The sequence below is a fragment of the Mercurialis annua genome, linkage group LG2 (assembly GCF_937616625.2).
Source record: "Mercurialis annua linkage group LG2, ddMerAnnu1.2, whole genome shotgun sequence".
Taxonomy (NCBI): Eukaryota; Viridiplantae; Streptophyta; class Magnoliopsida; order Malpighiales; family Euphorbiaceae; genus Mercurialis; species Mercurialis annua.
Genome location: NC_065571.1, coordinates 40,783,669 through 40,855,757, shown reverse-complemented (window position 1 = coordinate 40,855,757; position 72,089 = coordinate 40,783,669). Strand labels below are relative to the sequence as shown.

General features: G+C 32.1%; 4 protein-coding genes and 1 pseudogene across 8 annotated transcripts; 3 read left to right on the top strand and 2 right to left on the bottom strand.

Annotated features, from left to right (window-relative positions):
* Window positions 1–2,081: 2,081 nt before the first annotated feature.
* On the bottom strand, window positions 2,082–6,859 carry LOC126666894 (protein trichome birefringence-like 1). Of its 2 annotated transcripts, none has more exons than XM_050359791.2 (5): window positions 6,013–6,859; window positions 5,178–5,370; window positions 3,690–3,880; window positions 3,083–3,241; window positions 2,082–2,648 (listed from the first exon to the last, which is right to left on the bottom strand). In XM_050359791.2, the coding sequence occupies exons 1-5, from the start codon at window positions 6,741–6,743 to the stop codon at window positions 2,279–2,281; spliced, it is 1,644 nt and encodes a 547-aa protein (XP_050215748.1). In that variant the 5' UTR covers window positions 6,744–6,859; the 3' UTR covers window positions 2,082–2,278. The 2 variants fall into 2 exon arrangements, with proteins under 2 accessions (XP_050215748.1, XP_050215749.1); XM_050359792.2 differs by having other exon boundaries at window positions 5,178–5,380; window positions 6,013–6,179.
* Window positions 6,860–33,128: 26,269 nt separating this feature from the next.
* LOC126668803 (formate--tetrahydrofolate ligase) lies at window positions 33,129–37,723 on the top strand. The gene is made up of 5 exons (XM_050361981.2): window positions 33,129–33,507; window positions 33,583–33,732; window positions 34,915–36,090; window positions 36,481–36,627; window positions 37,276–37,723. Exons 1-5 carry the CDS (start codon window positions 33,346–33,348, stop codon window positions 37,549–37,551), a joined length of 1,911 nt encoding a protein of 636 aa, XP_050217938.1. The 5' UTR covers window positions 33,129–33,345; the 3' UTR covers window positions 37,552–37,723.
* Window positions 37,724–46,066: 8,343 nt separating this feature from the next.
* On the bottom strand, window positions 46,067–48,492 carry LOC130015116 (uncharacterized; annotated as a pseudogene).
* Window positions 48,493–58,417: 9,925 nt separating this feature from the next.
* Window positions 58,418–60,838, top strand: LOC130015115 (uncharacterized). The gene is made up of 4 exons (XM_056104666.1): window positions 58,418–58,915; window positions 58,978–59,561; window positions 59,715–60,334; window positions 60,378–60,838. The coding sequence occupies exons 1-4, from the start codon at window positions 58,418–58,420 to the stop codon at window positions 60,836–60,838; spliced, it is 2,163 nt and encodes a 720-aa protein (XP_055960641.1).
* Window positions 60,839–62,348: 1,510 nt separating this feature from the next.
* LOC126670675 (E3 ubiquitin-protein ligase SINAT2-like) lies at window positions 62,349–66,386 on the top strand. 4 transcript variants are annotated; one of them, XM_050364480.2, is made up of 6 exons: window positions 62,380–62,640; window positions 62,890–62,965; window positions 63,184–63,245; window positions 64,248–64,559; window positions 64,852–65,238; window positions 65,940–66,386. In XM_050364480.2, the coding sequence occupies exons 4-6, from the start codon at window positions 64,341–64,343 to the stop codon at window positions 66,258–66,260; spliced, it is 927 nt and encodes a 308-aa protein (XP_050220437.1). In that variant the 5' UTR covers window positions 62,380–62,640; window positions 62,890–62,965; window positions 63,184–63,245; window positions 64,248–64,340; the 3' UTR covers window positions 66,261–66,386. The 4 variants fall into 4 exon arrangements, with proteins under 4 accessions (XP_050220440.1, XP_050220437.1, XP_050220438.1 ...); XM_050364481.2 differs by lacking the exon at window positions 62,890–62,965; XM_050364483.2 differs by lacking the exons at window positions 62,380–62,640; window positions 62,890–62,965; window positions 63,184–63,245 and adding an exon at window positions 62,349–62,372.
* Window positions 66,387–72,089: the final 5,703 nt, after the last annotated feature.

Here is a 72,089-nt window from a genome sequence, read left to right as displayed (position 1 = left end):
TATTCTAATAAGATAATTAATTAAGCTCTTTTTTACTAATATATTTGATCCTACTACTAAGTTAGTGTGTTTGAATTATTATTTCACCACCATATTTGGTAATGTGAATGGAATGACATTGCTTGAATCTGTTGTTAATGAGCAAACCCTAGTACAAGTGTTTGTATGATTTGATGGAAGCAATGTTACTGAGATAAGTCTCAAACTCATTTGATCAAACTTAAAAGATGCATTTACTCTACCTCAGTCCCTCTCCATGTTTCTAGTGTTAGAAAGCCGCCATTAGTAATGGAAACAAGATTCAAGCAACATAGAAGAGACATGGAAACTTTAAGTTGTCGAAAGAGCGAACTAGAAGTGTACCTAAATGAGGACTAAATGAAAGCTGGAGATGAATTAGATGTTTTAATATTGTGAAAGAAAAATGCTCAACATTTTCCAATTCTATCTAGACTTGCCTGTGATATTCTTCTTGTTACCATTTTCATTATGGCGTCTGAGTCTACCTTTACTATTGGTGGCAAGTACTTGAGTGTTTCAAAAGTTCTTTAACTCCTAAATTAGTGAAAGTTATATAATGAAAGATTGATTAAATCATACAAAATTTGGAGCATGAAGTGCAATAAATAAAGTCCAATTGTGTTCTCAAGATTGGCTGAGAGCAATAAATGGACCTTTGTTGGTTGAAGAATATGTTGATGAGCTTGAAAATTTGATCGAGGTTATGCATTTATTTTCTTGTCAATTTGTTTATTTCAAACTTTTAACTTACTTCATTGTCTTATTTTCATCTTCTTTCCTTTATTTTCTTTATTTAAAGTTGGCGAATGTTAGTCCTCCTGCGATCTGAAACAAGCTATGTGTTGCTTTATGTCTTTTGAAAACACATGTGATGCAACTGATGTTAACCATGTGTTGCAAAGGACTTCAGGTGGAAGTCGAACATTTAAAATAATTTCTATCTGTCCCTTGAAGCTAAATTAATATATCGCTATCCCTTCTGACTATAAGCTGCTGGTGGTGGAAGAAACTTGTATACTGACTTTTTTTAGTAGTACGATTTTCTAACTTCTTATATTTGTAAAGTTTATATAACTTTTAAATGTTGATTGAAAATGTTTCAAACTGTTTTAAAACTTCTTAATTTAACTTAATTTTCTAACTTTTGATACTTGTATGTTTATATAATTTTTACATGTTGATTAAAAATATCTCAAACTGTTTTGTAACTTCTTAATTCAATTTATTGATTCCAGCTTCTTTTGTTTTCAATCGACTTCTATAGTTATAGACTTTATTGCTTTGCTATTTTTCCAGCTGCTATAAAACAGTTTCATTAGTTGTTACTTTTTAAAAACTTTTTTCTTATAAACTATTTTAATTTTTTATATATTTGGCAATGATGAAACTTCCACCACCTTCCAATTTTAAAAATGTCTAATGTCAGTGATATGGAGTATTAAAACCTTTTAAAGCCACCATATCATAGGTTCACACTACAAATGAAAGGATAAAGTTTTACCCTGAGCCCTTGTTTTACTCATCAGCATTGTTGTCATGTAATCTATTATCTTGTTACAATGATTGTTTTTTTTTTATAATTAGGGGAGGGGGGAGCGCTTGTGGGAGGAATCGAACCCACGACCTAGCAGTTTGATGCTTAGCGCTTGTTGCAATGATCGTAAATGTACAAGTATCAATTATGCTGAATTTTGGAGCCTCTATATTTGTATCTCCCTTTACTTTAATGCAGCTACTTCTACTCCAATTATGTTGGTATGCAACCGACACTGTGGCTTGTGGGATCCATTTGAAATCAACTAACTGTTTCAGTTGATTTTTCAAACTGTTTTTATATTTTGCATATATGATTTGATATATGTTGATAATACTTTGTCTCTATTTCTATAACATTGATAGTATTTAAGTGTTCATTTGTACATTTATGGAAAAGAAAAATTTATATTGAGGGGAGATTTATGTACATTCAAATTGAATTTGTGTATTTGCTGTAATTTTTTATAGTGTTTAGTTATTTATTTGATTTGTAAATTGTCCATTTGAAGGCCAATTAGAAAGGCTCAATCCGAACTATCAAACCAAAACCGAACCGAACCGATCGACAAATTTCGGTTATAAATCGTTCGGTTTTGGCTAAAAAATAATAATTTGATTTTCAATATACATACAATTCGGCACAGTTTTTGCAAATTACAAACTGAACCGAACCAATATTACCGATGCATACCTCTATATATTATTATATATAAACAAAATTCTATGGGCTTCTTTGAGCAAGAAGATGTTGTTGAAGAAGCTTCTCCCTATGTTTAAAAAGGAGTTGAGCATAAATAATTTGATTCCACATATCAGGAACACCAGGGAGACACCAATGGCTGCAATCTTGAATTCTCACACCCGATTTCTTGTCCTCCTCAGATGAATTTATCTCTCTAAAAAAAGAAGGGTGAGCATCTTTTCGAAAATTAGTCATTCTTGTAACGTTTAAGTAAAACACCGGTGCCTTCATCTTTTCAAGTACTGACTCCATAATTTTGACCATTGGTGGATCTGTTTCGAACTCTTTTTCTTCCTTTAATGGCTCCGTCTCACCATCACAATGCCCTCCTGAATTCCATTCTCCACCTCTGCCCATGTCCAGTGTTAGAAATTTATATAACATGAGTAATTTTATAATTTATGAATAATAAAATTTAGGGAAAACCAAAAAAATGGCATGAAACGGCCCTAATTTTCAAAATTAGGTCTCTTTGTAAAAGTTCACTTAAAATCTAATACATTTTCGTTCTATACCTAAACATTCTTGCTTTAACCGTTCTGTATCATAAATGTATTAAAGTTGTATCAAGGGTGTGTTTTTGAAGTATCAAATATGTATCTACGATATATTTTTATAGGTAAAAATATACAAAGTGTTTTTTTCTTATTTTTTAGATGAAAATGAAACTTTTAGGCTTAAAACATAATTATAAGAATTTAACAATTTTTTTTATAATTTAGAAGTTAATCCTAAATTTTACGAAAGAGATTCATGATAAATTAGGTGTAAACAATAAATTACCTGAAATGAGAAACAGAATAGCCCCTGAAAAGAACAAGCGTCTTCAGAGGATCTACATTGGCTTCAACCCAATTGGCCCATGTACTCATAGATTTCCTAAATGCTATATCAACATTGAGTTCATCATATACATGCTCACCTTCTTGGTAATACCCTTTCCTGCTCATTAATAATCATTTCAATATCAATTTAGCCCTTAATTTCTTTCTAATTATTATGAAAATATTTTTTTATCAATTAATCTGTTATATTGGTGTTTTGCTTACTTTCTTTTCAATAGATTTGTCTAACTTTTCATTATCACATAGTTTCAAAAAATATAAAAAATATTGTAATTTTTTGCAAATTTTGTTTTTATGTTTTCTATTATATTCTTATTTAATATAATCACTAGTTTATTTTTTTTATGTATTTTGGTAGACGACAATAAATTCTAAATACTTTTAAAAATTATAATTTATAAAAAAACAGACAAGATTATAGAAAATAAACTTCATGTGTCTAATTCATACAAAACTAATTTTTAATTATATCTTTCTAGCCTATAATTTTTCAATAAATAAAAGAAAATAAAATAGGCAGAGAAAAAAGGTAATGAGGAAGTTACCCACTAGAAGTTTTCTCATGAGTCCACCAATGGCCTGTGTTGAAAACAAGAACGTCTGCATCTTTATACTTTTCAGCTGCACTCTCCATCCTATCTATCCGAAGTGTTTCTTTCTTTGTTCCGTTTATTTCCGATTCCCATTCTTGAACCAGAAATGTTGTTCTAAAGAATTCCACCGTGAAGTTGTAATCCTATTTATTCATTTTTCCCATTGTTATCACTTGGTTGCATTCATTTTGAAACAAATATAAATTTGAATTATGTACATAATACTCCCTCCGTACCGGAAAAATAAAAAAATGGTCATTTTTTTGTTCTATAAAGATAAAAAAATAGTCATAAATATTATTAATTTCAAAAAAAACTATCAAACTATTCTCATAAGTTTATTGTACGAGCATTAAATATAGTGGCACCATAATAATTCACGTTTAAATTTTTTAAAGAATATTGTAGAAATATTTTAATAAATATTTTTCTATAATTAATGTGTTTTTAAATTTTTATGTAAATAATATTTTTTTTCTATATTTATAACACGGAAGGAGTTAACCAAGAGAAACTACTAAAAAAACTTCAACCTTTCGTATAATAGACAAGTTAGCAAAGTTTCAAAATAAACCTCCATTTTTGAAGGTGTCAAATAAATAAAGAAATATGGTTAAATTAGTCCCTAAGTTTTTGAAAATTGACTAAAAATTAAAAAAATTATTATTCTTGCAAATTAATCCAATATTTTTGTTAAATAATTTATCATTTAATTTTTTTAAATAAAGTAAAATTATATTATTCGTTTACCCATTGTTACCACATAGTACTTTGGACTATATCATAAAAAAAATATGTTAGACATATAATTTATTTATAAAAATAAGGCAGAAGGTACAAAAAAGCCTTCGATTTTTTTTCAAAAGTACAGATCAGCCCTTTTACTTTATCTGGGTACAATTAAGCCCTCTGTGTTTTTAAAATTGAACAATTAAACCCTTATTATTTTAAAATCGAACAAATAAACCCTTTTAGTTTACTTTTGGGACACTTACCCCCTCAAATTTTTGGTAAGTATTTTAAATATTAAAATTCTTAACTAATTTAATATTAATTATAAATAAAAAAATTGATATAATTATAATAAATTTACTAATATGTACATTGACGAGTCATGTAACGAGCCACGTGCGTAGCACGTAATGCGAAACTAGTATTAGAAAACGTTTGGGTACTAGTCAGGTAATTAACCAAATTTATTTATCTTTTTATTTTTAAATAAACATAGTTTTAAATAAGTAATACATAGCGAGTAAAGTCTAGGTCAAATAGCTAAGACGCTCTAATGCTTTCAAGAAATTCCCTTTCCGAATCTCATTAGAATCAGTGGTTTATGATTGATTTAAACAACAAAAATATAACTGCTAACCACTAACTAATAACGCACGTAATTAGATTGTACCTCTAAAAAAATGTAATGCATAGGATAAGGTGGCTTACTTGAAACATAAAAGAATAAGAGCCTTCGGTTCGAAATTCTTGTCTACCAGAGACTTCGAAAACATTGTTTTTATTTGGAGCTTCATTTTGAAGAATGCAAAGCATGGACTCCCACATGTTCCGATTCAGAGAATCACCCACAAAAACCATACGCTTCCCTCTCAATAACTCCAACATATATTTCCCATTCAGCCTGCAACGCTCTATATTTAAATATGTAAATGTAATTGGTCTAATATAATGCTTCTAAAACCTATTTTTTTGGCATAGAAACAATTAGATTGATCCTCATATTTTAATTAAAATACATTAATAAATATTTTCCGCTTAGTAATGAAGTAACAAATTCTATTAATAAAAGATATTTAAAGTAATTCTCTGTTAATAAATGATATTTAAAGTAATTCAGTCGAATAAAAATTATAAAAATTAGCGTAATATTTATGAAAATAATCAAATTTTTTTACTATTAAGTTATATAGTTATAAAAATTATCGCTTATTGTTTCGTGTGATGGATGTAGGGGTGTTCAAAAATTAAAATAGGCTTAAAAGAATAAATATTTTATAATCTTAACCTATTTTAGTTTGGGTTCTTTTTTACTTATAAATTTTGATCAAGTTAATTATAAATTTTTTGGATGTTCATAGGATAGAATGATGATTTAAATATTTTTCTACTTGAATATGTACATTTCTCTCAAATTGAAATTTAATAAAATGCACCCTTTTACATCCATTAGAAAATTTAAGAAAGAATGATGGGTCTAGAAATTCAAGAAATATAATTAGTTGAAAAATTGAACAAATGTAAGCAAAAAAGTTTAGAAGCATACCTTGGTATATTGCAATGGTTAGGTTGCCATCTATATTTTTCATAAGCATTATCTTTCCTTCCATTTACAAAACAGTTGAAAGGCTCATCAATATAAGGGCAAGATCCTGGTTTATAGAGAGGATAATAATCATCTCTTACCCATTTCCCATCAAATAAATTGCAACCTCTCATCATCTCCACCCATTTCTTGTAATTTCTTTTCCTTTTTGGAATTAATGCCTTGTCATTCCTTGTACTATTCTTCTCTTGCATCACATATTTCTTGGTTTCATTTTGTTTCTCCAATAAATCAAGATTCTTATCATAGTTTCTTGAATCATTAGACATTGATGTTGCATTGTTAGAATCTTGAGATAACAAATCAACTCCAGTATTATTTACTTGAGATGGGATGTTTGGATTGTGAGAAAGAGAGGGAGAACTATAAGGAAAATTAGAGAAAAATGAAGGAAAATAATGTTGTTTGTATGAGATATTAGGGTTAGAATTGGTTGTGGACTTTATGAAACTATTGAGCCAAAAAGGAGATGAGTGAAAAAAATGGGTAGAAGATGTAGAGGCTAGCAAAAATGTACAAGCTATGAAGATCAAAATTGAAAATCCAATTGTGCAATTCAAACTTCTTCTTGTATTAAGGATATGCTTTGTTGTGTCTATTGATTTTATTGGTAGGTGATGTTTTGTTGATATTGGTGATGATAATAGTGAAGGATTTGCTGAATCTACCATTGTAAAAACAACTTGAGATTATAAATGGAACAAAAAAGAAATATAAGTTAAACAAAGAAAAATGGAGTAAATCAAGAGAGTTTAGGCTATGGAGGAGAGAGAGAATAATAAATTTTCAATCTATTTATGTTAAGTTAGTTAAGAAAAATTCGGATATTCAATGTTCCTCTATTAGTAAATAGATTGAATTATTTTTATTTTTAACTTCCTCGTTCACTAAATTTATTGCTTTATATAGTCTCCACATTTCAATTATAGCTTAATTGTTGGCATATGTTTTTTGAATGGAACATTTACATTCAATTTTTTTCCTTTCTATTATAATAAAAAAAGTGGACAAAAATTAGATAAAGAATTTGAACAAATATCCTTTTGACATTCAACATTTACTAATAACTAAACTATAAAAAACTAATTTAAAATAAATCTCTATTATGTAAAGTATTTTTGCATATTTAAAAGTTAGGGCACCGAGGGAGAGAGAGTAAATGTAAATTACTATTACATCCTCAAAAAGACCATCAAAGAGTTTAGCTTGGCGGGTTTTACTAACTTTTTTATAAGTCCAAACTCGGCCCGAGTCCGGTTCGGGTTTCATATTTACAATCCAAACTCGGTTCTTATACAATATACATACGGGTTCGGCCCGATTTTTTCGGGCTTACGTGAGAAATTCAAAAAAATTGAAAGCCTGATCCTGTCATAAAATAACGTGCTTTTTTCGGACTCGTGACAAAAAAATAATAGAGAAAATTAGGAAAAATACTCTCTTTTTAAAAATAATAGGATTTTCTACCTCAAGAAGGAAAAGATAGAGAAAATACCTCACCCTTTTATTATAATTATTTTTTTACTCTAAGACATATTTATATTATAATTATACCTACTTTTTATTATTATTTTACTCTAATCATATTTATTTTACTCTAATCATATATTATCTGTCACTTTTTTTCACTTTCTCTTTCCTTTCTCTTTCTTCTTCTTTCTCTTCTCTGCTTTCTTTTTTTTTCGCCATTTTTCTTCTTCTTCTTCTTCTTCTTCTTCTTCTTAATTCTTCTTTTCTTCTCCATTTTCATTCTTTTTTTCGTCATCGTTCCTTCATCAATCCGTTGTCGCTCCGCCATCGTTTCGTCGTCGCTCCGCCGTTCTTTCATATTTGATTTTAGCGATTTTTTTCTTAATTCGTGGTGATAAATACAATTCATTTTAACTTTCAGATCTAAATAAATTAATCTTGATTTTTTTTCAATTTTAGATCTAAAAAGCTGCATGAAAAACGATTTTATGATGAAAAAAACGATTTTCTGCAAACAAAACAGCATTTGATTATCATATGAGTATCACTGCATTATCATCACATTATCATAACACTGCAGAAAAAATTATTTTTTTTTTATAAAAAAACAGCCTCTGATTATCATATGAGTATCACTGTATTATCATGTAGTTATCATAACATTGCGGGGAAAAAAATTATGCATAAAATAAAGTTTGATTATAAAATCGTTATCATAATATTATCATATTTCGTTATCATAACATTATCATATGATACCGAGATGATGATATTTATGGTATCAAGATGATAATGTTATGATAATATCTATGATTATGTTATGATAAAACAATATTTGATTATCATGTCAGTATCAGTATATTATCATGTTGTTATCATAACACTGCAGTAAGATAACTAGATGATAATGAAATATGATAATGTTATGATAATATCTATGATTATGTTATGATAAAACAGTATCTGATTATCATCTCAGTATCAGTATATTATCATGTTGTTATCATAACACTGCAGTAAGATACCTAGATGATAATGAAATATGATAAGATTATGATAATTGGATGATAACGTGCGCAAAAAAATAATTACAGAAGGATTTATGATAACCAGATGATAACGGAGTAAAATCATAAATATTTTTAAACCCAGAGTAAAAATATAAATCTGAAAAAAAACGTGAGGTATTTTCTGCAACTTTTCTGTGTTGAGGTAAAATGTGCAAATATTTTCATTTTTGGAGTAAATACCTAAACTTCCCAAAATAATATCCAAGTCGGGCCCTAAGGAAATGGGACTTGGAGGGCGGGGCGGGTAACCGAATCCGTGAACAGGTCTAATATAAACATCATAATTATAATAATAAAAAAAGGAAAAAATTACAGGATTGTTCCAAAAACGGACAAACTTTTCAATAATGCTAAGTTTGTAAAAAAAATTCAACGAATACCTTTTTCACTTTACAAAATTTACATATCCAATGAAAAAACGCCACGTCTTCATTGTAGTCGGTATGTTTTAACTCGTCAGTGCGTCAATCTGCCTGACAACCACAAATGATAAAGTTTTTTCTTGGTCTTAGATTTAGGCGGGAAAAACAAATATAATAATCATTCTTTTTATTGTCAGAGTAATGTCAAATCAAAGTACTTTCCTTTTCTTTTTGTGGACCACTGTATATCTTTCTTTTTTATTATAATGATAATGAGTAATAATATATTTAATAAATTAATAATTTAAGAATTAAATTTTAGTATAATTTAAGATATTAATAATTAATATATTTACAAATGCAAAAAAGAATAAAAATTTAAATTTAAATTTATTAATTTAATTTTTATTTTGAGATATAACAAATCAATATATTAAAAATCAATTAAATGTACAAATTATAATTAATCTGTTACTTAGATAATATAAGTATTATAATTGAATTTTAATTATAATTGATAATTGATTCAATAATTTTATTTACAACGAAATCTTAATGATTGAAAAATCATTATTAGAATATTAATTTATGCACGCAACAACGATTTTTCAGAAAATGATTTTTATAACTATTGTTATTTTTGTAAAAGAGTTTTTAAAAATGTATTTTATATATTTATACGATTCAAAAAGCAGAAAAATTATAGAGGTTTTGGAATTGTTACAGGTTTCGGAGCTACCACTCTGATTTTCTATCGCCGGTCTCGACTCATGGAATTGAGTCGTGACTACCCGAATCTTTTTTATATTGTTTCATATCGTACATGTGTTATGCGTATCACCATTTATTGGGATGTTTTCCTTCTAAGTTCATAGGTCGAGTTACGTCTCTGATAAATATATGATATTTGATACATCTTTGACAAATTTATAATACACATCAAATACATTTCGAATACATCATTGATACATCTTTGATAAATATATGATACACATCAAATACATTTCGGATACATCATGGGATGTCTTTCTATGTATATTTTTATCATCTTTGAAATGTTATTTTTGTATATAAAATAATCGAATTTGCACATGTTTATTAATTTATGAGACGTGATTGAGATATTTTTTAAACGTTTTTAAACGGAGACATCATTGATACACTATTTATATATGATAAATACATCGGTTTAAATACATAATGTATGATCGATACATCATATATACATAATTTATTTATTTTATAAAGATCAATGATTATTAAATTTCAATAATTTAATAAAGTGAAAATTTATATAATAATTATTGAATTTATCTATCAATAATTATTATAGTTTAATGATATCACTTTCAACTAATTTAAATTTAAAATCGTTTCAATAAATATTATCAAATAAATGATACATATCAAATACATTTCATATACATCATTGATGCATTTTATAAATATTTCAAATAAATTATACACATCTGATACATGTATACATATATACATAATACTTTTGTAGATTTCTCTTTTTGGATATTAAACTCCCTGGGTGACTAGACTTAGGCCAGATTACAGAAAGGTCACTAAACGGACTTTTATTACAAAAGTGTCACTGAAGTTAACAATTTATTACAACGGGAAGTCACTCTTATAAAACTCACCATTTTTTATGACATGTCTCGCCGAATTTTTCCACGTCATACATGCCTCATATGCCACGTCAGACGAATTTTAATTAATAAAAGCTTAAAAATCGTATTAATCCATAAATAAAAATATAGGAACCTAACTTCATCTTTTTCAGAGTTTTAAACATAATTAACCACTTTCTTCCCTCATCATCCACATCTCATTTGCCCTAAAAAAATCAATTACAGCCGCAAACCCTTCACCGTTTTCTTAAATCTTAAGTCGCCATACCCCTCACCTTATTCTTAGCTCGCCGCACCCTCCATCGTCTTCTTAACCGCCCGAAACTCGTTTCTTCTGAAGCAAATCAATCTGGGTTTGTCTCAGGAGAGGAAGACGAGCTTCGTCTTCCTCTTCTGAGACGAACCCAGATGGGTTCGTCTCAGAGATCTGTTATGAGTGTTGTTTGGTCAAGTGTTGTTTTTGTTTGTGTTGAATTTGGGTTCAATTTTGATGTTTATGTTGTTAGTTCTGTTTTTAATGTCCTCTAGATTTGGTAAGATGGATTTTGCTAGACAGGTAAATGATGAAATTAGGGAGGTAAATGTGATTTGTTGGACTAGTCTTGTTAGTGGTTATTGTAGTAATGGATTTGTTAATGAAGCACATGAGGTATATGATAAAATGCCCGAAAGAAATGAAATTTCCTGTAGTGCAATGGTTGTTGGGTATAGTTCTGAATGATTTTTTTTAATGAGAAGATTGAGTTGTTTCAACTATTAAAAAGTTTTGGTAACGTGAAATTTAATGGGTTTCTTAGGATTAGTGTTTATAGTAGGTTTAGATAAGAGTTTGATTTTTTTTAGGAATAGAAGAAGAAGATGGAAATATGTTGGATATTAAACTCCCCAGGTCACTAGGGTTACCTCAAATTACAAAATGATCACTAAACTTCATTTTGTTACAAAATGGTCACTAAACTATACCTTTTGTTACAAAGGGGTGTCACTTATATAAAACGCACCGTTTTCAAGCTAATATTGTTACAAAAAGAACACTAAACTTTGCATGAATTATAAAAAAGTCATTAAATTATACTTTTTATTACAAAAAGGTCACTGAACTATGTCCCTTTTTGTAATTTTGGTTTGCCACATAAGCAAAAACATTGCGTTTTATATGAGTGACACCCATTTGTAACAAAAGGTATAGTTCAGTGACTGTTTTGTAACAAAATGAAGTTTAGTGATTATTTTGTAATTCAAGGTAACCTTAGTGACCCAGAGAGTTTATTATCCGAAATATGTTCAAAATAATCCCTAAATTTTTATTAAATTAATATTTAATTAGAAATTTATTTATTGACGTGACATATGAGGCCTGTATGATGTGGACAAATCTAGCGAGACATGTCATTAAAAACGGAGAGTTTCATAAGAGTGACTTCCCGTTGTAATAGATTGTTAACTTCAGTGACACTTTTGTAACAAAAGTCCGTTTAGTGATCTTTCTGTAATATGGCCTAAGTCTAGTGATATAGAGAGTTTAATATCCCCCATTTTTTCTTTTCAATTTTGAAACACATGCTTAAGCTTTACATCTAATAAATTAAATTTTCCATCCATATCTTTGCTTTACAAATAATAAAAAAAATCAAAAATTAAATTAGACTTGACTCGATTTATTTACAATCTAATTACGGAAAATATCATCATGAATCAACAAAATTAAAGGAAATTTTTTATAATATAAAGATCGGACACATAGTGAGTTTTTTCTATCATCTATTACAACCGGAGAGGGAGGACTTTAGCGTTTTTAATCGATCTCATCGAGATTTAGAAAAGTCCTATCGAGCGCATATACTGCTTGAGCTGAATTTTATTGTATCATATCGTACATGCGTTATGCGTATCACCATTTATTGGGATGTTTTCCTTATAAGTTCATAGGTCGGGTTATGATAAATATATGATATTTGGAGAAATTCTTAGGTAGACTCGGTCTACCACGTCATCCGTATACCAAACCTATCACATTATGACATATCATTAAAATGATGGCAATCTTGTAATATTACTATTCAAAGGTGTAAATAAATAAAAAACAAATTTACAAGATTGCCATCATTTTAATGACGTGTCATAATGTGATAGGTTAGTCTACGGATGACGTGGTAGACCGAGTCTACATAAGAATTTCTCATGATATTTGATACATCTCTGATAAATATATGATATTTGATACATCTCTGATAAATATATGATACACATCAAATACATTTCGGATACATCATGGGATGTCTTTCTAGATATATTTTTATTATCTTTAAAATGTTATTTTTGTATATAAAATAATCGAATTTGTACATGTTTATTAATTTATGAGACGTGATTGAGATATTTTTTAGACGTTTTTAACGGAGACATTATTGATACACTATTTATATATGATAAATACATATTTTTAAATACATAATATATGATCGATACATCATATATACATGATTTATTTATTTTATAAAGATCAATGATTATTAAATTTCAATAATTTAATAAAATAAAAATTTATAATAATAATTATCTTATTTATCTATCAATATTTATTATAGTTTAATGATATTGTTTTCAACTAATTTAAATTTGAAATCGTTTCAATAAATATTTTCAAATAAATGATACACATCAAATACATTTCATATACATCGTTGATGCATTTTATAAATATTTCATATAAATTATACACATATGATACATATATACATATATATAATACATGATTTGTACATAATTTATTTTTAAAAATATATTAATAACGATTAAATATATAGTTTTTTTTATAAATTTAAGAGGTATATATATACACATAGAATATATAAAAAAAACTAAAATATATCCACATAATATATAATTTAATTGACTAAATTTTAAGAGATAAGATTTCAATCGTTTTATGAAATTAAAATAATTATTATATTTATTTATTAATAACTATTATATTTTAATAATATTTTTTTAACTAATGTAAATATAAATTATTTTCAATAAACATTGTTAAAAAATAGATAAAATAAATGGCATTTTATATGTTAAAAATAAAGCAAATAAAGCCAAAAAGTAGGATGAAAGATTCTTTTTCTTTGCAGTGTAAAAATATATTGCGTGTTGAACTAAGAAGTGCATTAAAAGCTTGAAATAAGAACCATCAAAAAGATTCAAAAAAAAAAAGTACATCAAAACCTTAAAGCTTAAAACAAAGGCTGACGTGCACAAAAAGACAAAAACAATATGTGGATAGAGAGTGGGTGAGGCTGACGCGCGCGTTTCAGCAAACTGACGCATGCTAACGCGCGTCAACATATACCCACAGTTTTCTTATTTTTTCAATGCAATGAGCTGTCAATTTCTAATTTGGGTGGTACAGATGTAAACATTTTTTTTTTGTACACACGTAAGAAATATGATTGGTTAGCATTTTTGAATGCAATAAGCTGTCAATTTCTAATTGGTGTGGTACAGATGTAAACATTTTTTTTTTCGTACACGCGTAAGAAATATGATTGGTTAGCATTTTTGTAAAGTAGGGAGTATTATTAGATACTTTTGTAGATTTCTCTAAAAAAAAGGTTTATGAAACTTGTAAGTAAAATACTTTCAATAAATGAAAACAATTATATTATATTTATCTTACTCATAGGGACATAGCTCTAGTGGTAGAAGCAGGATTCCGAACCTAGGTGGGATGAAATTTCTATTGTTAGGCTTTTAAAAAAAAAAAGTTAATCCCGATGATGTGTCGTTGGGTGTTTTTATATAGGCCAAATGTCGTAAAAAGGCCAAACCTTTTATAAAAATTTCACAAAAGTCCTGACCTTTTAATTTTGTCTTTGGCCAAAAACATATTATTTGCTTTCAATTGTGGCCAACTCTCAATTTGATTTCAATTTGCGTATGTGGCGCCTATGTGGCATGCACATATATTGAAAGGTCAGGACTTTTGTGAAACTAAATAATCCATTTTTGGCCAAAATCGACAAAATTGAAAGGTCGGGACTTTTGTGAAATTAAATAATCAAATTTTGGCCAAAATCGACAAAATTTAAAAGTCAGGACTTTTATAAAACTATTGTGAAAGGTTTGGCTTTTTTACGACATTTGGCCTTTTATATATAAAAATTTTAATTTAAACTTACTGTTTGAATATTTAAAAATAATTAAAAAAATGATGTGTTAGTCAACTAATTCTTTTTAGATAAACAATATGCTTGGTCTAATTTAAAAAAATAGAGAAAAAAATGAAAATATTAAGGACTATTTCCGATTTTAGTTCAAAAAGATCTAAAAATAAAAGGGCAAGAATATCTTTTAGCCTAAAATACCAAATGCAACCTAAGAAGGGGATGAATGGGTTTGTTTAAAAATTAAAAAAGTGATTTAAGATTAATTTAAAGAATTGAGTATAGAGAAAATGAACAAATATATTTGGAGTGATTCGGATCACTAATCGATCCTACATCCACTGCTCAATTAAAGACTGAGATTTTAGAATTCATTGATTAGGTGTTTAAACTTACGCCAAACTTAATACAAAAGAACTTTTTAGAGTTAAACCAAACTCACTTACAAGTAGATTTTTCAAGTCTAATCAAGAACCTATAAAATTATTGAACAATTAATGTTCACCAATGCAAAAACAATTAATGTTCAACAATGAACAACAAGTTCATTTCTTCAATTCAAAAGCCAAAATTGTGCTCCTTTGCTCTCAAAAATACGCTAAGGCTAGGGTTTCGCTCGATCCTATCGTTTCTCGATTCTAATTTCCATTCTTCTTCTCATATTCGATTAATCGAGGTATTAATTATGTATTCTACGTTTATTACGATATATTTTGAATATATATATATATATCCGAACGATCGATTTATACTTCCGAATTGTGAATTAGTGGTAGTGTATATGTGTTTTAGGACCTTAGTTTAAACTTTTGCAGCGTTCCGGACGTCCCGAACACGTCAGAGTAGTCCGAGAATTAAGATTCTCCGGGGCTGGAATCATGGCTGAACGAACATGCAGCAAATGAGCTGCAGGAACATGTAGCATGGTTGCTGCACAAATGTGTAACCACCTGCTGTGCTATGTACATCAGGTCATACACCGAAAGGGGGAGGACTTTGATGGACTTGTTTAAAGGACTTCAGGGGCAATTCTGAGGGGTTTTCGCCTGATAACTCGAAATGTTTTCCGATCGAACTTAAAAAAATTTAAAAGGACGTTTTTAAACCTAAAGCTAGGTGTTTTAAAAAGAGCTATTAAAAGTAAAACTAAACGTTTTAAACGGGCTTTAAAAGAGTTAAAGTGGACGTTTAAACGATTTAAAAGATTTAGCAATCGGCTTTGCTAAATGATTAGTATACGACTGTGAATTGTTTTGACAATCAAGTCTATACTACTAAATGATTTTATTTAGGTATTGCTATACCTAAAAGGACTACTAAAATAAAGTCTGAACGTTTTCTCCAAACAAGAATTATTCATAAGGTTTTAATAAGAACAAGACCATAAATGTTATGTGATTGTATGGTTTGTAATGGAACTAGGTTCCCGAACCTATAAGTTTATACAGGAAACATGTATAAATATTTTATCTTGTGTGTTTGATCCGGCCAACTGTCAGGCAGTCAGACCAAGACTCCTGGGAGTTTTCACACATACGACAGGACTACGTAGTAGACATAGCAATGTTGTGAGTTTGCGTGTTTACTTTTGAATATCAATATTGAACTGTTTTAAATGCATAAATCACAATAAGTATGAAAATTAGCCAAGAGAGATCCATTGGAACGAGCTACTATTGGGCAGCAATAGGGCTGTCTGATCACCGATACTGATACTAGAATTACTTCTATCATGGGTATAGAGATAAGTATGTGTTGTTGAGTTATTGGGAATGTTGATGCCCTGACTTGACGGGTAAATCCTGAGATGGAAACAATATAGTTACGGTCACGGGTAAAAATCATGATGGCACTTTCATGATTACGGTCCAGGTACCAAGGAAGCAGAATTGGATGATAGTGATTCAGCTCACGGTCTTTATTCTATACTCGGTAAGGCTTGCCACTTGAGTTTGTCTGTTAGGACAATTGCAGACTAGGGTTTCATTTGAATTTACAAATTGGTAATATTTTAATATATATATGATTTATATATATGCGATTTTGGTATTTAATTGTAAACCTGTTTACTCACTCAGAAATATTTATAATTCTGACCCCGTTGTTGTTTCTCATTTTCAGGTGATTAGCTTTAGGGTTAGTCGAGCTTCCACTCTCCTGCTTCAGGGAAGCTCTTCTTTTTTGATATTATATATATAGACTTGTACTCTTAGAATGCTACAATAGTATAAGTATGATATGCAAGCAGCCGTATCACTGGTCCTTTGGTCATATACTCATATAGTTTCCGATGCTTTTGTGAATACCATTTTGGTGGCTACATAGTTGGCATCCTGTATCTAGTTACTGGTCCTCTACGTAGGAGTTGGCCTTATGTTTTTGGGATGCAAAAATATTATATTTTATATACGCCGACTATATGTAACCGGTCCGCTTTGTATAATTTAATATGTTTAATACCACCGTTTTGAAATGAAAAAGGTGTTTGCATTATTTTATTAAACATATTATTTGTTGAAAACAATGGTGTGAGGTTTGAAATAGGGCTGCCTATGTGATAAGGCAAGCAAGATAAGTCTCTGGTTTCCAGTGTTACCACACCAGGTTTCAAAAAGAAGAGAGGGTTAAGATAACAGGGTTAACCAATATTTCTAAAACCATATTTCGCTTATATGTATATTTCATAGATTTGTTTACGTTAAATAAGAAAGGTTGTAACAGTATTTCTGAAAACATATTGTACGTGAGGTATGATCTAGTAATATAATTGCGAAAAATTTATAGAAATTCTAGACTTGCTGCGGGTTTTGGAACAACTGTTCCCATTACCTAGCGCCGGTCTCAACTTGGTTTAGGGTGGAAATTGGATCGTGACAAAGGTAGTGTCAGAGCAATGTTCTAGGACTCAAATGTCCGAAGTATTGTTGTTGATACTGCTAAGTAAGTTGTGTTAGGAGTTGTATGAATTCCTAGTAGACTATTGCAGCAACATAGGATTCAAATCGTGTCTTGATCAGTTTTTAGTTGTTGAATACATTCAGCTATAAGTAGCAAGTGGCATACCTTTGTGGTCTATATTGATGTTTTGATTAGGAACATGTGAGATGTTCTTGTGTTCGAGACACGTTGTAAATGTGGGAACATGTGAGATGTTCCTATGTTCAAGACACGTTACTAGTGTGGTACGGACTGGTCAAAACAACTTGCCAGTATTCAAGGAAATTAATTCTGTTAGATTTTCTCTAAAATATGTGTGTGATTGTTATGTGTTTTGTTATACAAGTTCATACTGTGTTACATGTTATGTGACAAATATGTTTTCTATAACTGTTATTTGTGGTACTTACATTACGGCTACATGTGTTTCAGCATGTCTGGGCCTAGTAGAGCTTAGCCACATGTTATGCCTAATCCACATGATCTTCCAGATCAGCCTGTTATGCCTGATTTGTCTGTTCCATTAGAAGCTGGAGATTCTTCTTCAGTTTATGAGATGGATACACATATCGATGCTATCAGATTTAAGAATATAGAGGGATCAATGGGAGGCAAAGATAGTACAGACGATAGTGATGGATCGGTGTTTGATTCTACAGCCACATCAGCCTATACAAGGTTTAGGCTGGAACAGTATTTAGCAGAGGTGAACCATCTGAGAAGAGTTCAACAAAAGAAAAGTCATTCCTCAAATCAGAGATGGGAGGACGCATGTGAAAATGAGGAACAAGAGGAACAAAATCTCGATAGGCTGAGGCATTACCTCAGTATGTTTACGAGGGAGGATCTTCCAGTGGGAGCCTATGCTATCGAGTTCACACGAATATGTGAAGAGGTTCAAGAGTTAATGAGAGATGGATTCGAAGTTGGTAGAAGGTTTGTGAGAGGCTTGGAGCTAGAGTTGGAGGAACTGCTAGCATATCAATCTGATTATGTGTTGTATATTGGACGTGCTAGACAGATTGAGCACAGATTAATGAGTAATAATACACCTCCGCTGCCGTTTTATTATATCCGAACCAATAAGCCTACACTTACGTTTCCTAGAGCTAGTAGCTCAGGAGCTGCTGCCAAGTGCACAATCCTTTCTCAATGTGGCGAGGAGGGAAAGGAAAAGGAAAACATATACCCAATGCGGACGAGGAAAAGGTCCAATGATTAAAGAGGCAATACAGCCTCAACGGTCATCCTTAGGTATCATTTAGTTATGTGTCTTACGTTTAAGTTAAGTATGTTTATGTGTTTTAGTATGAGGTACTAAAACTAAAAAACATAAACTATAGATAAAAAAAGGTCGAATTGCATAAAAAATCACAAACTTTAGCGTGTTTTGCAAATTTAACATAAACTTTCAATTTTGGCAAATTAATATACAAACTTTTGATTTTTTGCAATTTTAGCACCAATCAATTTTTCTTCAAAAACATAGAGAAAAATGCTGATGTGTACATAAGAATAACCACTGTTCTGGCGTCCACATCATCATTTTTTTCATGGAAAATTGATCGGTGCTAAAATTGCAAAAAATCAAAAGTTTGTGTATTAATTTGCCAAAATTGAAAGTTTATGTTAAATTTGCAAAATAGGCTAAAGTTTGTGATTTTTTACGCCATTAAGCCTAAATAAAATATATCCTTAAACAAGAACATACATACTAATGAACAATAATATAAAAGGGAAAAATATTAAAGAACAATAAAGCATAGTGTGAGGATAGGTGAGCAGGATTAGAAAACCTTAAAATGACATAGAGAAGTAGTTTGATAGAAACTTATTAAAGTTGTGTTTTACAGTTTAAACGTAATTGTGTTCAGATGCATCGAAAATGCATGTTGCAAAAATCACTATAGAAGATGCATACCAGAATTTTATATATTATACATATATAAAGAAAATGATTTTGATTAGAGCATGCAATATATATTTTGATATAAAAAATAAAAGTGAATTGATATAGCGACTCCTTGGAGATGAGAGATGTCATCACCGTGAAGCACAATTGTATATTTTGAACCGTGAATTTGTGAATTCGATGTTTGTTTATAAAGAGGAATTTAAAAATGCCTGTAGGCGAGACGAATTGTATTTGTCTTAAACGAGACAAATTGTATTTGTATTTGGTTAGCGTAAGAATACGCAAAACAGATTGTAATTGTTTTTCAGATAAAAAATATGTAATAGTGACAAGGTAGGTGGAAAAGGGGACAGAGAATAACGACTTTTATTGTAAATACATAATAATAAAGACCTAAATTCTAATGTTTTATACCGAGACATTAGAGATCAATGAAAGTATGGGAAGAGTAGAGAAAGTGGGAATCTATATTCTTACTCAGGTATAGATTGATACAAGTCTATGGGTTATTGATTCTAGGAGTCACTGTACTTTCCCAAAGTTGCAAAATTGTCACCGAACAATATTTTGTTCCAAAATGGTCACTGTACTTTTTGATTAGTAACTTCCGGCGATCACTAAATGAAATCCGGTGACTTTTGTCCTATGTGGCTTGCCGGAAGCTAACTCACACCTTTTTTTTCCGGAAAATGTATAAAAAATTAGGGAAGAAGATGATGATGTAGAAAAATAAGAGTGATATCGACAATGATATGACAAAGAGGAAGGTGTGAGTAAGCTTCCGGCAAGCCACGTAGGACAAAAGTCACCGGATTTCATTTGGTGATCGCCGGAAGTTATTAATCACAAAGTACAGTGACCATTTTGGAACAAAAAATTGTTCGGTGACCATTTTGCAACTTTGGAAAAGTACAATGACTCCTAGAATCAATAACCCCAAGTCTATTGATGAACTTTTCTAATGAATAAAAGTTCCAAAATAGACAATAGATTGTCACAATTAAGAATAAGAGAGTGGGATCTAATTGAACACGACTCGGTTTGTTTGATTTCAAGTAACTATATGTGAACAAAGTCATATGCACGTGTTTAGTTAAAGGATTAGAGATCAGTCTTACAGACAACGCAGATATCAGTAATGGACACATCTCTTAAATCCATACGAGTGATTAAATAACTAAAATTCATAAGTCTTAGAAGAGTAAACCTCGACAAAATAATAAACAACAACGATACATCTAAAAGAAAGATTATGAAAGGAAATATGAGTATCTTCATAACCATGTAGGTACACTACTAGTTCTGATATGAGTAAAGAGGATCAATGGATAACGACTGACGGAGTTTGTTAAGTCGTGTTAACACATACTCATTAGTAATATGATTATGAAATTATATAATGAATAAATAATATACTTAAAAAGTATATCTAACCTTGAAACTAACACTACATGAAGATGTTATCAAGGTGAAAATGGGATGGGGATGGTATATTGAAGGAGTAAGTTTTAGATGTTGTCTGGAAACTGACAGGGTGTAGTAAAAATCCTAATAATTTTAATTGAACAATTTGATCGGTTTGCTTTCGGAATGTTGCATTCCTAAAACAGTTATCTAAGTTTTAACCGTTACGATCGTTGAACATAGAGTTAGACGATGCACAATGATGCAGATATTATTATCATGCTTGCGTGAGTGTTGGCAGTGAGCCAAAAGTGCAAGTAACAAGAATGAGAAGCATAGAGTTTAATTAACCTGGAATTATCAACATAAGCTCTATATATATATATATATATATATATATATATATATATATATATATATATATATATATATATATATATATATATATATATATATAATGAATTTGAAATCTGTGATGAAATAGTGATTTCAAATGAGAAAATTATGATAACCGAGTCTTATGACAATGAGGTCTTGGCTGGCTGGTAACAAAATCTACATGTATAGTACATGTATGTCGGCCCAAAAATGTTTAGAATTTGGCGGACAAAGGAAAAAAAAAATATTTAATAAACATTTTATTTGAATATAAAATGTTCTGAAAATGGAGATTGAATTGATAGTCAGTTAATTAAATATAATAGTAATATGTTCGTAGAATTAGAGTTTAGGCATATAAAGAAGGTCAGGTTATAGATTAAAATACTTAATCAATGTTACCCTAAAATGATTAAAAGATATGAAAAATTTATAAAGGACCATAAACCTTAACTATAAAATATACGATAAGGTATATGACCATTTTAAAACAGTTAAGCTGGAAAGTTTAAGGAATAAAGATGAAGGTAAGCTCAATGTTGTTATTGACCGCAAGGAAATAAAACGGAGCAAGAGTAATAAGAAGTATTAAGAGTATAAGGATATGAACGAAAGAAGTAACAGGAACATGAAAGGTGATATATAAATAGAGGCAAAAATGGAATAACACGACGTGATGGATGACAAACATTTCTGAAACAGAAGTCAAGTTTTATAGGGTTTTTTTTTGAAGTCAAGTTTTATAGGGTTAAGAACCTATAAGTAACGGTACAGTGGATTGAAAGAGGAAGCAATTGAGAGATATAAGATGCAGTTAGAAAAGAACTACAAAATTCTGATAATAAGCATTCGTATACTAGTAAAGGAAAGTTTACGATCAATAAAGTGGAGTGAAGAAAAAGTCAAGATATGGAAGGTAGTCAGTGAGGAACTGAGCAATAGACAACAACAGTGATGTTTATGCTATGTAAGTAAAAGAATAAGAGTATGTAAATCGAGGACGATTTTATATAAGGAGGAGAGAATGTAACATCCAAAATTTTAAGGAATTAAATATGTCACGTGTCTAATATTTTATTAGACGGGAGTATGTAAATTAAATTTAAAGTTAAATTTAATTTACAAGTGTCCCTAAAATTATATTGTGGGTATAGGATTTTATATTTAAATTTAAATAATTTATATAATTAGCGGGACTAATAAAAGCTTATAAATTGGAAATAAAATAATTTATAAGTCCCGAGCGAAAATTTTGGTTTTAATATTCGTGAAATAATTTATAAAGGCTATCGTTAAAGTTTGAAAAATTTTGAAAATCAAAATTTTATCAAGCGAGGTTAATATAGAGATAATAAATCATAAGTGATTTATTAAAAATAATATATAATTCGAATGCGGATAATATATTTTTATTCGTTTTATAATTTATTAGAATTTTGGATAAAGTTTCACAAAATTCCGAAGTCGTTTCCGTTTGAGCTACGGACGACTGATTAAAAAGTTGGTTTAAATTGCATGAATGAGCTAGTACTTAAACGCACTTTAGCCAAACCTATATATATGTTATAATTGAATTCAAAAATGAACAACAAGTTCATTTCTTCAATTTATAAGCCAAAATTGAGCTACTTTGCTCTCAACATCACGCGAAGGCTAGGATTTCGCTCGATCTGATCGCTTCTCGATTCTAACTTCAATTCTTCTTCTAATATTCGATTAATCTAGGTATTAATTTCGTATTTTATGTTTATTTCAATGAATTTTTAACATACATTCGTTTATAAACGATTATCGATCCAAACGATTGATTTGTACGTTCAAATTGTAAATTGGTTGTGTATATGTGTATTAGGACGTTCGCTTACATGTTTGTAGTGTTCAAGACGTCCCGAGTGCGTCGCAATAGCCCTGGAATTGAGATTCTCTGGGGTTGTATTCATGGCTGCACGAACGTGCATCCATGACTTGCACGAACGTGCAGCCACCTAGCACAACAGGTTAGACACCGAAAGAAGGAGGACTTTGCCAAACTTGCTCGGAGGACTTCCGGGAGGGGGCGATTCCGAGGGGTTTTTGCCTAGTAACTCGAGATGTTTTCTGATCGAACTTAAAACATTTTGAAAGGATGTTTTTAAACCTAAAGCTAGGTGTTTTAAGAATAGGTTTTAAAAGTAAAACCAAACTTTTTAAACGGAATTTAAAAGAGTTAAAATGGACGTTTAAACGGTTTAAAAGATTCATCAATCGACTTTGATAAATGATTAATATACGACTGTGAGTTGTTTTGACAATCAAGTCTATACTATTAAATGATTTTATTTAGGTATTGCTATACCTAAAAGGACTTCTAAAGTGAAGTTTGAACGTTTTCTTAGGACGAGAATTATTCATAAGGTTTTAAAAAGAACGAGACCATAAATGTTATGTGATTGTATGGTTTGTCTATAATTAAGTTCCAGAACCTAGAAGTTTATATAGGAAACTTGTATCAATGTTTTATCTTGTCTGTTTTTCGTGTTTGATCCGACCAGCTGTTAGGCAGTCAGACCATGACTCCAGGGAGTCTGTCACACATACGACATGACTAGATAGCAGACATGACAGTGTTTTGAGTTTACGTGTTTACTTTTGAATATCATTTTTCAAATGTTTTAAATTCATAAATCGCAGTAGGTATGAAACTTAGCCAAGAGAGATCCATTGGAACGAGCTACCTATTGGACAGCAATAGGACTGTGTGATCGCCGTTACTAATACTAGAATTACTTCTCTCGTGGGTATAGAGGTAAGTATGTGGTTTTGAGTCATTGGAAATGTTGATGCCCTGACTTAACGGGTAAATTCTAAGATGACAGTAATATAGTTACAGTCACGGGTAAAGCTCGTGATGGAAATTTCATGATTACGGTCCAGGTACCAAGGAAATAGAATTAGACGACAGTGATTCAGTTCACGGTCTTCATTCTGTAGTCTATAAATCCATAAACATGTTTACTCACTCAGAAATATTTATATTTCTGGCCTCGTAGCTGTTTCCCATTTTCAGGTAATCAGCTTTGCGGTTAGCCGAGCTTCCACTCTGCTGCTTTAAGGAAGGTCTTCTTTTTTGATTTTGTATATATAGACTTGTACTCTTAGGATGCTGCAATAGTATAAGTATGATATGCCAGCAGCCGTATAACTAGTCCTTTGTTCATATACTCTGATAGGACCCGATGCTTTTGCGTATACCATTTTGGTGGCTGCATAGTTGGCATCGTGTATCTAGTTACCGGTCCTCTACATTGGAGTCAGTCTAATGTTTTGGGATGCAAAAACATTATGTTTTATATATGCCGACTATATGTAATCGGTCTGCTGTGTATAATTTATAGGGGTGTCAAAATGGGTCATGACACGATAAAACGATTCGTCTAACCCGTAAGCTTGGCGAATCCGGGTTGAGGTTTAGCGGGTTCGTGTCAAAAACGTGTCAACCCGTTTATGACACGAAATAAATGGGTTGTGTCACGGGTTGACTCGCGAACCAATCTAACCCGTTTACGAATTCTATTATTTATAATAATATAAAAATAAAATAGTTATAATTATAAAAAATATATAATAAAATTACTAAATTAATTATATTAATATAAAAATAAATTAATTATATTAAAAATTTACAATTTGAAAATTAATTGATAAATTTGAGGTCAAAAGTATATTTAAATGATTTAAAAAATTCTTAAATGTTAAGTGGGTCGTGTTAGTCGTGTCGTGTTACCCGTGTAATTGTGTTAATTGTGTTACCCATTTATTTTAACGTGTTAATCGTGTCGTGTCGTGTCACTCGTTTAAAATTCGAGTCGTGTTAGGTTTGGAAATTTTGACACGATTAGTTAAATGGGCCGTGTTCGTATTGACCCTAATCGTGTCAACAGAGTGAGTCGGCACGACACGAACACGACCCGCCAACCCATTTTGACACCCCAAATAATTTAATATGTTTAATACCGCCGTTTTGAAATGCAAAGGTATTTGCATTATTTTATTAAACATATTATTTGTTGAAAAAAGTGGTGTGAGATCTGAAACAGAGCTGCCTATATGATAAGGCAAGAAAGATAAGTTCCTAGTTTTCTGTGTTACCACACCAGGTTTTCAGAAAGAAGCGAGGGTTAAGATAACAGGGTTATCTAACTAGTATTTCTGATTTACATAATAAATTAAATCTCAGAAATAATTCAGATATATCTTAGAAACAAATTTTGTGCATTTTAAGACATTTCAGATATATCTCAAAAACATCATAGATACATCTCAAAACCAGCTCGGCTACATTCTTCGAAATAAAGAAAGTAGTCTAAACTTTTGGAAAAAATTGATGAAACCAACAAACTACAAAATAGAAGAGAACAATCAGTAGACAAAAAGATATTAATACATATCACATAATACATACAAATATATAAAAATAATACAATTTAAATATATCTAATAAACAGTTAAGATACATCTAAAACACGGTCCAAATGCGTCTCAGAACCAGCTCATGTAAATTTTTCAAAGTAAGAATGAGTATTCTAAACTTCTCGCATCGTAAATGGCAACTGTTTTCGTATCTAAATAGCTCCATAAATCAGGTCTATATCCTTCCTCAAACATTATAGGAACCAATTCTAACGCCACTTTAGTTAACCCATTTTATGCATATCTAGATATAATAGTATTCTAACAAACCAAATCTCTCTTAGGCATTCTATCGAACAAATTATATGCATCACCGATTACTCTACTTTTAGAATATACATTCACAACTCCACTCATAACAAACAAATTCCAAGCAAACCCACTAGTAATCAACTGTGAATCATCTATTATTCCATTCAACATGAAAAAAAAAATCAAAATCAAAATTGAAAAAATTAAACCTATCTTCCAAATCAATAATAAATCAAAACTAATAAAAATTAAATTAAACAAATACATAAAATTACCTAATCCTCATTAATCACGAGTAAGGGAACTGTTATCATCATCAATTTTAAGGAACACACCCTTATCATCTTCATCTTGCAAAGTATAAACATATCTTGGTTTTATATTGTTGGCTTGATTATTATCAATAGGAGTGACAATCATTGGAAGTGATTTATAGAAGAAATTTAAGTTTGAGAAAGCAGTTAACAGAGTGAGATTATGGCTAGATTTTAGGAGAAAATGAAAGAACGAAGAAAAAATTGAAATTAACTGAGAGAAGAAGCCATTAATGTTGGAGAGAAGATGTCACGACCCAAAACTATTGAGCCGCAACCGGCGCTAGGGAACGGGAGTGGTAGCTCCGGAACCCGTAGCAAGCCTAAAATCACAATTAATTTATCGCAAATAATAAATGAATACATTAAACATTAACCAACGGAAGCAACACATTTAAATATATCATATAATTAAACATATACACTAACTGTTTCAAAACCTCGCGGGCTCTAGTTACCGTACCATGTACGAACTGGCCTCGCGGTACTATATACATCAGTTAGTGTCTCAAAACATCACGCCGGCATCTGGGGCCGTGGATTATATATTAAATACGTAGCCTATGAAAAAGCATTTAAACAATGACAGCAGTTAATATATACAATCAAAAATGAACTGCTATCTAGGCTATTATTCTCTTGACACAGGACCACTACTGCAGCATTCACAGAAGTCAGAAACTAACATATACAGCTGACTTTTGGACTTCAAAATTGGCCTCTAGCTAAGTCCACAAGCTAAGCACCTGAAAGACATCAAAGGTGAGGGATCAGTATTTGGGAAAATACTGAGTGAGTTGACATTTACTAACGGTATTAATATAAAAATATAGCATCGCATTTCAAGAAAACAATAATATAAAACATATAAACATGTATTCGATCCATACGAAACTAATATCCTAGCATGCGACACATTTCTCGAATAATCATTATCATTCAACCCAATCGTAAATATCAATCGCGAGTCTCACTCGCTGGTGGCCCAGCCACTAGATACAGGGACTCCAGACTACACCGTAGCCGAGTACTCACTCGTATCAAAAACCCAATCGTAAATTTCATAATCATCATCAGCTCCCAGCTGTGTCAAGTCATTTCTCAAATGCAAATATACTAGACTGACTCGATACTGGTGATCACACAGCCTATTGACACCCAATAGGTAGCTAGTTTCTTCGGATCGCATACTAGTTCTCATATATATAGAAATTAATAAAGCATATAACATTTCAATCAATTATATAACATGCGATGCGTATAAACAGTATATATATCTATACAAAATAACTCTATATATATAATACACGAAAGTAAAGTGCAACTCACAGTGACCGCAATCCAAAAAATTATATGATCGATCTGATAGTACGCTCTCGCTAGTCCGCTTCTACTGACTCCAAATACTCGCTGACACGTCTGATAAATCGTTAATAGTTAGATGTGAATCTCGTATTCCTATACGTATAATACTTTTAAGTTTTAGGATTTAGTTCATTTTATACTTATTTACGTATTCGATATCCCTAGTTGTAGAGATAACTTAGCGAATACTATATATCGTAATTGAGAATCGCTTAATGTCCTTGACGTTTTCCATTGTTATTAATTATCTAAAACGTCGAGTTAATCTCGAGATTAATGATTCTCAAAGTCCGAATCCCGTCCTTTAGAGTCAAATTACTCAAAACGTCAAACACCTAGGTCAATTACAATTTGCATACGCATGGAGGCGAATCAGGGTGCACGGGCGTGCCCTCCGGTGGGTACACGTTCGTGCAGTCAAGTACACGTTCGTGCACCTCAAGGGTACACGTCCGTGTACTTATAGTACACGTTCGTGCACCATGAAAAGTGCACGTTCGTGTACTTCAGGTACACGATCGTGTACCTTGCTAGGTGCACGTTCGTGTACTTTCAGTGCACGGTCGTGCACCACGTGCACAGCCCCGGAAATCAAGTTTTCCGGGGTTTCGCCACAACCCTGACGTGCTTCACACACCCACACTCAATACCCATATCTCGGTTTCTTCAAAAACGCTATACTAACCTCGAAAACATCAAATTCATGCTTAAATCATAATCTCATTAAAACAGCCAACTAAACTCGATTTTTGCACCAATTTTCGAGATATTTACCTTGATTTGATTCCCAAGGATGATAGAGTTTTCAATTCTGAAGAAATCGCCGCTTGAATCGCTTGAGTCGGACGTCGAACGGAGAAACGGCGGCGAAACGATCGTGATCGACGATTTTAACTTCTGGAGCTTTCTTTTCTTCCTCTGGTTCATTCCTTCATTCAAATGGAAATCTCTTATATTGGATGGCTAAAAGTCCGATTTAGTCCTTTCTTTCTTTCCTTGTTACAATTTATCTTTCAAACTTTTCTTTCTTACGATTTAGTCCATAGCTAAATCGATAAACTCTTAAATTACTACTTTTACGTATTATTTATATCCGATAAATAATACGACACTCAATATTAACATTTTCCCGTTAAAATCCAATATTTCTATTTTCGACACAAAGTGGCTAAATTACCACTTTGGTCCCTATACCTTATTTTGGACATTTTTCCTTTTTAATTCCAATTCTAGCTTTAGAATTGAAATATAACTTTAATTTTCTTATAACTAATTTCTCAAAACCGACTTACTTAAAACTTATTTACTCAATCTTTATAGAAATCTTTCCGATTTCGCCACCCCGGCGAATCTAAACTGGACACTTGGTCCAATTAGATAATTAAATATTTTGGGGTATTACAGAAGAGAAGGTAGTTGACTGTTTAAGAAACATGCAATTACCACTTATTTAATCAATCACCTCTTCAATCTAACACATGTCAACCTAAATAACCTTGGTAGAAAAAGTAATAATTTGAACTAGTGAGTAATAAAGAGTAAAATTAAAATAATTACAAAATGAAATAAAAATCGAGTGGTTATTTGAGTAAAGAAGTCCCGTATAAGTAATTTTTCTGTAATTTTTTTCGATTTTTCAAGTAATTAAGTTTTAAATAATTTTTTCAAATAATATATAAAATACATCATTTTTTATTTTAAATAAAAAAAATATTTACATTTTTTGACCCCTAAACTTTATTTTTTTATTTTTTTTATGATTTTTAAACTATTTTAGTGTTATATTAGACCTCTTAACTGTTTCTTTTGTTCTATTGTCACGACCCATTTTCATGAATCGTGACAGGCGCTAGGGTATGGGTATGGTTGTACCAAAACCCGTAGCAAGCCTTGCGGATAACCATAAAAGTACATAAACCTACAAGAAACCCATGCTCGGGGGCAACCGAGACTTCAGCCTAATTCTAGCAGTTTATAATAATTATATTTATATATTAAGTGCTCGAACAACTGCGAGTCTCCAACATGGCATAAATACATATTAACCCAAGTTAATATAAGAATGCTAAATAAAATATAAATTAATTGAATAATTGTATAACAAGTATTAGACAAATAAGACTTCTAATTACTACTGCGGTCTAAGAATAAAATCAATTTAATAACTTTAATAAAAATAAGACCTCCGAGGAAATAAAGAATCGGAGACCAGCTGACTCGCTCAAAATCATAACCCTGGAAAAATTGGGAAAACAACGGGGTCAGATATACTGAGATGAGTTCATATAACTATTTACATTTATTAAGTGAAAACCTTTAAAAGACTTTTAAAACATTTGTAAAGCAATTTATCATTATGGATAAGCATTGAAACCCTAAACCACAATATACTAAATCCATTGTCGTGTCGGTGAGACGTATCTCAATAACCGATCCCCGACTGTGACTCGAATAAAACATGTGAGTCCCAGGAGACGTATCTTCCACCGGCGCCCTCACTAGGTGAGACGTATCTCTAACCTACCTCAAATACCATATATGATCATACCGATGCGCACACAGTCTCGATGATGCCCATCGAGTAGCCCGTTCCAATTCAGATCCATAATGCCGAAAACAGTTCGAAATCTGTTTATACAATATATACATATATACAAAATACAATTTACTTAATAAAGCGGTAAATAGCGATATAAACTCACTGCTTGCTAAATCCACGTGAAAACTTCTTGCAAGCAGTCTAAACTCGGTTCGTCTCAAAAGCACGAACAGTCGACGAGTCTAAACAAATATAAATAATCATTAAAAACAGACCCTAACTCTATGGAGTACTAGACACCACATAGGACTAGCACAAACAACAAGTCAAGGTAAAGCCAAACAGAGTAAACGCAATACTCAAATAATTATACAGTTAACAACAAGTCAAGTTTATCGAGTTCTCGCTTTAAAGTCCTTTTCAGAAAATATTATTTAAATATTTATTAGATAATAACCCAAGTTAAAATCCATATTAGTGAGTCAGCCGAGTTATCAAAACTACCAAGCTTCTTCCCACTTGTCGGGCGACCAAAGTCTAACCCGACCTAAAAGTTTTATCAAAGTATAAACCCAAGTTTATAATTTTAAAACAGCTTTAATAAATAATATATTACCCAAATTATAAACCATAGTTTATAATTAAATATAACATTGATAAAATAATTATACTTATATCCCAATTATAAACCATAGTTTATAATTATGAAAATAACTTTGATAATTAAAAATCAAAATTTAAAACGGAACTCAATAGCTTAAAGTTCAAGTAACCAAAGTTACAATCAAATACTTAACTAAAATAAGTTAAGAAAACGTTAGGGGCTAAACTGTAAATTAGCCAAGTTGACATTTCAATCAAAATTAAATATAATTACCCGAGTAATTATATTAATTAAGTTATAAAATATTTATCGTTTTCAAATTGCCCAATTATAAATTAAAATAAAATCAAAGTTATTATCACAATAATGACAATAGCTAGAAACAATCTTGAGGGGTTCAATTGATTAAAACAATAAACAATGAGAATTCAAATAGTTAAGGCAATTTTAACCCATGACTTAAAAATACCATTAGCCATCTCCTACATACAAAATCATGATTTCCCCGCCAACCACCATTTGAAAAACATCAAACATGACAAGCCAAGAATGTAAGGTTTTTGAGTTTAGAAATCTAAATATTAATGAACCTCTAAACCTAAACTACCTAAAAGCGTGAAACCAAACCCACGGCAGCCATAACAACTACGACATCTCAAGATTTACGGCGGCAACAAAGAACTTTCAAACGGCGAATTGAGACAACACCGAAGAACAATCACAATTCAAGTAAAAGGGTTTATTACTACATATATGAAAGATTACAGCAAGGCCATGGCAACCAGAATTCAAAAAGAACAACAGTAGCAACGTGTGAAATCGACGGCGAAACGAACGGCATAGGAACGGGAGAATTTTACGTACCAATTTCGATACCATTGCCTTAGAATTATAGAGGACGATAAGCACGAAGCAACGCAGAAACCCATCTCGGAACGGTGCTAAAAAAATGTAGAGACATGAGTTATACAACGGCAAAGCGATACCGAAAGGTTAACACGAAGAAGGGTAACGAAATCTTACCGAATCCACGAGCGAAGAAGAGGGATGAAGGATGTAATGTTTCAGAGCGTTTTGACAAGGTGGGACGGCTAGGGTTTGTGTTAAATTTAGGGTTTTAAAAGAATAAAAGAAAAGGGTCGTGTGGTAACGGGTCTATTTATAGACCTGTTACTGCCGCAGAAATAGGTGTGCGATCGCACACCTGAAGTGTGCGTTCGCACACTGCACAACTTCAAGAGTGTGGGTTCGCACACTCGCACACTACTCCAATTTGACTTAAATTTTGATCCAACGGTCAACTTTTTATTATGCACAACATATCCAAAGATGAGCCCGATCCAACGGTGCAATTGGGAGATATGAATGGTTTATCAAAACACGTCAGATTTAGAAGGCACACGAACACAACACCGATTGTAATTCGGATACAAATCAAATCGTCATCGAAACTTCACGCGACACGTGCGACATATACAAGATACAACTCCAACCCCAAATAAAGTTTCATACTTGCTAAGTCCACCATTAATAATCCGAAACTAAGTCGGAAACACAACAAAACCATGACTGAAAAATACAGGATATTACATCTATTTAACTTCATGTCAACAAAGCATGTTTCGAGTGAGGGATTAAATAGAACAAAAAAAGAGTTAAGAGGTTTTATAGGACACAAAATTAGTTTAGAGGCCGTAAAGAATAGAATAATATAATTTAGGAGTTAAATAATATATTAAGTCAATATTTAATAGGCTTAAATGCACAAAAAATAACCAACTTTCGCGTGTTTTTGGTATTTAACACGAACTTTTAATTTTGGCGTAAAAATACATAAACTATCAAATTTTTACATATAAGACCAAATTTGCTTTTTTTTCAAAAAACAATGTCGTTTTAAGGCAAAAATAGTGCCGTTTTAGGGGAGAAACGGTGTCGTTTTATGCCTAAAATTATGTTCGTGTTATTATTGCAAAAATCAGATAGTTCGTGTATTTTTATGCCAAAATTAAAAGTTCGTGTTAAATACCAAAAACACGTAAAAGTTGGTGATTTTTGATGCATTTAAGCTTATTTAATAATGATGACATTTTTTTAAGAAAATAAAAAGGAAAGAGAAGACAAAAAACAAGAGTGCGGGTTATGATTGATAATTTAAATTAGTGTAGCATTTTTAGTAAAACAGATGGTGCGTATGGAGGACATGATTTCAATTATTTAGTCTTTCCAAAATTAGTCAATTCTGCGCTGTAATATTATCACTTCCTGTCTATATCCCCACTTTTTGTATTTGATAAGAAATAAACAAGCGCCCACAGTCCACCATACTTTTTCACAATCCTCCATTAATTGACGAGCCAAGATTTTCATTTTTGTTTTGCATAAACTCGAATCAAAATCAAGAACCCAGAAGCTAAAAAATGAGTTCATCAGCAGCAACAAGGAAGCTGGAAGTGGTGTCACCAGTACCAGCTGATATAGACATTGCTAACTCAACTCAGCCTCTTCATATCTCTCAGATTGCCAATGAACTCAATCTTAATGCTGACCATTATGATCTTTATGGAAAATACAAGGCCAAGGTGATAAATTTTACCATCTAATGTTTTTCTTGGTTTTTGTTCATTATGATTGATTTTGTGTGGTTATTGTTGTAGGTTTTGTTGTCTGTTCTTGATGAGGTTGAAGGATCAGCTGATGGGTACTATGTGGTTGTCGGAGGGATTACTCCTACTCCACTTGGGGAAGGCAAGTCAACTACTACTGTTGGTCTTTGCCAGGCTTTGGGTGCTTTTCTTGATAAAAAGGTTGCCCTTTTTTTTAATTTATTTCGTTTGGTGGCTATTTGTTGTGTTTCTTGAATATGTTTTAGCATTACTTTTAGTTTGTTTGATGCCATGAATCTGTAAATGAGTTGGTAGCACGGATACGGACACGGGGAAACAGTGTGATTTTAAGGTTTTCTATGTAAAATATGAAGTTTCGTGTCCGAAACGCTAAGTTTTCGACATGTTTCCGAAACGGGAAATGTTGATTGAATGAAGTGTCTTTGCTACTTAGAATGAGCATATTGAATTGATCAAGTTGTCATTTATGTTATCTTGCTTGTTTGAAATAAGTGGAAGTAACCGCGTACTTGAGTATTTCTGAAGATAGAAATCGTAGAAAGGAAAGAAAAAATAATAAATCTCGGAATGCCAAGAAATCTTCGTCATTGTTGGGAGTTGCTTGAAAAAAATTGAGTCGATGAATAGATGTCTTTAGTAGTAGTAGTTTACGAAGAACCTAGACTTCTAAGACTCTTCTAGAGAATATATTCTAGTTGGAATGATTTTTCTCTTTTTCTGATATCTTAGTCTACTAATTCCGCTATAGTGTTGAAGCATATTTCTGAAGTTTGTCATCCTTGTAATGAAGTATGTTTCTTCTCGTTTGATTTTCTTTACTTAGTGCTATATCATCGCCTATTTTGGTTTCTTTGTTTTGTCAGTTTCAGAATTCTTAAAGTCTGCTTTCTGGATATATCCTGGACAACTTCATGATTACATTCCTTTTAGAGAGTTCGACTTTATAAATGGTCTCGGTGTCTTAGATATAGTATTCTACTCTTGTTCGGTAATGTTTATTCTTTGTCCATTGGATTATTTTCCTGTAGATAAGCATTTTAAGCTTGGTTTTGATAGATGAATGTTTACAGTTTTAAGTTATCGTGTTGTTATATTTTTATTGCCATTTGAAGTGCATGATTTTGCATTCTTCATGACAGTTGCATTGATGCATAAACTCTAATTCTCTAACACACTTATTTAAGTTTAACAAATACATCTTGAATCTTACATTTTGTTTCCAAAATCTCCATATTTTATTACGTATTCCTGTAAAAAGATATTATTTCACCATTTTCTGTTTCAGCGTTTATGTTTTCATGCTACATACTATTAGTTTGTCACTGAAAGAGTATCAGCGATACTCTCTGTTTGTTATGTTAGGTTGTCACCTGTCTTCGTCAACCATCACAAGGGCCAACTTTTGGAATTAAAGGGGGTGCTGCAGGTGGTGGTTATAGTCAAGTGATTCCAATGGATGAATTCAATCTTCACCTAACGGGAGATATTCATGCTATAACAGCTGCAAACAATCTCCTAGCAGCTGCTATTGATACCCGTATTTTCCACGAGTCGACACAAACAGATAAAGCGCTTTTCAACCGATTATGCCCTCCTAACAAAGAAGGGAAAAGAAGCTTTAATGAAATAATGTTTAGGCGTCTGAAGAAGTTTGGTATTTCTAAAACCAAACCCGAGGACCTTACCCCAGAAGAAATTAATAAATTTGCAAGGCTTGATATAGACCCAGAGTCAATTACTTGGAGGAGAGTTATGGATGTGAATGACAGGTTCTTGAGGAAGATTACTGTGGGCCAAGGTCCTGAAGAAAAGGGAATGGTGAGAGAAACAGGTTTTGATATTTCGGTTGCTAGTGAAATAATGGCAGTTTTGGCTCTCACAACATCTCTTTCTGATATGAGGGAGAGGCTTGGAAAAATGGTCATTGGAAATAGCAAGGCTGGTGACCCAGTAACAGCTGATGATCTTGGTCTTGGTGGTGCTTTAACTGTACTAATGAAGGATGCCATTAATCCAACTTTAATGCAGACTCTTGAAGGAACCCCTGTTCTTGTTCATGCAGGCCCCTTTGCAAACATTGCTCATGGAAATTCTTCCATTGTTGCTGATAAAATTGCATTGAAACTGGTTGGACCGGGTGGTTTTGTGGTCACAGAGGCGGGCTTTGGTGCTGATATTGGTACTGAGAAGTTTATGAATATAAAGTGCCGATATAGTGGTTTAACGCCTCAATGTGCTATTATCGTTGCAACGATTAGGGCCCTGAAAATGCACGGCGGTGGTCCGGCAGTTGTTGCTGGAAAGCCTCTTGACCGAGCCTACACAACTGAGAATGTCGCTTTGGTTGAAGCTGGGTGTGTGAATCTGGCTAGGCATATTTCAAACACAAAGGCTTACGGTGTGAATGTTGTAGTTGCTGTAAACATGTTCTCTACCGACTCTGAAGCAGAGCTTAATGCAGTTAAAAATGCAGCAATGGCTGCTGGAGCATATGATGCTGTTGTATGCACACATCATGCCCATGGCGGCAAGGGAGCGGTCAGTAACTTCTTCAAATTTGGAATTCAGTAAATTTATATACCAGTACTGATCTTGACTAGATTATCGCCTTTGTTTTACCATAAGTATTTACATTCTAGCAAAATTTAAAAATCGATCAGATTGATCTATAAAGATTCAGACAAGTTCTCGGCCTCCTCGGATCTTGAATTTGCCGAATTTGTCGGTTCAGTTCTGTCATTCAGTTTGGTTAACTTGTAGATATTTATCTTATGAGTATGACCTTTCTTGGCATTTTGTGAACTTGCATAATGAGATTTTGAAATTAAATCCTGTTTCATTTGTATTATAAAGAAAAAAAGGCTGATAACTGTGGGATTGGCTTTGAAGTTTAATTGACTTGCAAACTGACTCTGTGATGACCTTCAGGTGGACCTGGGAATTGCAGTTCAAAAGGCCTGTGAGAATGTGACGCAGCCTTTGAAGTTTTTATATCCGTTGGATATTAGCATCGAAGATAAAATAGAGGCAATAGCGAGGTCATATGGTGCTAGTGGTGTTGAGTACTCAGAGCAGGTACAAGCATACAGTTATTCTTTACTTTGGGTTCATTTTCTGATACTTCTATTTTTGCATTATTCAGCTTTAAATCGAGTTTAACAAATTATTCAAGGATTTGAATCTCATATTTCGACGCAAGAAATGATACGGAAACACAATACATTTGATTATTTTTGGAAGAAGTTACACATTTCATTGTAGTTTAGATTTCAAAACTATTCAGCTACTGATTTAGAAACAAGTTTATATCAAAATTTGCCACTCTTTTTCTAATCTATAACTTTTTTGAAGGCTTATACATTGGTAGTTAGGACTAGGGGTGTGTATTCAATTTGAACTGAACCCAAGAATCTATAAGGATTTAAATTATTCTAAACTCAACTGAGTTGAATCGTTGGGTTGTTCGCTATTTTGGTTCGGTTTTGACTGGATGTGACTTGAAGTTTTTTTACTGAACCAAACCAAAAAAATGAAACATTTCTAATGTCACACCTAGCCAAACCAAAATTTTCTTCGGTTTGATTCGGTTTTCGCATACCCCAAGCTAGGACTTGTTCCTTTTACTAATCAATGTTAAATTGGGTGTCATTGGTCTCTCTCAAAAATCAAACAGTCGGGTTGTATCTCTCTAACATGACTTTATTTTTCTCTTGATCTAACTAGGCTAAGAAGCAGATTGAGATGTACAGCAAGCAGGGGTTCTCTGGTCTACCAATCTGCATGGCTAAAACCCAGTATTCATTTTCAGACAATGCAGCTGCGAAAGGAGCACCATCAGGATTTATTTTGCCAATAAGGGATGTCAGAGCAAGCATTGGGGCTGGTTTCATTTATCCTTTAGTCGGGACGATGAGCACCATGCCCGGTCTTCCTACTAGGCCTTGCTTTTATGACATTGACATCAACACCGCTACCGGTAAGGTCGTTGGTCTCTCATAAACCTACTTCACATCGTCTACTCGTCGATTGTTTGCCATTGCTGCCTTTTCTCCATGTAATACATTGCGTATTCTGGATTCGGCTTCTTTAGTGAATGCTTTCATATTCAAACCTTGAATAATAAGAGCTTAAAGACCGGGGAATGAACTTAAGTATCAATTTGCTACCTAAACTTGCACGCGATGAGTAATTCATATCAAATTAATTTTCTTTTTATCAGTTAAACCATTATCAATTAGACCAAATGTATTAGTATCGCAAACAACGGTAAGAGGCTCGGTAAGCGACTCATCGACAAATATTGGATTAATTGAGAAAATAAACAAGTTTAGGGTACTAATTGATGAAGAGTATATGCTATTGGTATTGCAGAATCAGGTGCCTTGCAGTAATACATACACATGTATATAATAAATTGAGAATTTTCGCCTTTAAAAATGTTCTGAATGTGCTACTGCTTATAATTTTTGGGATAATTATTAAGACACCCACATATTAGGCCATAATAACAAGTTCTCTTGATTTAAAAAAAAAGGTTTAATTACGTAAAAAAAACCCACCTTGAACTTTTTTTTCCGTTTATACCCTGATCTTGTAAAAAAATCATTTGTACCCAATTGTGGGTTTTAAGTTTCATCTCTACCCAAAAGTACTAAAATTGTCTCTTTTCACTTGAAAAAAAGTTTAAAATAATCCTTTAATTTATGTTTATATACTAATTAAACGTATAATATAACCTTTTATTTAATTGTTTTTAATTTTTTTCATCATTTAATTTATTAAATTGTCAATTATATTTTTGTATTGGGTAGAGATGAAACCTAAAAACGCAAAATTGGGTACAAATGACTTTTTTACAAGGTCAGGGTATAAACGAAAAAAAAGTTTAAGGTGGGATTTTTTTAAGTAATTAGACAAAAAAAATATATATTTTCTTTATTTGATGTTTGTTCAAAATTCACTACTGCTCCCTTCAGCCGTATAAGGCATACTGACGGTAAAAAAAATAAAATTCAATTTGGTCCATGAATATTTTTTAATTTTTTTAGAAGTCCGTAAAATAAAAAAAATAATTCAAATAAATGTTAATAGATTATTTATGAAACAATAACATATTTAAACGATAATATTCTTCTTTAAAATCAGTCAATAATATTTTTCTTCAGACAGTTTCGGCAACTGTGGAATAACTATATAATTTAGGCGTCCACGCAATAGGACGGCCCTTGGAACAGCCGAGGGGATGATGTTCACTCTACAAATATAGAAGGCACCAGACAAGATAATTATCAGACATATATGCAATAGGATGGCTCTTGGGACAGCCAATGAAATGTTACCCTCTTTACAAATCTAAGAGGCACCGGACATGATAAATGTTAGGGTTCAAGCCATTGGACCATCCTCAGGATGGCTTTAAGTGGTGTAGCTCCATCCCACGGGGCAAAGTACGAGCAGTTCGGATCCAACGGATGACCTTCAGGCCAACTGATAAACAGTACTCTCGGGAGACAGGCACAGGCACAGAATAGACAAAAAACAGGGGGCATGGAATCAGTACCACACACCTCAACCAGTAGTGCTCAGCCTAAGACATTATCAAACCACCGGAAGAGTCTCGTACTTTGACAAGAATTAACCTACTTTGTCAATCCCTATCAAAGAGAAGAAAAACTGTAGACACCTATTTTTTGGACAGATGGAAACGTGTTATGGATTAAAGCGTCCGATGATGATTTTTAAAGACACTCGTCCATGCTGGGCCGACACTGACACTGTGAGACGAAAGCTAGGGTGACGAGCTAGTGATCCGTTTATTAAAATTCAAACAGACTAGATATATGCGCAGCTACAAATTTGAAGGATTGAAGTATAATTGCTGCAAATAATCCATAAAAATCAAAAGGACTTATGATAAAGTTTAAGAAATTGGATTAATTACAATTAGGCTTTTTACACATTTCAGATAAATGTTTGCAAAAATATGCTCTAATCTTTATTTTTTGCAACATACGCTCTTTTGGCGGATTATTGGTAGATGGCGTATTTTTGTAAAAAAAAATAAAGTTTAAAAAGATATTTTTGTAACAGTAAAAAAGTTAGAACGTATTGTATCAAAAACAATGTGGCGTAATTTCCTCATTACAATTCCTTAGAAGTTTATGAGCTAATTTGTATATCTCACAGACTAAATTACCCAAAATTAATCTTAATGGCCCTGAAGATCGTTTTTGACACTTTTAAGAACAAACACATTCTTTTTGTCACCTTTTTCATGGAACAATATATATACTTAATTAAAAACATAATTTTAACTTAACCTAAACTCTAGCCTAACCCTAATCCTACCTCTATAAACAATACCCTTTGAAACCCTAATTGAGAAATGGTAGTTAAATCAAACACGAGAGGACAATTGCAAATTGAAAATCTTAAATTGCTCCACCATAGCCGAATATTCCAGCCACGAAAACACCAAAATCCGCCTACTAAATGTTAATCAATCTGAGCTTTCACGCTTTAATTCTTCAAGCACAACTCCTGGAACAACTACCTAAGCCGGATTCTACATCTGGAGGTCTAGAAAACGACTCCAGAACTCAGAGCGGTACTTCTGAGGACCTTATTTTTGTTCCTATCATGTGTTTATTGTCATATATGCATGTTGTTCTGATTCTGATTTTTAAGGATGCATGCTTAACGTTTTTACCTTCTTGACATAAACCGCCATAATTGCCATGATTTACCATGATTTTTGCTCTAGATCCATGTTTAGGAGTTTTCAATTCCTTTGAACTTATTATTTTTTTATATATATGAATTCTGAGACACTTATATATGCGTTTTATGTGTTTTGACACGTTTTTGGCTGAAAACTGAACCCGCCACGTATTTTAGTGTTCTGGCGCCACCTCTAGAATAAACCGCTGCCACCGCCGAAACAGAGTGGCTCCACCTCCACTGTTTGTGGTGCCGTGGTTTATCCATCTTTAGCTTCTCCAAATATTCGTTTCCCCTTATAGATCTTGTTTTCACATTTTCGGGCTGATCCGGGCTCAAAATTGCTCCATGTTTGAACCCATGAGCTTGTATTTAGTTGTTCATTTATTTTATGTAATTATCCTGACTAGTTCAAATCAGCATCCCTCTTCCATGTCAGTGAAAGAGACACATGCCAAGTCATCGGGCCAACAACTTCCAGCAACCTTTCCCGCTTCATTTAGACCTCTAATTGATCCTGGTTTAAAATAATGGACTCGTGTTGACCAAAGGAATAACTTTTGTGTTTTTCCAATCCCGAATCTCGCTATATTGACAAACAAATGATAGACAATCTCCTGACACTCCAAAAAAGGTTAAAAGTATCTCTAAACCTTGTATGTATATCAATTGCTTTTTTTTTTGGGTATGTAAATAATGTTTACTGCTTTGAATGTAAATCCAAATTCATCATTAACATGGCTAATAAACAAGTTAATCTAGCTCTAAACTAATCAAATCACATAGAAATCGTAGGACTATCATGAAAACTGTAATTAATGGTTGTATAGGTATTTAAGACGGTAAATCTAAAATCAATCTCACTTTTACATCCGGTTTTAGCTTTATGCATGTAATTGGAATAAAATTCACATTTGTCTATTACATATTAGAAACCCGTAGAGTTAGATGCTTGTTTAGGAGTACTTGTTACTTGTCCATCATGTCGGTCCAGATTGAGTCATAAGTGAGTCATAAATGTAATGCAGGTCATATTTCTGCACTATATGTTCCAACACTTTACTTTTCCAGCCATTTATTTTTCAGCACTTTATTTTTCCGGACTGCCTTCTTTTGATGAGATAGTCTATTTTAAATGGAATATGCTTGATAAATCGATAAAATTAATAAGTCGAGTACAAGATTTGATTGTATCCACGAAGCCAAATCTTTTTGTCCGATGCACGACATCTCATCCATAGGCGCGTGAAATAGCGTAGTCGGTAAAAAGGGTATTTCCTAGCTAAGTCAGGTGGTGACTCCATTTTTCAAACTAAATCAGACCGAAGTTGCTATAAGTCTGGGCGAGCTCGATCCCACTCCACTCATAAATAATTATTATTATTTAAAATTAGAGTTATCTTAATTATATAATTATTAATTTAAATATAAATTTGTTTTTATGAGATAACTGTTATCTTATACTATCATCTTGATAAGCTAATATTTTGGTGAAAATAAATAAATATATATATATATATATATATATATATATATATATATATATATATATATATATATATATATATATATATATATATATATATATATATATATATATATATATATATATATATAAATGAGATATGAATTTTGATATTAAAAAGAGATAAAAAAAACGAAGCGTTTCAAATGATTTGGAACATGTTTTTATATCTAAAGCCTTACCAATTATTTCAAAATACGAGAATTTTTTAGGTAAACTCAGTGCACCACGTCATCCGTAGACTAAACCTATAACATTATAACACGTCATTAAAAAAATGGCACTATCGTAATATTACTATTCAAAAGTGTAAATAAGTAATAAATAAAATTACGATAGTGCCACCATTTTAATGACGTGTCATAATGTGATAGACTAGTACGCGGATGACGTGGTAGATTGAGTTTACCTAAGAATCTCTCTTCAAAATACACAATTTTGGAATTGTTTTTGAATGCAAAAGTGTTAGAGCATTCCTAGTGCCGTACCATTTTTTATGTTAAATTTATGTTTTTACTATTTGCCGCCCCTTTTTATTTAACACCGCCCCTGTAAAAGACATTTTCGCCCTTCTGGCAAAACTATCAAAAAAACGTTATCTCAACTAATTCGGACACATTCGAACAAATACGTAAAAAGTCGATTAAAATGACGGACAACGAGTACAATTCGTCGGGTAACGAGTATCGACGTTCGGAAACAAGTTTTTTCGGCTTTTCCGAGGTAAAAAACGATTTTTTTCTTCTGTTTTTTAGGGGGGACGACCCAAATTCACGTCCCCCCCACAGAAAGGGACGCCGACGTCCGGCGTCCCCTCCTCCGGAGAGGACGTGAATTATCAATATTGATAATATACGTCTACTATAGAAACCTTGATTTCGCCCCTTTTTACTTAACACCGCCCCTACACATTACCCTTTTGTAGACATATATTATCAATATTAGTATATGATAATCATGTTATTTACTATAGTAGACGCATATTATCAATATTAGTAGATGAGAATTTACCTGACGTGGAAGCAGGGTTTTGCTGACCTTGGGAAGACTTAGGACGACCACGTACACGGTCCTTGTACTCATGATGACTCGGATCCCGCTTGGTTGATTTGCTCCCCTTCGGTCGACCTCTGAAATTGGTCTTCACTTCTGGTTCGCTGTAGCCTAAGTCTTCGGGGTGAAGTCGCTCGTGAACAATACAAAAAATATCATGCAATATTGAAGGATCCTTAGTCATGACCTCCTCAACGACCTCGTGAAAATATTAATGTTCCTCCGACCGAAAACCAGCATAATCTACTTGTGCAGATGTGTCCAACCCATCGCCGAGAATAACAAGTTTCGTCCAAAACGGGTGAATACTATCCAGACTGATCGGGTTACCTGAAAATAACACAAATTAGCTTTCAATAACAATATTACTATTTTTAATATTAGTATGCAATAAAAGTGTTGCGTGGTACCTGAATCTACCACTGCTCGCAGCTCACATGCACAGGGGATCTGATGTGTTGATCTAAGCACACAACCACATCGTTAATAGACTTCAGTACTCAATTCTCGCATACGCCTCGCATACGCCTTAGTTCTTTCGATATTAAATCCAGACAGTAATGAGACACTCTGCAGGAGAGCTTATCAAATGGAAAACCGCGTCGATGGGCGCCCATAGTCCGTCGGGAGTCCTCAAGTGTTTTGCTGCAAATATGCAAAATATTTATATTATTAATAATGAAAACATAATTTGTATAAGTAGTAATATTACTTGAAAAAAATGCATACCGGATATCTGTCAGCTGCGACTCTATAACTTTGTCGACCTTCGTCCAGACTGTGTCCAGAGCACCGGTGCTAGAGTTGAGCCACTGCTTTAGCTGAGCATGTGCACTCTCCACTTTACACGTGGTGGTGTTTCCAAAATGTAGGACTAAGTTCGTCCAGCAGGATACAAACTTCTCTCTGTGTACCAACCAAGTTCCCTCAATGTACTCTATCAACCCTGTAAAAGCTTTAAACCGATCTTTGAAGGCTTCCACAGCTATGCTATATTGTTGGAAAGTTGGCGCTGTGCTAATTTTCTTCCACGTACTATTCTTGAAAATTTCAGCAAATTCTTTGTTTTCCCACTTATTTTGTACACTCTATCTTCCACATCCTTATTTATGTGCCATGTACATAGTAGATGAGAAGAACGTGGGAAAATCTCTGACACTGGTCTGATCAGCCCCAGTTCCCGATCAGTGAGAATAGCACTCAGATGAATATGTTCCCCAATCAAGCACCTGCAGTATTACCCGATAATTTAATAAGGAATTTGAATATCATAAGTTTAAAATATTAAATAACATGATTATAATCAAATACCTCAGTCTTTCCATCACCCATCTCTAGCTCCCCTCAGTCTCATCCTTCATAGTTGCATATGCAATTATGAAGTTCTTGTTAGAAGGAGTCATTCCAATAATCTCAAAAAAAGGCATCTTGTACTTGTTCGTCTTGTACGTGGAGTCCATACTGATTATCCAGTAGTACGAACGTAATAGCCTCACTAAATCGGGATGAGCCATGAAAAGATGAGTCACCACACCTGTATCCTCCTCAGCAAGAGTCCAATGCACATAATCACTCTTCTGAGCCATGTGATAAAATTGACCCACCACATCTCTACCCTCAAAGCTAGACTTTCTCAAATTCTCTCTGTAGTTGTACACTTGCCTTATTGTAGGGTTGTCAGATGGTAATTTTTTTTTCAAAGATGCCATAATAGAACACGGTTTTTCTTGTGCCGCACTCATATCTCGCACAATCTCTTTCGCCTCTGCACTCAGCCCACTCATCTGACGGTATCCCTCAGGATACACAGCTAAAGCATGGTTGTGTGTACTCGAAATACCAGGTTCAGTAAGTAAAAACCATGCAGTCTTACCTAATTTGACAACAATTTTGAATTTTCATTGACACGCCTTTGTCTTCGTATTTTTTCGTACGAATGAATCAGAATCTGTGAATGAACCTCTGTAACGCTCACCCCGAGCACATCTCAGAAGCTTTCATTTCCCCTCGTTCTTATGAGACGAAATTACTAACTCAAACTCAATCCCTATAGCAATACTCTTAGCCCATCTAATTGCTTCAACATCAGTATCAAACCCATGTCCTGTATTAAACCGATCGCTGTAATCAATTCTGTCACCGCTAAAATCTTCTAAATGAACCTGCAAAACATAAATAATTACGTTTAACAAATCCTAATAATATTCAATATATATTAAATCAAATAAATTAATAAAGTTAATAAAATTATTAAAAATAAATTATTTTAACTTTTTTTTAAAAAAAAATTAATTTCTGTCTGCGACCGTTCATCGCAGCCGGAAACAGCCCCTTGAAGGGGGACTTTTCAGTCCCCCTTCAAGGGGACGTCCGGCGTCCCCTCCAGAGGAGGAGACGCCGACGTCTGGCGTCCCCTCCTCCGGAGGGGACGTGGAACGCCCACGTCCTGCGTCCCTTCCTGTGGGGGGACGTGAATTTGGGTCGCCCCTCCTAAAAAACAGGAAAAATAAAATAAAAAATTGTTTTTTATCTCGGAAAAATCCGGAAAAACTTGTTTCCGAACGTCGATACTCGTTACCCGACGAATTGTACTCGTTGTCCGTCATTTTAATCGACTTTTTACGTATTTGTTCGAATGTGTTCGAATTAGTTGAGATAACTTGTTTTGATAGTTTTGCTAGAAGGGCGAAAATGTCTTTTGCAGGGGCGGCAAATAGTAAAACCCAAATATCAAGGCAAGGTGTGAACAAAGTGAACTAACTCTCTTCCATTCAACATTGTTGTCATGAAATTCGTCATGTCATTTATTTTAACATTATTGAATTGCATTAATTTTGTTTTCGCTTTTAAAAACATTTCTAAAATTTCTGTTGGGTTATGGACCTAAATGCCTAAAAACCTTATCCCCACGACAATCGATTGCTTAATTAGATAAACGTCAATAATAACTATAATATAAAATCACATTAAATAAAAAATGTTGAACAATTAGCATACTGTACATGCTAAGTTGTGAAGATTTGATTGAATAATTACTAAATCATAATACATATATGTGGATGCAACTGGCACCAGGGACGAAGCCAGAATTTTTTCTTGGGGGGGGGTAAAAAAAATTATAACTATCATTCATAACTACCATAAAAAATAAACAATTTAAACTTAATTTCACTAATAAAAATAATTTAGTTTAATCCAACATAAAAATATTAAATATCAATCGCGGAATTTCACACGTCTTTTTTTCATATCATAAAATTCATCAATAATTGAATCAGTAGTGAATGTCTTCGAAATTTTCTTCTCAATATAAGTGACCAAGTAATCTGCAAGATAATCATCTTCCATTTTATTCCGTAACTTCGTCTTCACAATACTCATAGCTGAAAATGAGCGCTCTGTTGTTGCAGTAGTCACAGGAAGAGTCAAAATGAGTCGAATTAACCTATCAACTAAAGGATAAATTGTAGCTTTTTTAGTGTTCATCAATCCTTGGCATAATTCAGAAAGAGTAGATAAATTTTCAACTCTTCATGTTGAGGAACATCTAACTCATAATGATGTAGTTGAATCTTCAAATGTAGCTTCTCTTGATCTGTAAAATCTTCAGGATAATATTTTTCTACAAGATTGTATATGTTATCAGCATTGAACAACCTGTAATTATCCTTCGGGTCTAGAGAAGAACTTAGAACAAGCAGTTCAACCGCTTTATCATTAAATCTACTATTCAACTCTTGCAATTGCGTATCAATTGTAACTGTGAATAAGTCATACTGATAATGATGACCAATAGAAATATCAGTTTCCTTAGAACGACACCTACTTTGACGAATGGAAAAAGGAGCATTCATATCGGGGATTAATACTTCATGCTTCTCACAAAATAAGTTAACTTCTTTAATAAACTTCTCCCATCCATATTCTCTCATATTTTGAATCAATCTTTTTGTGGTAGAAACTAAATCAAGAGCGTTTAAAATATCTTGAGCTTTTCTTTGTAGAGCTTGGCAAAGATCATTAGAGGGTAATAATATATCTCGCATAAGATGTAAAATGAAGACAAAATCAAAAGATGTCATATAATTCATAGCACTATCTGCATCTCCACGTTGAGAATAGTTTCCATCCTTGATGACATTTTCAAGAACAGTGCAAGTTGCATCAAACATGTCAAATAAACTACAAATTGAGCTTATGTGAGAGCTCCACCTAGTATCCCCAGCTCTTTGAAGATTTCCAATTTGATTTTTTCCAGTTCTAGTCTCAATTTCTCCAGTTTCAATCAACTTGGCAATGTTAGTAGCTTGAGCAGCCTTAGTTCGTCTTGTCTTTTGCAAGAAGCACTGACAATATTAATAATAAAAGATAACTGACTGAAAAAATTATGAATGGCAATTACCTCTCTAGATGCTCCAACCAATGCTAATTGAAGTCTGTGAGCAAGACAGTGAATATAATATGCATATTGACAATCTTTCAAAAACAAAGCTTGTAACCCGTTCCACTCTCCACGCATATTACTTGCACCATCGTAACCCTGACCTCGAATATTATGAGTGCTTAAGTTGTGATAAGAAAGAATAGCTGATATGTTATTTTTCAAAGTCACAGCTAAAGTATCAAAAACATGAACAAGATCAAAGAAACGCTCTTGCACACAACCCCTTTTGTCTACAAATCTCAACACAATAGCCATATGTTCTCTCTTTGACAAATCTCGAGACTCGTCCACAATGATACAAAATTTAGCTTCGCCAATTTCCTCATGTATTGTCCGACGTACTTTCTTTGCAAAAATACTTAGGATCTCCTTTTGAACATCAGGAGATATATATTTTGCATTTTTTGGAGCATTCTCTAAAACCACTTTATTTACACTCTCATTGTAAGATGCCAACAACTTTACCATTTCACGACAATTACCTGAATTTATTGACTCTTCACTTTCATCATTACCTCTTAAAGAACAAGTTTGAAAAGTGAGCCACCGGACTGCATCTATTGTAGTCTTGAGCCGTAATCGATTATTCGCAACATCTACAGAAGATTGCTTGAGAGTACATTATCAATATGTTGAGACTGAGCCATCAAAGCGTCACAGGATCTTACAGCATTATGATGAGGAGAATTAGGTGAAGTACCAATATGACATAAAAAAGCACATTTTTTCCATCATTTACTTTCTTCCAATTTTGAAATCCCTTAATAGTGAAAGCATTCCCCCCAAAATGTTCATTAGGCTTGTTGAAGATATAACAGGGAAGGCAAAATGCAGCATTCTTACTAGGTAAGTACTCTAACCAACTCGGAAATTTAGAATACCAAGAAGCAATAAAATGTCGAAGACGATTTGTTGGACCTGATAATGGATACTTAGGGAGAATAGGTTGATATGGTCCAAGTATTATATAAGCTCTTCGAATTTCATCACGTTTAGCGACCTGATACTCCAATATAGGACATCTTAATCCCGGATCCCTCTCTAAAGAGGAAACATCAGTTTCACTTGAACTTTTTCTTGCAATTTTATTAGCTGGCTCTTCAAAATCACTAACATTAGAAAGTAGTATGTCATCACTTTCTAAATTAGTCGTACTTGTTCGCGTAAAATATGAATCAATCCTAGACGATTTTCCCATATTAATCAATTTTATTTAGCTAAATCAATTATGCTAGCAAATCACGTATTACGCTAAATAATTATACTGAAAAAATTCCCAGGAGAGATTGGTGGGTTACAAGTGGACCACTTAAATACCAACTTCCTAGACAGAATCTAACTCGATATAACTACTTTCACAATAGATAATTCTAACTAGCTTAAATGTTAACTAATAAAGAGAACACTAGAATTTTGTAAAAGATTACACACTAAAAGAAAAAAAACAAACCAAAGTCTTTAAAAGTTATTTAGACTAGTTTGTGTAATGAGATGTTTAAAAAAGAGAGAGTGGCTTCTATTTATAGGTGAAGGAAGACCACATCTTCCACTCCAAAGCAATGTGGGACAAAATTAAAATTTGTCTATTTTAATATTTTGTTCTAATAAATTTCTTAAATAATCAAATAAAAATTAGGCCTAATTACTAATTGGTTTAGTATATGGATAGAAGAGTTTTATAGTGTTAGAATTTGAACGCAATTGAGTATGTGTTTAAGCGGTGGCCTAAACGAATCCTTAATTAGAAACAATTACTGTTTAAAGAAAACAAATTGACTTTTTCCTCTTTTAAAACTACCATATAATTGCAATTTGGGCCACTTTATTCATGTGATTCCATGTATTATACTTGGAGTATCTATAGCCCATTAACTTCAACTGTCCTAAACTAACAATACACGTCAGTATTTTTTATTTTAATTTTCCTTTGGCGGGGCAAGTGCCACTGCTTGCCCCTATTTGTCTCCGTCCATGACTGGCGCCCAATTCATGTGTCTCGTGCTTCCCAAAACTGCTTCCAGATCCTTCCAAACTCGATCCAAAATTTTTTAGCGTTTTCGGGCTCGTTTGATCTTGGAATTAGGTCCAGTTTAAGCCCAGATTTAGGGTATTTAATGTAGTTTTATGTTCTGCTTTGTAATGGGCCAGACCCAGTGTAATTAGGGTCTCAAAGCCCAAACTTGTAACCCCCTAGTATAAATCGGGCCCATGATCCCACAAACGGCGAACCTAGCTACTTCCGAACCAGATTCTCGGTCCATCCAAACTCAAAATTGACCCCGGTTCAAACCAGTGGAACTTTATTGAAGAGACAGACAACTTTTGTGATCTTCCCGAGAACCAATTTTCACCACACCGACGGTCAAAATGTGGCGAGCGCCAGACGCTCAAATCAACGAGGTTTAAAAGTATTTCTTACCTTGTATGCTTATCCAACTGTCCATGGGAACGTCGATAATGTTTACTGCTTTCCAAAAGCATGCAAGTCCAATATTAACAGGCTAAAGGCTAACCATGTTCAATTAGCAATCCAATCAAAAACAGCAAATCACCTAGACATCTTAGAATTGCATGAAAATTGTCATTAGAGGTTGTATAGGACTTTTAAGATAACCTAATAAAATCAATCAAACATATACATCATTGTAACACCCACATTTGAATATCATATAGCTATGCTCATGCATTTCATTCATTTTTATGATTAAGAAAAAGTGACGTTCATTAGCATTTACGGAAATTACACGTATGATTGATATTCATTTACATAGGAAATATGGAAGTTTAATTAGTGCTATAACTATTCAATTGATTAAGAGTTAGTATAACGACAAACAAATATATTCAAACTAAATTGGAATGAAAGTATGTCAATTAATTAGAGTTATTTGGTAATTATGAAAACAAATAAACTAGAAGGTTTAAGTTATACTTAAAGGATATTTCAAGGATTATATGAGATATTTTTAATGGTAAATGATTCCATAAAAGCATTCCTATTTTAGTTAGATGGAATCTTAGCTAAAGGTTAAATAATACCTCTTAAGTATTTCTTCTTGATATATCAAAGAGAGAAAAGGAGAGAAGAGTAAGGAATTCATGAAAACCTAACCCTAGCTTCAGTCATAACATCAAGTACACCTTAAATTAAAGTTTGGATCAAGAAAAGGAGATATTTGGTAAGTAATTTAAGTGTTTTGGTTGATTAGGTTAGAGTTTATCATCTTTTTGAAAGCAATCTGCACATATCCGAAAATTTTGTCTCTGTTGTTTATATAATAAACCGAGTTATACAACTCCAAATTGATTGATTCTTGATTCTATAGAAACTATAGTCAATCTACTACAATTGTTATTCTTTGTGTTTCATCATTTGAAATTGTTATGATTGCATAATAGTCCATAACATGTTGTTTCTCTGTCTGCCTATACAGCATGATAGGGTGTCATCAAAACATGAATATCTCATTGTTTCGAGATCTAATTGAGTTGGTTCTTTTTGTTATATTTTTTTAGACTCATATAACTATAACTTCACCAAAGGGTTTTGTGAAATTGTGTTTATATTGATGTGTGGATTAATTGCAAGATAGGGTATATATTCTGCCTACTTTGTAGAACTATGGCTGCAACATTGGCTACTTGTGAAATTTTTACAATGAGTTATACATGTCCAAATTATGCCATTCGTATTTCTGTGGATTCATTAGGATGTTATCTAAAACTTTTTAGTTTTGACAAAAGACTAATTCTGTCATTTGGATTGTGAATAAGGAAGAAACATTTAATTGTATAATCTGTCTAGACAGTTTAACCTAGTGGTGTTGTAATGTGCATAATCTGATTTATGCTAATCCAATTGATGTGCTTCCAATTGGAAATGAAACTAGACTCAAATTTACAGGACTCATATCAATATTTTGTATAAATAGTGTTTGAGTTAGGAGTAATACCTATTTGAAATCATTACACATAATCTGCCTAGAAAAAGGGGTTATGGTTACTAGTTTATTTCTTTATGTAAATTGAGGAAATAGTTATACCTTGTGAATGAATTGAGATTATATATATGTGAATAGGTACTTATAGACCAGAAGGGTATACGGCGGACAAGCCTGGAACTTCACGGGTTTGAGACTCGGTGAAAAGATAGTGTTATACTTGGTATATACGTTTGTTTGCAATTGCAAGTGTATATTGGTTGCCTAAAGAGCGATTTGGGCCAATAACGTATGTTGGTTGCCTATATGGCGATTTGGGCCAACATGAGAATTATGCGCATGATTGAATATCCTTCTGTAAGCTTGATGTTAATTGAAAATGTGAGAATATGTTTGCTTTAAATTGAACATTGTACTACTACATTCGTTATGGTTAATGTTTATGTTGAATGGGTCATTGTTTGAGTTATATATTAGTTACTTGAAATGCTTATGAATGTGTATATTTAGTATGCATATATATATATATTTGCTTATTGAGTTGCAGGCTCACCCCTCTGCGTTATTTTTTTTTTCTTCAGGATACAAAGAGTTGCATTGAGTCGACATTTGCATCTGATAGAGATTTCAGGTGGGCCAATGGAGAGTTCATTGCACGTGCATATTTTGAAGTGTTTATGTGTATAAGATAGATAAGAAAACTTTTGTACTAAGAGTTTTTGTATAAAATTATGTATAAGTGTTTGATGTGAGATAGTTTGAATGTTACGGTTATGCGATAGGTTAAAACTTTTGTGTCGAAACATAACATATATTAAATGGATTTTGTGATGTTTGTTATAAATGTTTGAGTATATAATTTTTTAATTTGAGGTGTCACAATCATGTTTTAGGCTTTATGCATGTAATCAATCCAGACCAGCAAATACATGTTATTTGTTAGAAATCGCCAGGTTTAGATGTATGATTATGAGTAATTGCTACTTGACCACTCCTGATCGAGTAATATGCGCGCTAAGCGTGTTTACTGCTTTCATAAGTGTTTCTTTCCTTTAGCACCATATCATGTGAACTGCAATTGAATATCAAGATGATATCGATGCATCCAATAAGTAAAAAGTAGAGGTTAATCTTATCCATAAGCGAGTAAGGTTATCGAGTCGATGTAAAAGGCATTTTCTAACTGAGTTAGGTGGCGACTCCACACTATTTTAAAACCTGTTCAGAGTAGGGTCCTGCTATAAGGCTGGTTGAACAGGAGTTCCGAAACTCCCGCTTCTGCTCACAATTATCTTAATTATATAATTATTAATTTAGATATAAAATCGTTTTTATGAGATAAATGTTATCTTATATTATTATCTTTATTAGATAATATTTTGGTGAAAATAAATATATATCAAATAAGGGTTTAGATATATCTTAAAAAGGAGTTGTAAAAACAAAGTGTTTCAAATGATTTGAAACATGTTTTTATAACTGAATCCTAATAAAGTTGTATGTGTATTACATTCATTAATTATAAGGTGTATGTTAATATAGTCAATTATTTAATTAAAAAGTAAAATACTCAATTTTTGAATTGTTATTGAAAGCAAAAGTGCTTGTATCGTAGTGTCACGACCCAAAATATTGAGCCGCAACCGGCGCTAGGGAACGGGAGTGTTAGCTCCGGAACCCGTAGCAAGCCTTAAATCACTATTAATTTTTCGAAAATAATAAACAAATAACATAAAGCAATAGAAGCAAGTATACATAACATGTATACACAAACATTTACACTAACTGTTCCGTTATTCTCGCGGGCTCTAGTTACCGTACCTCGTACGAACTGGCCTCGCGGTACTATATACATCAGTTAGTGTATCCAACATATCACTGGCACCTAGTGCCGTGCACCACATATAAAACACGTAGCCTACAAAAAACCTATAAAATGGACAGCAAGTAATTTATACACTCAATGTGTACTGCTGTCTAGGCTACGACTCTGTCACACGGGACCACTACTGCAGCATTCACAGAAGTCAGAAACTAAACATACACAGCTGACTTCTGGACTTCAAAATTGGCCTCTAGCTAGGTCCACATACTAAGCACCTGAAAATATCAAAGGTGAGGGGTCAGTATTTGGGAAAATACTGAGTGAGTTTGCATTTACTAACGGTATTATTATAAAAACATAGCATCACATCTCAATAAAACAATAATATAAAACATATAAACAGGTATTTGATCCGTACGAAACTAATATCCTAGCATGCGACACATTTCTCGAATAATCATTATCATTTAACCCAATCGTAAATATCAATTGCGAGTCCAACTCGCTGGTGGCCCAGCCACTAGATACGGGGACTACAGACTACACCGTAGCCGAGTGCTCACTCGTATCAAAATCATATACCCAATCGTAAATTTCATAATCATCATCAGCTCCCAGCTGTGTCACATCATTTCTCAAATGCAAACACACTAGACTGACTCAATACTGGTGATCACACAGCCTATTGACACCCAATAGGTAGCTAGTTTCTTCGGATCACATACTAGTTCTCGTACATAGAAATTAAGTAAACATATAACATTTCAATCAATTATAGGTAATGCGATGCGTATAAACAGTATATATATCTATATAAAATAACTTTAATATATAATACACGAAAGTAAAGTGCAACTCACAGTGACCGCAATCCAATCACAAATATGGTCGATGAAATGATATGTCCTCGCTGTCCCACATCTACTGACCTCTCTGCTCGCTGACACGTCTGATAAATAATTAACGTTTAATGATTAGACGTTAATCTCGTATTCCTATACGTATAATACTTTTAAGTTTTAGGGTTTAGTTTCATTTCGATGAAGTTTTAAGGAGTTTTCAAGGCAATGTGCAGGTGCTGCCTGCACACTGACACTGTTTAGTAAAACGACGATCTCTCCCAATTGAACCGTTGGGTCGAGCTGAAATTTGACAGACGCGTTCCTAAGAGGCAAATCTATAAACTGACCGTTGGGATTTTGAATCTGCCAAGTTTAGGGTAGTGTGCGAACGCACACAGTGAGTGTGCGAACACACACCCTAAAATTCAAGGAGTGTGCGAACGCACACCCTTGATAGCCCCCCGGAAAGTCGTTTTCCGGGGCTTTTCAGCCATCTCGACGTGCTAAACATTCAACTATACAAAACTCGCATCTCGGTTTTCATTAAAATGCTATAATAACTTCAAAAACGTCGAATTCAATCCTAAAACTCAATTCCATCAAAACAGCCAATAAAATCCTATTTTTGTACCAATTCTCGAGATATTTACCTTGATTTGATGCTCGGGATTGATAGAGGATTCGATTCTGAAGAAATCGCCGCGAAAATCGCTTGAATCGGACGTCGAACGGCGAAACGACGGTATCGTCGAAGGTTTTCTCATTTCTCTCGATCCTTCTCTGCTTCTATAATTCAATCTTTCATTTCATATATTATCCGGCTAAAGTGCCACTTTGATCCTTGTTCTTTTATTTGTTATCATTTATATTTCAAACTTTTCTTTTATACGATTTAGTCCATAACTAAATCGATAAATCCTTTTATTATAACTTATACGTATTATTTATATCCAATAAATAATACAAAACTCGATATTAATACTTTCCCGTCAAAATCTAAAATTTCCATTTTCGATACAAAGTGGCTAAATTACCACTTTGGTCCCTTTACTTTATTTTGGACTTTTCTTGACATTTTTCCTTTTAATTCCAATTCTAAATTTAGAATTGAAATATAACCTTAAATTTTCTCATAGTTAATTTTCCAAAACCGACCTACTTGAAACTTATTTACTTTATCTTTTCATAAATTCTTCTGATATCGCCACTCTGGTGAATCAAAACTGGACACGTGGTCCAATTAGCTAATTAAATATTTTGGGGTATTACACGTAGCACACATACACTTGTTTTTGGAAAAAATATAGGATAATTTACACAAATCACCCAAAAGTGCTATCTTCTTATATTTTTACCTCAGATTATTATTTATTGCAGAAATCTCTCAATTAAATAGAAAAGTTTTTACAAATCCCCCACAACCCAAAAATATATTTATTTGTAATAAATATGACATATTTGTCCCCACGCGCACTATAACGCTGTTGCCTAATTTATAGCAAAATCAAGACAAAACATACCTAATGTGTGTCCGACTTTGACTTTATCTCTATTGTTTAAATGGAAGCACATCTGCTACTTATATATGCAAATCCTATACAGATGCTTTTTTTTTTATTTGAGTGCTTAGAAACAAGCTTAGGTGTCATGAGCAACTTTGATGTTGTCTAAATTAATTCTTTTAATAGAATTTTATTAAAAATTAACAACTTTAATAAGTTAGTTAGTTTATTTTTGGTTAATTATAAATTATTTTTATTATTATAAAATTTTATTATATTATTTAATTAGACTAAATAAATATAAATGTATAATCAATTCAATAATAATTTATTTTAGGTTTGTTTGTTTTAAGTTCATATTTCTTTTATGTTTTATTTTAAATTGAAATTGTGTTTGCATTGATTTTATTTTAAATTTACTTTAAATTTAAATTTGGTTTAATTTTAATAAAATCATATATACTTTATTTTATTTTATTATTAGTTTATTTGTCACTTTATAAATGTATTTTTGTCGTGAAAATTTTAATAAACTAATTTGATTATAATAAATTAATTTTAAATTTATAATCAATTTAGCTATAATTTATTTTAGGTTAGTTTACTTAAAATTACATTGAGTTTATTTTAAATTGATTTTAAGTTTACATTTCAATTTAATTTTATTAAAACTTAGACAATTTTATTATTAGTTTATTTGTTATTTTATAACTTGATTTTTGAGAGTTAAAATATTAAAAAATTAATTTGATTATAATTTTAAATTTATAATCAGTTTACTAATATATTAATTTAAATTAGTTTATTTTGAGTTCATATTGAGTTTACATTAAGTTCACATTGAGTTTACATTGAATTTATATTAAATTTACACGATTTATTTTAATCTTAAATTAAGTTTCACTTCAGTAAGAACTTAGATAATTTACATTCAGTTATATTAAGTTGACAATGAGTTCATATTAAGTTTACATTAAATTTACACCGACCACCGCATAAAACTTATATAGTTTACTTTCAACTTAATATTAGTTTATTTGTCTTTTTTAAAAAATTATTTTTAAATTATTAATAAATTAATTTGATTAGGACAAGTTAATTTTAAATTTATAGTAATTTATAAAAAAAACTACATAAGTTAACATTGAATTTACGTTAAGTTTATATTAAGTTTACATTGAGTTCACATTGAGTTTACATTGAGTTCACATTGAGTTTACATTGAGTTCACATTGAGTTTACATTGAGTTCACATTAGATTTATACCGACTGCAATAAATTTAGATAGTTTATTGTCAATTTACTATTAGTTTAGTTGTCTCTTTGAAAATTTATTTTTGTGTGCAAATAAATTAATTTGATAGACCAAATCAATTTCAAATTTATATTAAGTTGACAATGAGTTTACATTAAGTTCATCTTGAGTTTACATTAAGTTCATATGGAGTTCACATTAAGTTCACATTAAGTTTACATTGAATTCACATGGTTAATTTTAAATTTAAATTAGATTTTATTTCAGTAAGAACTTAGATAATTTACATTTAGTTTACTATTTGTTCATTTGTCATTTTATGAGTTATTTTTTATATATAAATTATATAATTAATTTTAATTTTTTAACTAGTTTGTTAAAAGTTTATGTTACTTGATATTTACTTAAGTTTACTAAAGAAAAACAATAAAAAACAAATACATCTTTCAATAGTTATAAATATTAATTTATTGTTACTCTATAAATTTATTTTTAATAGTATATAAATTTTAGTAATTGAATTTAATTTTGCTAACTTAGTTTTGATTTTATAACTAATTTAATAAAATATAGTTTAAATCAGTTTTCTTTCGGTTGACATTCAGTCATATTAAATTTATGTTTAATTTAGCAAAGAGATATAAATTAATTAAACTAAATTAATTTTAAATTTATAATTAATTTAAAAAAATTATTTTAATACACATAAATGACATAATTTTGACCACTTTTAATGTACATGTAACAATTAATTCACGTATTTTCCAAACTGTTTAATGGACATTTATCGACTCACACATGAAGTGTTGAGTTTAATTTTTGACCTGTGACTTAATTAAAAAATGGAACCATCATCTTTAGAATAATTTTAAGTCAATTATTCGATGTTCAGTTAATGCAAAATAATGTTGTTATTTATTAAAATTTAAAATATCAATTTAAACTTCCATCATGTGAGACTGTAGGTTACATGTGCACTTACTTTCATGGACGGAGACAAGTAGGGGCAAGCAGTGGCACTTGCCCCTCCAAAGGAAAATTAAAAGAAAAAATACTGACGTGTAGTGTTAGTTTAGGACAGTTGAAGTTAATGGGCTATAGATACTCCAAGTATAATACATGGAATCACATGAATAAAGTGGCCCAAATTGTAATTATATGGTAGTTTTAAAAGAGGAAAAAGTCAATTTATTTTCTTTAAACAGTAATTGTTTCTAATTAAGGATTCGTTTAGGCCACCGCTTAAACACATACTCAATTGCGTTCAAATTCTAACACTGTAAAACTCTTCTATCCATATACTAAATTTTAGTAATTAGGCCTAATTTTTATTTGATTATTTAAGAAATTTATTAGAACAAAATATTAAAATAGACAAATTTTAATTTTGTCCCACATTGCTTTGGAGTGGAAGATGTGGTCTTCCTTCACTATAAAAAGAAGCCACTCTTTCTTTTTTAAACATCTCATTACACAAACTAGTCTAAATAACTTTTAAAGACTTTGGTTTGTTTTTTTTCTTTTAGTGTGTAATCTTTTACAAAATTCTAGTGTTTTCTTTATTAGTTAACATTTAAGCTAGTTAGAATTATCTATTGTGAAAGTAGTTATATCGAGTTAGATTCTGTCTAGGAAGTTGGTATTTAAGTGGTCCACTTGTGACCCCCCAATCTCTCCTAGGAATTTTTTCAGTATAATTATTTAGCATAATACGTGATTTGCTAGCATAATTGATTTAGCTAAATAAAATTGATTAATATGGGAAAATCGTCTAGGATTGATTCATATTTTACGCGAACAAGTACGACTAATTTAGAAAGTGATGACATACTACTTTCTAATGTTAGTGATTTTGAAGAGCCAGCTAATAAAATTGCAAGAAAAAGTTCAAGTGAAACTGATGTTTCCTCTTTAGAGAGGGATCCGGGATTAAGATGTCCTATATTGGAGTATCCGGTCGCTAAACGTGATGAAATTCGAAGAGCTTATATAATACTTGGACCATATCAACCTATTCTCCCTAAGTATCCATTATCAGGTCCAACAAATCGTCTTCGACATTTTATTGCTTCTTGGTATTCTAAATTTCCGAGTTGGTTAGAGTACTCACCTAGTAAGGATGATGCATTTTGCCTTCCCTGTTATATCTTCAACAAGCCTAATGAACATTTTGGGGGGAATGCTTTCACTATTAAGGGATTTCAAAATTGGAAGAAAGTAAATGATGGAAAAAATGTGCTTTTTTATGTCATATTGGTACTTCACCTAATTCTCCTCATCATAATGCTGTAAGATCCTGTGACGCTTTGATGGCTCAGTCTCAACATATTGATAATGTACTCTCAAAGCAATCTTCTGTAGATGTTGCGAATAATCGATTACGGCTCAAGACTACAATAGATGCAGTCCGGTGGCTCACTTTTCAAACTTGTTCTTTAAGAGGTAATGATGAAAGTGAAGAGTCAATAAATTCAGGTAATTGTCGTGAAATGGTAAAGTTGTTGGCATCTTACAATGAGAGTGTAAATAAAGTGGTTTTAGAGAATGCTCTAAAAAATGCAAAATATATATCTCCTGATGTTCAAAAGGAGATCCTAAGTATTTTTGCAAAGAAAGTACGTCGGACAATACGTGAGGAAATTGGCGAAGCTAAATTTTGTATCATTGTGGACGAGTCTCGAGATTTGTCAAAGAGAGAACAAATGGCTATTGTGTTGAGATTTGTAGACAAAAGGGGTTGTGTGCAAGAGCGTTTCTTTGATCTTGTTCATGTTTTTGATACTTCAGCTGTGACTTTGAAAAATAACATATCAGCTATTCTTTCTTATCACAACTTAAGCACTCATAATATTCGAGGTCAGGGTTACGATGGTGCAAGTAATATGCGTGGAGAGTGGAATGGGTTACAAGCTTTGTTTTTGAAAGATTGTCAATATGCATATTATATTCACTGTCTTGCTCACAGACTTCAATTAGCATAGGCTGGAGCATCTAGAGAGGTAATTGCCATTCATAATTTTTTCAGTCAGTTATCTTTTATTATTGATATTGTCAGTGCTTCTTGCAAAAGACAAGATGAACTAAGGGCTGCTCAAGCTACTAACATTGCCAAGTTGATTGAAACTGGAGAAATTGAGACTGGAACTGGAAAAAATCAAATTGGAAATCTTCAAAGAGCTGGGGATACTAGGTGGAGCTCTCACATAAGCTCAATTTGTAGTTTATTTGACATGTTTGATGCAACTTGCACTGTTCTTGAAAATGTCATCAAGGATGAAAACTATTCTCAACGTGGAGATGCAGATAGTGCTATGAATTATATGACATCTTTTGATTTTGTCTTCATTTTACATCTTATGCGAGATATATTATTACTCTCCAATGATCTTTGCCAAGCTTTACAAAGAAAAGCTCAAGATATTTTAAACGCTTTTGATTTAGTTTCTACCACAAAAAGATTGATTCAAAATATGAGAGAATATGGATGGGGGAAGTTTATTAAAGAAGTTAACTTATTTTGTGAGAAGGATGAAGTATTAATCCCCGATATGAATGCTCCTTTTTCCATTCGTCAAAGTAGGTGTCGTTCTAAGGAAACTGATATTTCTATTGGTCATCATTATCAGTATGACTTATTCACAGTTACAATTGATACGCAATTGCAAGAGTTGAATAGTAGATTTAATGATAAAACTGCTTGTTCTAAGTTCTTCTCTAGATACGAAGGATAATTACAATTTGTTCAATGCTGATAACATATACAATCTTGTAGAAAAATATTATCCTGAAGATTTTACAGATCAAGAGAAGCTACATTTTAAGATTCAACTATATCATTATGAGTTTGATGTTCCTCAACATGAAGAGTTGAAGAATTTATCTACTCTTTCTGAATTATGCCAAGGATTGATGAACACTAAAAAAGCTACAATTTATCCTTTAGTTGATAGGTTAATTCGACTCATTTTGACTCTTCCTGTGACTACTGCAACAACAGAGCGCTCATTTTCAGCTATGAGTATTGTGAAGACGAAGTTACGGAATAAAATGGAAGATGATTATCTTGCAGATTACTTGGTCGCTTATATTGAGAAGAAAATTTCGAAGACATTCACTACTGATTCAATTATTGATGAATTTTATGATATGAAAAAAAGACGTGTGCAATTCCGCGATTGATATTTAATATTTTTATGTTGGATTAAACTAAATTATTTTAATTAGTGAAATTAAGTTTAAATTGTTTATTTTTTATGGTAGTTATGAATGATAGTTATAATTTTTTTACCCCCAAGAAAAAATCATGGCTTCGTCCCTGCTTACTTTAACATAATCACTAATGTTCCAGTTATTTTAAAGGCTACTGATCCTATGCAAAATCTAATAGTGACATATAGCTAGATAATGCATAAGCAGGTCATGCATGAACATTTAGATATGGTAGGAATAATAAGCAGCATGACACGCATGGACAAATAAAAAAAGAAGGGAAATTATTGTCTACAATAAAAATACAATAGGGAAAAACAATACTATAGGGATAAAATAGGAATGACAACTATTAAAAGGTAGACATGAAAATTTTCTTTAGAAATTGAGGGATTTTTGCTAAAAAAGAAAAGTTGAGTGATTTACATAAACTTTTGAGATTTTGGGTGATTTAGTGTAATTTTCTCAAAAATCTACTCGTGTGAATATTCCTGAAAAATATATTTTTCAAAGACGTTTCAACTCTCAAAATATACTAAAAGCTTAAGGTAAGATGTGAAGAGAGTGAACTAACTATTTTCCATTCAACATTATTGTCATGAAATTCGTCATACAATTTGCTTTAACATACAAGTATGTCAATCTTATCATTAATCTTATTTTTCATTTTAATAATATTTCTGTTGACTTATGAACCTATACAGTGTTTTAAAAACCGGACAGAACCGGCCGATCGAACCGTTCAAACCGAAATCCGTTCTGAAACAGCAAAAAGCTGGATCTTTCGACTGAACCGGATTGGACCGGGTTAAACCGGTAAAAACCGGTATTAAACCGATAAACCGAAGGTTGAATCGGTAAAAACCGGTATTGAACCGGTAGAACAGAGGTTGAACCGGTAAAACAGGTGAATCCAATTTTTTTTATATTTTTCTAAAATTTGTTAAACAATGATCGGTTCAAGCGGTAATAGGTGGCCTCACCAGTTCGGCTAACGGTTCGATTTTTAAAACACTTCCTGAAACCCCAAAAACCTATCCCCACGACAATCGATTGCTTAATTATATCAACATCAAGAATAAGTATAATATAAAATCACAGTAAAATAAAAAATGTTGAACAATTAACTATACATGCTAAGGTGTGAAGATTTGGTTGAATAATTAATAAAGGCTAAACCCATCTAGAGGCCCTTATACTATATCATTTTTGTTCAAAAAGCCCTTATACTATTTTTTGGTTCTTCAGATCCTTGTATTTGGCAAAATTCTAATTTTTAGGTCCTTTTGAGGGACTGGAGAAACAAAAAAATTGTAAGTAGAGGGACTGAAAAAAACCAAAAAAGGACCTAAAAATCGAAAATTATGTAAGTAGAGGGATTTGAAGACAAAAAAAATAGTACAGGGACTTTTTAAATAAAAATGATATAGTACAAGGGCCTCTAGATGGGTTTAACCTATTAATAAATTATAATACATACATGTGGATGCATGGATACACACAGGTAGATCCAATTTTCTTTTTTTCTTCTGTAAAATCTGTTTTGACACGCATTTCCACGATTCCTAAAATCACGTTCCTTTCTCCACCTCACCACTTTGTTTTGCTTCTTGTCTTAGTGCCAACAAATGATTCAATAATTGGGTCATTCAATATTCAATATTTTGGACTCTATCCTCTCTAGATTACCTCTTCAATTTTTTCTACTGTTCTGATTTTGATGGTTGATCCAGTTAACGAGCTCAATTCTTCATCTGGGTATTCATTTTTTGGTATGATTTTCTTGGTTTTGGTCATTTTTATTGCTATCAGCTACTTAAATTTCACATTGTTCATGTTTAGGTACTGAAATTGGTGTTTTGGGTCTATTTTTTTTGGCTTGATTAGTACTTTATACTGTTGGAATAGTAGAATTGAACTTTGGAAAGGTTAATTTAGGCTTAGTTTTTATCTGGGTAGTTTCTGTTTCCTGGAATTTGCTTGAAATTTTGGAATTTTCGTTGGATTTTTTTGGTGACAAGGACGCAGTCCCTCGAGCCAAGTCCAGGATTACTGTCAAATTCCGGGATGTTGATCGCCCGCAAGCTCACATACCTCGTAATTCTGGTCTCCATTTATTAGAAAGGTTGGGGTTGGAACCCGCGACAATGCAGCCTAGATGGCTGAGACTTTGCTAATACTTAAGTCATCTTTCTGCAAAATTTAGATGAGAAGGAAAATATAATTATTCTTGTGTAATAGAATTTTTTTTGCTGTGCCACAAATTATGTTCAATCTACAAAAATTCATTGTTTTGTTGATTTGTGAATTATCAGAAACAAGAAGCCATACATTAGGCTTATAAATCAACAGTGGCTTCATCAAATTTGAGTTTGAGGTATTATATAATCCTATAGGCAAATTATGTAGTTCATAGTTGTTAGGATTATTCCTAGAATTCTAATTAGTGTAGGATTGTTTTAATTATCTTAATAAGTGTTGGATATTAATTGTGTTATTATTGGTCTTTGTGTAGGAAAAGGAAGTATAATCCTATGAGGATATTAGTATTGCTTGTTCCTTTGACCTCATTTAAACTTTATAAACAGGCTAGCTTTATGAATTATATAATTTAAGAGTGAGGCAGATCACTACGACCAAAACATTATTTGGGTTAGAGTGAATCTCTACTTTTCTTTTGTCATCTTAATTTATTAGTGAATAAAAACTCATTCCCTTTAAGTAGTCTTTGACGATTCACGTAAATATTGTGTTCATCTTAGTTCGATTCTTTATTTTGTTAAGCTTGATTTTTTAATTAATTTTCTGCTATTCCGTTGCGACTAATCTCACAATAATAGCTTTTCTAGTTATATATGCTTTATTTTTTTGTTGAGGTTACATTGGCAACAAATTGCATTAGTTATCAATTATGTTGAAAGGAAACGCTAAAACGGAAAATGTTGAAACAAGAAATCATAATATGTGGTTTTCTACAGGAATTAATTTTAGAAGTGTTCTCGGAAACGGAAATAATGTAGACATGTCAGAAGCATGAAGTGAATAAATATCCGATGTACGATGTTTTTTCTAAATGTTATATTCTTGTTTACACATCAGAAGCGTTTTTGAAGATAGAAGTGTTTTTAAAGATGAAACTGTATGATTATTGTTAGTGCTATCTATTTCTCAATTCTTTCACGTCTTCTATAGCAAATAGAGTAATGTAGCTTAAAATGTCTAATGTTACAAATCAATTCTGTTTTAGCACCTTTTTCTTTCTTTCTATTCTTGTCAGTTCTTTCTTCTATAGTTACTTAAAGAGATGAGAAGTTGAAAATAGAAATCCATAGAATTGAACCGTTAGAGTAAAAATGATTGTATATTTTTATTTTGACAGGGTAAACTAAGATATGGATGCTAGAAACCTATGATGGTGGCTCTGATTTGGAATTAGAGACATTAGAGCAACCGAAAGCAAAGGCGCGAGACCATGGCTCCTGGAGGTGTAATCTGCAAGGAGATGATCGAGTCCCGCATAGCATTTACAGATTATGATATGGCAACTTCTACATCCGAGTATAGAGATTCACCTTTCAGAAAACCTGCAATTCGTTCAGGTGGAAATCTTGGAACTCCCTCAACTAGTGATGTGCAGAACATGCTTGAATGTCCTGTCTGCATGAATTTAATGTACCCTCCAATTTACCAGGTGTGTATGCTCTTTTCGTTATAACTTATGTTTCACAGAAACGATTAACTCTGAAACAGGAAACGGCGAAACTGTAATTTTTACAAGATTAGGTTATAAATATAATATGGAAATGAAACGCCCAAATGTATAACTCGATTTGTGCAACATAGATTATGATATTTCGAAACATCAATGTATAATGCTCCTCAAATTGATATTCTTGGTTGACTCTGCTGTTCTTTAAAATAAACTGTTCTGGCTTAGTTCCTCGTTAAACTGAAGTTGCTGCATTTTGTTTGTGTTTTATCAGTGTCCAAATGGTCATACTCTATGCTCATGCTGCAAGGTTAGAGTACACAACTCTTGCCCTACTTGCCGGGGAGAGATGGGAAATATCCGGTGCTTGGCTTTGGAGAAGGTTGCAGAATCACTAGAACTGCCATGTAAATACCAGATTATGGGTTGTCCTGACATATTTCCATACTACAGCAAACTAAAGCATGAAAAAAATTGCAATTGTCGTCCGTACAACTGCCCATATGCTGGAGCTGAATGTTCTGTTGCTGGTGATATTCCGCTACTTGTAATGCATCTAAAAAATGACCACAAGGTTGACATGCATAACGGGTGCACCTTCAATCACAGATATGTGAAATCCAATCCCGACGAAATTGATAATGCTACATGGATGCTAACTGTAAGATTCTTCTGAAGCACCTTAATCTGATATGTTTTTTTTTTGGTCAAATGATTACTGTGGTATTTTACTGTACACTTCCTCGGGCAGCATTGCAATATTTTGGAAAAATCGCTCTGAGTTTGCATGCTAATTTTAAAATGCATTGGATTTGTGTGTCATGCAATTCAAGACTAGGATTGAGATAATTCAAACTGAAGTTTGTTTTATGCATGACGTACAATTTAAGCAACTCTTTAAATCGCTGTTATTCACCCACATCATTTCCGTTTTTGGATTACATTTAATTCATAAATAATACTCAACTATATTCACTTGATTCTATTTGTCAGAATTATGCATTCTCTATGGAATGCCATGCGAGATATTGTATATACCTTTAACCTTCCGTTCCTGAGAAAATAGAGTGGTAGAGTCTGTAAGTTAGTTGCACTTATAAATAACAGCTTCTATTTCGCGGCCGCCTATGTGGCATGGAAATGCAAACGCTGAAATGGGAAACGTCGAAATGTGAAATCTTGAATGATGTTTTCTACAAGAATAGGTTATATATTTTATATTTTGGTATTTTCGGAAGCAAATTTAGAAATGAAAATTAAACTTCGAAACAGATGACTCGAGAAGTTCTTATGCAGCATCATAGATGAAGCACAGATGAGCCATTGTTTAACATTCTCTCATCTATCTCTATCCTGATACAGGTTTTCAATTGCTTTGGCCGACAGTTCTGTTTGCACTTCGAGGCTTTTCAGCTAGGAACAGCTCCTGTTTACATGGCCTTCCTGAGATTCATGGGGAGTGAAGATGAGGCAAGGCAATTTAGTTACAGTTTAGAAGTGGGTGGGAATGGAAGAAAGCTTTTATGGCAAGGAATTCCGAGAAGCATCCGTGATAGCCATAAGAAAGTGCGGGATAGCCAAGACGGATTAGTAATTCAGAGAAATATGGCACTTTTCTTCTCTGGCAGTGATCAGAAGGGATTAAAGCTTAAAGTGGCTGGCCGCATCTGGAAAGAACAGTAAGATACGTAGCCTGTAATTAACTTCTTGAATGATAATTTACTCAGAAAATAAATGATGTTAAGAACTGCCTGTCCTCCGTAGGATCCATTGCTTGCATTTATAAGCTATATCACCATTCCAGTTTTTCCTTTTAGCCAAAAATAAATATGTAGCTGACAACTATATAGCACGGAAATAGCTCTGAAATGGGAAACGCCCAAACAGGAGTCAAATTGTCCTAACTTATCTTGAAATGCAGGTTTTCGTTTCAATAATGTCCAACTACGCTATTTTACTGATGTGGCGCCTACGTGACGCTCACATCAGCGCCACATAAGTAAAATCGCATAGTTGGACATAATTGAAACGAAATTATGTATTTCAGGACAAATTGGATAAATTTGAAAAGTTTGGATTTTTATGAAAGATTTGGCTTTTTTATAGTTATTTGGTCTTTTATAAAATTATACAAAACATTATTGATGCATATCATTCAATCAAGATAAAAAACGAAGGAGCCACCAAAAGCAAATCACAAAACTCTCAAAGCATAAATAATCAACAAATACAAAGCTTAGCTACAGCATACACATTAAATAATTACGAAATATGTTATAAAACTTTATTAAACCTTATGAAAATATATGAAAATTCGTAGAAGCTTAAGAATGATATGAAACGAGATCAGAAACTAAAAATCAACCAAAACATAAAATCATCCGCTAAAAATTAGAGGAAATTAGATGGTACACTGTCAAATTCCTATTTATTTTTATTAATATTGTTTGTCTTCTCCGTGTTGAAATATACTTTGTCAGTTTGCACTCATACTTCCTCTAATGGCAAATTACGGTGGTTTTAAGCTCCAACGGGAACAAAAAAAGCATCACCGGAGGTGCAACTTTTAAAGTGAACCATAGCTAAAACTTAAAAGAAATAGAAAATTACAGATTAAATAACAATGATTTCGCCGCTGCCGCTGCTAGTGCATCATCTTCCACTGCTGCCGCTGTAATTTCCGCTGCTGGGCCGGTTGAGTCGATCGCCGATGATGAAGAAGATGGATATCTAACTTAAGTTTTTGTTATATTGACAAATCTCTCATTTGTATGTTGTCGATTGATGGGTTTGTTGACAGCAGTGTTGGCAGCAGCGATGGGTTGTCGATTGTTGATTCCGATGGGATTGATTGTTGAATTATGTTATCTATTTAGCTGCTAAATGTATGCTGGATTATGCACACCAACCGTTTGATGAAATGCTTATTAGACAAATATTTGAGTTTGATCATAGGACTCAATCGACATGTCCAAAGCTGAACATAAAGTGAAAGCAAAAAACAAGAACATAAACACGGCTAATGAAGAACTATGCAAGCCCATTTTTTGGTCCACAAAAATGGTGTGTTAGAAACTGAGATTGGAAATGAGCATTTATTAGAGGAGAAAATGGAGGATGGTGTATTGCTTATTTTGTGTATTTTATATTATGAATTAGCTCCATCTGCCAATGTGGGTCTAGCCTGAATGGTTAAGGCGTCTCTAAGTGCATCGAGAGATTGTGGGTTCGAACCACGTATCGGTAACTAACAACTAACATGAGACTCTAAAGAGTCGATTTACACCTTTGATAAAAAAAAAATTAGCTCCATCTCGTGCTTCTTATTTTATTATTCTAAACAGAGAGCAAAGTTGATTCATTGACTTGCACATTGTGTGTAATTGAGTTGTGTTTCATTAATATAAAAGGTACTTGTCTATCTATCTAAAATATTGAAATGAAATTTAAGGTAAAATTACTTTTTTAAATCCTTCAATATAACAGCTCCATCCAACAAATTTTGCTAACATTAAGTTATTATTCACAGATCAGATAATTGTATAAGCATATGAAACGTTCAAGATGCATTGAAAATTGACATCTATTGAACTATACTAATTACATTTTTAAAGTGATGAGTGTAAAATAAGAACAAAAATAATATAAGTAATTTATTTATTTTAAATAACCAAACTGAAAGAATCGCAACTATAATTAAAAATAGGACAAATGATGTATTTTCTCCGGAAAGCATCATGGAGATTACTATGATTTCTCCATTAAGCTGTCTAAACACTCTTTCCAATATTAATTTTTTTTATTATTTTCTATTTATAAATTTTAGAAGTCTGATTTACTTTTTAGTAATATGATAGTAAATTGTTAGAAAATAGTTAGTAAATTAATTTATCTTTTAGTAATATGATAGTAAACTGTTAGTAAACGGTTAATAAATTAACTATGTTTTCTATTTAGTAAATTAACTTATCCTTTAGTAAACGGTTAATAAATTAACTGTACGGTTAAGAAATAAATTAATAAAAAATTTAATTTTTAAGTAAACTATAAGTAAACAATTAGTAAATTAATAGTAAACTTTTTGTTAGTAATCTTATAGTAAACGGTTAATAAATTAACTATACGGTTAAAATATAAACTAATAGTAAATTTGATTTTAAGTAAACTGTTAGTAAACGGCAAGTAAATTGATAGTAAACTTTTTGTTAGTAAACCGATAATAAATTTGCCGTATTTTTATAAATAAAAAATGGTTAGTAAACTATAACGTTTTGTTTGTAAACTGTTAGTAAACTGTTAGTAAACCGATAGTAAACTTACCGTATTTTTAAAAATAAAAACCGTATTTTTTTAATCAAAAAGTCTAATTTCGCAACTTTTAAAAGTCAAACTGTAAAAATTAACCCAGACTGGTTAAACCGTAGTTTTCAAATTATTTACACACAGTATGGGTAGTTTTGAAAAACTCTCTAAAAATTACTCATGACTTCTCACCCTAGGGTCCACTTACCATAAACATGCCTAAAATACTCGTACAATCTATAATTAAAAAATCAAAAATCAAAATTAATCAAATCAAACCTAAAACCACTCACCTAACCCCCCTAACTTGCACACATCCACCACCCGCTGCACACCCACCGACAACCGCCACGGCCTCTAGCGCCCGCTACCGAGACTTCCTGTACCTGCCACCGCCACCTTCGTAGGAGCAGTAGTGCTCCTTCTCCGACTAGGAAGAATTATCTTACCATGTTCTCTTCACCATGCCAAGATATGTAACTCTTCAGTTAATGGATTTATTGTAACTAATCTAAAACAACATAAATAAAGAGAATGCATTGTCGATTTTAAAGGAAGAGTAGAAAAATAAAATGAAAAAAGTATAATGTCTTAAATTTTCTTGACCTTTTAACTCATTTTAAATCATATCTTAACGTTGAAAAGTGGTCAATTTTACCTTATTTCGCATTTTCTCATTTCAATTGCACCCTAATTTTTCAAATTTTAACAATTATTTTACTTCAAAGATAAAATTATTCAAATAACTGAGTTTTAAGTAAAAAATTATATTCTTTTTCATTTAAAAAGGTACAAATAATTCCTTCATCTTTAAAAACTAACAAAAAACTATAATTAAATTAAAATTAAAATTAATTTTTAATTAATTTAATTTAATTTAAATAAATTTAATACATAATTAATTTTTCAAATTAAAAAAACATCAAACTCATCCCGTTTAAACGCCTCTGACCACCCTGCAATCGCCAAACTCCGACCCCAAAGTTGACCCGTCTTTTCTAAGAAAGACGACCCCAGATCTGGGTTCGTCTTTCTCATGGGAAGACGAGCTGCAGTAACTCGTCTTCCTAACTGGGTTTGTCTTCTATTGGGAAAGACGAACCGAGCTTTGTCTTCTTCAGGGAAGACAAACTCAATTCTAGGTTCGTCTTTATGAAGAAGACGAGTCGGTTTCTAAGTCAGTTTTGGGATCGGAGTTGAACGGTTGCGGAGTACTCGGAGGCGTTTAAATGTCGAAATGAGTTTGACGTTTGTTCTATTTGAAAAATTAATTGTGTAAATATTAAATTTATTTAGATTTATTTAACTAAATTAAAAATATACGGAGAAGATGAACTGGTTTCGGGGGTGAGACGGTTGCAGTGTTGGAAATATTCATAAAACAATCAGTGACATTATACTATATTAAATCAAAATTTATTATTATTATTTGAATTTGTGGAGAAGACTAGTGTTTTACATTATTTATAACATTAAATGCTATTTCAAACATATGCTAAATATGAAGAATGAATGAAAAAAAGGTCAATTTAATATTTAAGAGTATAATTGAAACGAGAAAATGTAACATATGATAAAATTGATCACTTTTCAACGTAAATATAAAATTTAAAATGGGCTAAGAGGTCGTGTCTTCTTAAAGAATAAGGCCTTAAAAAATGGAAGAGTGGAATTGGCATACAAGAATACACTGAGATTTAGAGTCCCATATTTAACCCCAAAAGTTCATTGATTTATCTATCAATATTCAATCCATTAAGAGATTTCAAGCTACATGGAGATTGAACACTTGATTTTTTCGGGTAATCAAAAAAATAGCTAATGACTCAAACGACACTTTTGAGGACTTAATCTGCCATAAATTACATACGTTTCTTTTTATTTAGGCTTAATTGCTTAAAAAAAATCCTATCTTTAATCTTGTTTTTGTCTATACTCTAACCTAGAAAAAATATCATATATACCGTTGGCGTTGTATTTATGTTTCACCTGTACCCCAAATTTCTAAAAATGGATGATTTATTGAAAACAACTAAATATGAAGGTTATTTCATACTTTTTTCTATTAAAAAAACTACAAACAACTCTATCTTTAAAAACGTTCAAATAAATGCTAAAATTAATTAAATTTTTTAATTTAAATAAAATAAAATAAATAAAATATATTTTATTAATTTCAACTTATAAGCGTACTCCAATTCAAAAAACGCTAACATTATTTTTAAAAAAAAATTACGGTTTTCAAGCTCCTCCTCCATGAGAGGAGGAGCTCACTGCCTCCCATGGAGGAAGAAGCAGGTCGTTCCTTCCTCCATGGGAGGAAGGAGCTATCCTTCCTCCCATGGAGGAAAGAGCAGGTTGCTCCTTCCTTCCATGGAGGGAAGGAGCTCGCTGTTTCTCCTTCTATGGAAGGAAGAAGCAGATCTGCTCCTTCCTTCTATGGAAGGAAGGGAGCTCCTCCTCCCATGGGGGAGGAGCTCAAAAATTTAAAAAAATTATTAAATTTTATGGCGGATTTTAAAATTTGTTTTACGGTGGTAAGTCGGAAATAAAAATATTTTATTTGTTTTATGTAAATTTTTTACGGTTTATAATTTTAAAAAAATTATTGATAATTAATTTAAATTAAGTTATTATTATTAATTGAATGTTTTTAAAGAAGAAGGTGTTTTTGTATAATTAATAACATTGACGTGTAATAATAATATATACTAAAATTGAAGAACTATTTTAAACTCTTTTTCAAATGAAAAAAGGTCAGTTCAATATTTCGAGGGTAGAGGTGAAATATAAAGACAACGTCAAGGGTATGTGTGCTATTTTTTCTAGGCCAGGATATAAACGAAAAAAAATTAAAAGTGAGGGTTTGTTAAGTGATTAAGCTTTTTATCTATATGTCTCATTGTCTTGAATCATTATATAATTAATTATTTTTCATTTTAGTGTTTTAGTGTTTGTAACACATATGCCATTAAATTGATTTTTGGTGATTTAATATATTTTTCGACTTAATAAGCATATTTTTATGTTGTTTACATCGTTTCAGTTATACTCAGATTAATATATAATTTTTTTTTTGTGTGTTTTTATTGCATGAAAATCGACCAAGAAGTGTGGAAAACAGAGTAGCAGTCTTCCAGGATGAGATGGCGCTATAGCCATCTAAACCCATAATCGTACTTCTACCCGCATTTTTTTTAAGATGGCGTT

Bases quoted from the DNA above. Each gene is read 5' to 3' on its own strand.
- LOC126668803 (XM_050361981.2), top strand. From the start codon at position 33,346: ATGAGTTCATCAGCAGCAACAAGGAAGCTGGAAGTGGTGTCACCAGTA. The intron at 33,508-33,582 runs GTGATAAATTTT...TTATTGTTGTAG, and splicing joins ATGGAAAATACAAGGCCAAG to GTTTTGTTGTCTGTTCTTGA. The intron at 36,091-36,480 runs GTCAGTAACTTC...GATGACCTTCAG, and splicing joins CCCATGGCGGCAAGGGAGCG to GTGGACCTGGGAATTGCAGT.
- LOC126666894 (XM_050359791.2), bottom strand. From the start codon at position 6,743: ATGGTAGATTCAGCAAATCCTTCACTATTATCATCACCAATATCAACA. The intron at 3,881-5,177 runs GTAAGCCACCTT...ATGAATAAATAG, and splicing joins CTTATTCTTTTATGTTTCAA to GATTACAACTTCACGGTGGA. The intron at 2,649-3,082 runs GTAATTTATTGT...GGACATGGGCAG, and splicing joins TATTCTGTTTCTCATTTCAG to AGGTGGAGAATGGAATTCAG.
- LOC130015115 (XM_056104666.1), top strand. From the start codon at position 58,418: ATGGGAAAATCGTCTAGGATTGATTCATATTTTACGCGAACAAGTACG. The intron at 58,916-58,977 runs GTACTTCACCTA...TTGATGGCTCAG, and splicing joins TGCTTTTTTATGTCATATTG to TCTCAACATATTGATAATGT. The intron at 59,562-59,714 runs GTTACAAGCTTT...TGATATTGTCAG, and splicing joins ATGCGTGGAGAGTGGAATGG to TGCTTCTTGCAAAAGACAAG.
- LOC126670675 (XM_050364483.2), top strand. From the start codon at position 64,341: ATGGCTCCTGGAGGTGTAATCTGCAAGGAGATGATCGAGTCCCGCATA. The intron at 64,560-64,851 runs GTGTGTATGCTC...GTGTTTTATCAG, and splicing joins TGTACCCTCCAATTTACCAG to TGTCCAAATGGTCATACTCT. The intron at 65,239-65,939 runs GTAAGATTCTTC...ATCCTGATACAG, and splicing joins ATGCTACATGGATGCTAACT to GTTTTCAATTGCTTTGGCCG.